Genomic DNA, 60,221 nt, shown 5'->3' with positions numbered 1-60,221 from the left:
GGACGTCTGGGAGGTGTCTACCATATCCTCTCACTCATGCCAGCACACATGCTGGGAGAATGAAATTGGAGGCAAAGGCTGTACAGCACACGCAAGAAAGATACAAATTTTTAAATCATTATTTGAGGCCTGAGCTTTCTATTTCAAACAGTAGAAGAATGCCAGTTCTGTACTTTCCACACTGTCTCTCACACAGGTTAGTTTTTGGTGTCAGCAACATTAAAGTCTTTTCTGTACCATCACCTTGGTCATTTTATTGTATGATAACCCTTTCTGTTGATGTAGAAACAGATTGTTGGTGTTAATATTTTCAAGGTAATGCAATGGAGAACATTACTGGAACAGCATTGCCCAGCTGTCCCAGAGCCTTGAACAGTATCGCAGAACTTCACTGTGCAAATAAAAAGGGGCTGTTGTGGTCAGGCCACCAGGTCCATCAGCAAGCCCTGACACATTTGGCCATATTCAACTAGGAAGACACAGAAAGGAGATATTCTTTGGGTCTCCTATGTAGCTCTTTAGATATTTTTTCTAAACAAATCATCTTCCCTCCTTCTGGAACATACTTGCCTCTCAGAAATCTAGGATTAGTTTTAAAATTGTTGTTACTTCCCATTATAAAGGAAATCTTTATGTTTAGCCAAGAATATATGACAAAGTTGTATCTTCATTTCTCCGATTTTGGACTGCTACCATTGTGTCCAAGGGAGGTAGAAGATCAAAGTGTAAAATCACCTTGGCTGTGTTAAATTCATCAAATGAATGTATAAGGCGGGGAAGGAAAATCATGTTCATAAAGTTGTCTTAAATTGTGTTCATGAAGTTGTCTTAATCCATGCTAACATTTTGCTTTCTCAGTGTATTAACACTTCCAGAAGATATCTCCTAATTCCTAACTTTTCCTGAGTGTCCAGATGATGTGATAGCTTAGCAGCTGGCTTTTTAGCTTGTGTGTTTGCAGATCTCTCATTGATTTCAGTTTCACTTTGCATGCCTCTTTTCCTCTTCCACACTCTGCTCTTTGCCCTCAACAAGAGATGCAAATACCAGATAAGTGGCAGTTTAGGAACTTGTCATCACTACTGGCTTTCATGGTTGGAGACTGGTATTAAATGGGACATTAGAAATCCCCAGGCATGAAAAATGTGTAGCTAGCTTTGCGTTCAGGGCTCTCCACAGATCTTATGCCTGGAGATCTGAGATGGTTTCAGTGTTAGTGGTCCTGTCATTTCTGACAGTGAAGAGGACCTCGTAGTGGTCACTGCTCCTAACTTGCAGCCAGGCAAGTTTAAACAATCCTAGCCAGAAGTATGACTTCAATCTTTGATCTCTCTGAACTGTTAATTGTTTATCCTCAATTAAATATTTACTTTGGACTTGTTTTCTAATCTAGGACTTTATGCCACACAACACAGGTTCAGACTCTTTCCATTTTAAGACCACTGATATTATTTTTCAGGTAAGACCAACTTCTAGTGTCTTGCAAAAATACTGAGTCTCCCAGACATGCATGTAATTTCTAAGAGAAGTTTTAGGCTTCTAAATCATGAAAGACTTAACATCTTGACAGAAAAGAAAACTATAACGATTAAACAGAATACACCCTGATACACAGGAAGTTAGAGTGGCTTTAAGGATTTAGCTTAAGTCAGTAGGCAATTAGCTGAAGCTAAATCAACACAGAGAAAGCTATGTCCACTCAGATTACATCAGTTTAACATCAGTTTCTATACAAATATAAGACTTACTTGCTTAACACCTTTAGAGCTGTGTGCATGCAGTTTAACACAAGGAACTGCTATGAGAAACGTGAACACCTCTTTCAGTGATACTGGCCTATAGATCTTCATTGCTATCATGTCCCACTGAACCTTAAATTAAATGAGTATAATTTTTTGGTATCACATTCACTTAAAAGGAGAATCCTGATGTGATACAATATGATGACCCATCATTTCTGGGATTCCTGAAGGTTTTTCTAGCCCCATTTACAAAGACTCCCAACAATGACAGAGACAGTCCTTGAGCAGGGCTGGCTGCCAACACTTACAGTGCTTGATCTGGAAAGCAAGAAAAAAGGAAATATTTAGACCACAGGCCAAGGCAGGGCTGATAGCAGGGGTCCTGGGAGCCTTGGAGGCTAAATCTGAGCCACCAAGTCAGCACTGTGGCAATGACATGGAGCTTTGGACCTGGAAGCTCAAGTTCTTTGGTACTTTCCAGATCTATTGGACGGACTTTGAACAAGCTGCATGTTGCCAGTGGATTCAGCCTGCATTTCATCAGAAATGTACTGCAAATATTTTGGTGAAACATTTTGGAGTTTATGAGTATATACTTTCTTCTAAAACCTTTTTATATTGCAAATATTTCATTATAATTTAAACCGTTAAATTTTTACAATCACCTTTTGTTATATTCACTCAGTCTTCTCCAACATATTTCAATTGGCTCTGCTAGTGCTTGGACATCACCTAAAAATCCATTTGCAAGGCAGAAGGACAATAAAAAATTAAAGATAACCTTCACAAAGATCTTCATCTTTCTCTGACTTTGAGGTCTGAATAGATAAAATTATCTATATCCATTAGAGACCCTGTGTCAGCATCATGTCACCACCTAGAGGTTTTATGGTTAATCCATATTTACTATTTCCATCTCTATGATTATTGTTAAGTTTCCTAGTTTTCTGTCTTTAGACCATTGCCTTCCTAGAACAAGCATACTCATTTTCTGAATGCTGTTCATCTAGCATAGAGTGGGGTATGCTATAATAATAGCATAATATATAGTTAATATGTTTTAAGCAGTTACTATTTTATGCCTATGGTAACATTTAATGTCTTTCCTGGTAAAGAAAAATGTATAACAATCACTGTGCTGAATCATCAGTATTATCTTGATACTGAATCATCCTAAGAACGCATAATCTGAAAGAAGAATTATAAAAGCATGTAGGTATTCATAGAGTCACTGACCTCTTGAGCACTTACCTAAATTTCTGTGCAGCAAGGCACTGAATCTTATATTAATTCAAAATTTTAAAGGCATTTCCTTTCAAGAAAATACTTAAACTAAATATATCCATAATTGAAGTGAATTACAATCCCACATTGACCAGGGTTGCCAAGTGGGTTTAAAAGGAATAATGAAAAAGTCATCTGGGCCATGTTTCCACCCAGAAATTGTAGTGCTCCAACTATCTTCTAAAGTGCAGATGATGATATAGTGATAGTCAAGTGTTTGATATGTACCTCATACTATACGAAAGGCAGAATATTATATCTGCTTTTTTTCATTTGCATTTTTTGTATAGGTTTCAGTTATGTAATTGTGCTGGTAAGCCTGAGACTGAAATACTATCCTGATACAAAGTAGTCCACACTGGAAATCACTGAGAAACAAATAACCTCATCTGTCAAAGACATTAGGCAGTTGTGAAGATAGAGCTGGATGGAAAAATACTTACTGTGCCTGAGTAAATGTTCCTGCTTCTTAGTTAACCAGAAAGTTTCCACATACTTAGGTTTTTGGGGTGAACATAAATGCAGTATATCACTGTAACAAAGTAAAATAAAGATGAGGATAGTAAAGACTGAAGTAGGCGACTGAAAGGTATATATATATATGTATAGCTTTATCTATATTGTCAATGTCTTTCATGCCATGGTTTCTGTTTCCATTCATATACTGCAAATGCCATAAACATTAGATGGTAACTGAAGAAATTAAACCAGGAGCACACCAGTAGGAAGCAGCAAGATAACACAGCAAGCTCCTATGATAAATCTATATTCCAGCACCAGGTAAAAACAAGGGCAGCTAGCAGCAGCCAAAAACCAGCAAAGGACAGACAGTACCCATAACAGCATATCTGCACTGATCAGTGGACAGGATTAATATTCTTTTTGACACTTTCTTTTTTTAGGGTTGGAATCTTCAAGTAAAGTAACGTACCCTGACCTTAAAGTGATTTGCAGAGGGAACATAATAGGTTTTTCTAGTTCTCTTGAAGTTGTGGCACTGAAAGGAATTGTCAATGTTATTTTGTTTAAGACTGGATTACCTACAGGACTTCCAGGGGATCATGGATGCTTTATAATGAGCAATTTATTTTTGTTTTTTTGAATTACTGGTATCAGTCTGATTAAATAATGTGAGAGAATACGAAGGAAGGGAATGGAAAGTCTTTGCCAAAGACTTTTTTGCCTCCTAGCTCTTTATAGGCCATTACAATTGGAAATTCACAAACTAGAAACTGAATTCTAAGCAGGAAGAAAAAACTTCCCTGTCACCTCAGTTACTCAGCATTTGGTTAACATCCTTTACCAGCAATTGCTCACTGCTACTTTTCCTAAAAATTTATCATTCCTAAATTTGTATTAGTATTTTTTTTCTAAAAAATAAAGCAACAAGGTAAAGAATCTGTGAATTCAGAAGTAGACTTCTGTTCTTTTTTTAAAGGGAAAAAGTACTGAAATACTTTTTGTGTTATGACTGAAGAAGAGTATTGCAGGGTTAGTTTGGTTTTATTTTGGTTTCCCAAAATTTGCTGGTAATCTTTGAGATTAAGATTTTAAAGGACTCATGGTAATGGAATTTGAGAATTTTTAAATCTCAAAACACATCATCATGAAGAAGATACCTCTGGAGAATCAGTCAAGTGGTTTGATCAATTAATAACATCTTACACTTATTAGTGTTCTTTTATATGACAGGAAAGATTCAAATACATAAAACTTTAAGCCTATAATATAAACCTGGGCCCACAGGTGTATAGACAAAGCCACATTCATGGCTTCTAGTAGCTCTGTAGTTCCTAAGAGGAATTTAAAAAGTCTAGATGTGCCATTACTACTACCCAAACTTTAATATGATCACTGAATATGAAATGTGGGCTAATTTCTAAAAAGACCTTTCTTGGAATTCTGAGACATACAGAAACTGCAAATCATTTTGAGAAACAGATTTGACAAGCATCTGAGTGAGAGGTGTTACATTTAAACGTATAAATATCTGGGAGATATTTCTGTTTCCATCAGAAACTGATGAGAGGAGAATTCTCTAAGGTTAGGTGAAGTATCAGTCATTGTAACCACCCAAGTTCATCTTGGACTGATCATGAAAAAAAACATTTTTTTAAAAAATTGTACTACAGAAACTGATAATAATGGCAGAGTTGGCAGACAAGTCTTAATCCACCTTATTTTCCTACATTCGTCTGTGAAGCTTTAAACTGTCTGCTTGTCTGTTCTCTAAAGAAAAAAAAATATTGAAAAAGATCAGTGCCAGAAATCCAGCACTCACACAACTCTCTGCTAACAACTTGGTGCCAATAAGTGGCCAGTGGGACTGGTGACACACTTCCTTTCTGAGCTCTGACAATACAGGATTTGAATAGTACATTGCATAACCTCAAGATTTGCATTCCAAAAAGTAGAGTAAAAGTTGCAATGATGAGCAATCGGAAATCTAAACACCCAGAGTATGAAAACTACTATTCTTATAGGCCACTACAGTTTGAAAAAAGTATCAGTCATCTTGTCCCACTCCCTTTCCCAAAATGTGACAAGTGAAGACTATCTTATGCACAGCTCCACCATCCCATTCTCAATTGAATAACTACTTTTGCATCTCTAGAAGTAAAATGAGCACAGATAGATATGTGCTGTGCATATATAGATATAAATATATGGACATATAAAGTTATAATTTAATCTGATAAAAACCTATTAGAGGACATAGAACAGTTTTCAGATTTCCCTCTTATCTATAATACACATGTGAATACATCTGTGAATACAAAATTAATTTACACATGCAAATTGCATAACTGATTCAACAGTTACCAGACTTTTGTGCTCAGGTGGGAGATTATTTTAACACCTACCTTAAATTGTGTGGATGCAGTGTAGGCGTTCTGCTGAGTTTATGACTAAAATCCCTCAGGGGAGAGCTCTGAAAGGGAGAAAATGATCTGTCAAGAACATACTTAACTTGATTAGTTTTAGCCTAAACATTTGAGCAGCTTTTGAACCTGAGCCGAGATGGTTCCAGGAACCTTCAAGACAATTGCCTGTGACTGCAGGCTCAGGACTGGCGTCTCTTCCTTATTAAAGGAACATATTGTACAAGTAAAAGGATATTATTCTGGGTCTGGAAAATACTTTACAAGTATGTATTAAGTGTGTGTTTAGATATTTAAAAACTACATGCACTACTTTTAGACAATATTATGTATTTAGAGCGTGACCCTGACTCAGGAGTCTATAAGTGGCAGTGTTTGGGTTTTTTTTAGTTCCTTTGCTTTTTGTGTTTCTGCTCACCACTTTCATGTCCAACTGTTCCTCTTGCTTTCCACATCCACTGTCTGCACGCTTCTTCTAAGAGAGTGTAGGCAGTCCATCTCAGTGCAAAGATGGAACAAATAGGGTGGTTTTTTTTAAAAAAAAAAAAAAAAAAGTGTTGTTTCTTCTCATATGCTGGACCTTGAGAGGGGAATGTACCTTCAGAAGTGACCAGTGCCCTTCAAATTCTTATCTAAAGGAATCCCACAGGAAACCTTGGAACCTTTAGAAAAATTTGGACTGTCTGTTATTTATCGGATTCCCAAGGACACTGGTCTTTGGCTATCAAGCCTGGTTGGAGCCACCAACTGTTCTCTTCCCTTCTCCTTGCTTTTAACAGTAGAGGTAAACACTGGCTTAAGTTTGCTTAATGCTATCAATCTGTCATACAAACAGGTTAAGTAGAAATGCTGGCAAAATCTTAGCTCAGTTTTAGCCCTGAAGCCCTGACATCAGTGCCTGGTTATGTCAAGTTACAGGCTCTCTAGCAACTGACAACAAACATTTGGACCCAGCCTTTACTGGGTGGAGAAACAGTAAGAGCATCTTTCTCACCAGCAGTCTGCTCTCATTCCTCTGATTTGTTAGTCAGAGCCTTTAATGGCTGCACATCTCTCAACATCTTACTTAAAAAGTTCCCAGTATTATTTTTTGCTTCCATATGAAAAGAGCCATGCGTTTCCGATGGGGATAGTTCTTGTGACAAGCCAGAAAGTGAAGTAACCTCTCTTGAGTAACAATCCAGAGACTTCTTACAAAGCATTTAAAGCATGTTTCAACTGTGTCATTGTAATTAAATGCACGTAAAGCACCGCACAAACATCCAATGCTTGGGAAAGTTAAAAGGAATGGCTTGACAGATGCAGCTTATTCTAGTATCTTAGGAGGAACTGAGTTAAAAAACTACTCCCAGAGTATGATAATGCAGCTTGGGATTCTCTGAGGGAAGACATTAGAGGCCCTTCCTGAATTAATATGGTAAGCATTCAAAACTAAGGCAAATAAAAAAAATCTCAAAAATAAAATATGTAGAGACATGACAACATGTAACCTGACATCATGTTGGTCAGGTAAAATAGCAGTAGTGATGGGGACAGAAAATATTGTTCAGCAGGAACAGGAGGGGAAACTCCTATGGACATGTTCCAGTATTGATGGATTCCCTGGTCCTTTTGTCCCAGTTCTTTTCTTGCTTCTCTTTCCCTGTCTGTTTTGTGACCTAGGGTAATTCCCATGACCATATCAGAGCCACCTGTGAAAACACATTCCCACAACTCAAAGCTGTAGTTAGTGATAAATAATGCTTACATAGTAGTTTGAGACCATTAGAGAAAAGGTATAAAGCTTCCAAATTTCTATTATTATGTCTATTCAAAGAGCTTCCAATGGTATATTTTAGGCCAAAACCTGCTCTGTTTGCAACTCAAAGCAGGGCAAAACCTTTTTCAGCCTATGATAATTTGCTACTACTTCCAATTGGATATAATATGTTTTGTCTGAAGCTGAGGAGTTCCTGGTTTAATCTGGAGGGTGCTTAAGTTTATGATGTGGATATCTTCACAAATGTGCTGCAGACCTATATGGTTAAAGTTCACTGTTTTAAACAGTGTATTTTCCCATGTACTTGTCTCCAACTTTCTTAACCACACAATTTAAAATGTTTTAAAAAATTAAATTGTTATGTCCACTGCACTCAAAACTAATTTTCCTACATTTTAACCTAGAGTGACTTCTTGTGCATACTATTATGTAGGTGTAATAAACAATCAACAATGACAGAGGTTAACTGAGCTGACAATAAAAAAAAGAGATGGGTCTGCTCCAAAACTCCAGTCCTGCATTTATCTGAACTTCACAAATTCAAAGTGAAGAGCTGGGCAATGAAACCCAGTTTCTCAAGTTCTTCTTTTCCTGACTTCATGGTTCCTTTCATTTCCTGTGATACAAATTAGTCCTCACCTGTGTCATTTGTATTTACTTCTTGAAACACAAATTTAATTGAAGCTGGGACTGGGAGGAGCATCCTGCTAGCACAGAAAAGACAGCTGGTAGCTCAGAAACAGAGCTGGCAGTTCCTCTTTTTCTTGCTGGTTGAAGGGGCACTGTTCATCTTACTGCCTCTCCTTACTTCAGCTGGCGCCACGGGATTTCCTCTTTTCTTCCACACTTCTGCAAATGCTGACACCCTCCTGACAGCACAGAGAGCCACAGTTTCAGTGTTTAAATAGAAGTGCTTTTCAGTACTTTGGCTGCAAGTATGAACCCAAAGAGCTAGTGTATTCTCTGACCTCGTTGCTATAATTTCTTTTTAAAAAAATTCTTTCATGTACACTAATCCCTTGTCAGTTTCTACGGTTTTTTTCTAAGGAACAGGGAACAGTATTTGCTTTGTGAGGAAGCTACGAGAAGCTTAGTAACCTGTTGTTGGGGATTAAAATGAATTAAAATTATTGGCTTTGCTTGCAGCTAGACTTTTAGAGTTCGGCCAAACTAGGCCCGGTTTGCTTTTTGCTTAGCATAAATAGCTGAGATATTGGAACCTTGGGCTGCACTATTTTGAAATCTATTTAAGCTGTTATCTAGAAAAGCACTATGGATAGATTAATATAGTGAAAAAGCACTGAAGCAAGCCCCTCATGAGAGTAAGATAACAAAACACAACAGAAAGAGGGTTAACTGAAACCAGAATGCAAAGAACTCTAGTTCCAGGTGCAGGTAATGAATAAAAGGACCATTTTGTCTGGATACAGCAGAAGACCAATGAATTTCAGGTGCATATGGAACAAAAGATGAAGTCAAAGGTACATGCAGGAAAGACAAGAGAGCAACCACCTCATGAGAAGATGTACTTTAGTCTGATTAGATAACGGATCACAAGCACGTTGCATGGACAGATTCTGAGGTTAGAAGGCACAGGTAAAATACAGAGTCCTTCTCCAGATTTTATTGCAGCTTGAGCTGTAATAAACTGACTCTGTGACAGACCCAAGGCCCCAAACTTCTTTTTACAATCACACACTAAAACTGGACCCAGCTGCACCCAGGCTTCTTTCTGAGAAGTTTAGAAAGCAAAGGGATCCAGTCTGAGCCTCACAATTTGTCAGGAGGGTCTTCCCAGAGTCTGAACAGGGATAACATTCTCATGGAAAGAGCCTCTCTAGCCTAACATGAACAAACTAATCTTCAGCAGTATGATCCAAGACACAGCATTTTTAGGAGATTAGGAAAGGCCTTGGGCTGATTTGGTAAATATAAACTTAAGGATGACAGGTTACAGCCATTTAGCAAGTCAAGTAACATCCGAGAAATGTGTAGTCAACTATAACACAAAATAACATTTCTCCATTTTTAAAAGTCAGCCTTGGTCAACACTTCTGTGGTTGTAATCATGGTGACATGGCCCATTGAAACATGCCAAGAGGAGCCCTGATGAACCTGAGGCATTTTGAGTGAGATTCACCCTGCTGCAGCTCCTCCACTGCCCCCATTCCTCCTGGTGGCACCCTACAAGGCAAGATTTGTTGCCAGCCCAGTGGCTGGGGAGAGGAAGAGCTCAAACCCACAGCTGGAGCAGCTGAAGGAGACCCTGCAGGGACCCACATTCAAAGCCACCTCATTTAACAGCACGTGTCTGCCAGCAGTGGCATGTCCCCTGCTTCTCCTGCATGCAGGATCTGACAAGCCCAATGTCAGAACATGTGTAGGAGCTGAGATGTGGGCATGCATTCTCAGGTGATGATTCCCCCTGACCTCTTTGCCTCTCATGTAATGCAATTACCCGGGAGCCTCGCATTTCCAGACTTTTGGCAGTTCTGAGGTCTGCAAAGGGTTTGCATTAACTCGTTAGCTCATTTTGTATTAAGGCTGAAACACAGAATAAGACCTGCCTGTCCATAAGACCTGGAGGATTACAGAGGTATGAAAGGCTTGTATCCATCCCCTGAATAAACAGAATTTCTTTCAAGAGATAAAACAGGTTCCTGTCCGGAGAAATAAGGTAGGAAAAATCTGGAAAAAATTATCAAGCTGTTTGTTTTTCATGGTGCTTGTTGATTTTTGCTTGTCCTGTTCTGAGACACAGTATTTTTAGAGAAATACACTTACTTCAACAAGTGCACTTGGGAGCCTTGACCTGTGTCATCACCTCCACTGTACTCAGCTGATGCCTTTCACAGCAGGTCGGGAAGGCAACCAATGCCCCCTGGCAGGCACCGGATACAACACCACGTTCTGTTAATTACCCTTGCATGTAACAGACACTGAGGTGGAAACATTTCTGAATAGACATTGCACTGTCCAGGCACGAACAATATATGGAGGTGGACTTCTTATTTCAAACAGAACAGATTGGTGGTGTGAAAGCTTTCCCTTGCCATAGTAGTTGCAGCCTTCTTTCTTTGTCTTCATCATTTGGTAGGTAGAAGGGCTTCAGTGATCCTTTCCAGACAGAGAGAAAAAAGAAAAAGTAAGGATCCCTACTCATCCCAAATAATCTTTAGTTTTCTTTAATCAAGATTAATTTGATTGTAACACAAGAGTTACATCCCACATACAGTCACCCTGAGGATTAAATACAGCTCTGGTGATGTATAAACCATATCCTGGCCCTGCATACAGGACTGAAATTTACTCAGCATTGTGCTGTGCAGTGTTTCAGTGAATAAGTCGAAACAAGGAACAAAAAATATTCTAGTATTACCATTCATTTGCTATACATGTATCTGGTTCCACTGTTTTCCTTATTGGCCAAACAAATACTGTTACTACAGCAGAGGCAGCTTTCCTAGCTAGAAGATGAGCTGGCAGCAGGACTGGCTATAGAGAAGAGCCTGTGAGAAACTATCAGAGCCCAGCTGGAACAAGTTGGGTGCCTAAAACTCCTCCTGTGAAACAAGAAATCTTTCAAGTTTGGAGGAGCTTTTAGTATAGAGGACTTTATAGCTCAGCTTTGTGAATGTGACAGTTTCGTCTGAGGGCTTTGCCTGTTGCAGGTGGCCTGTGTCAGTTTCAGGCATTTTTCACAGGTGCCTAAAAAAAAACAATTTTTGAGTTCTGACATATTGCCTGGAAGTGGCCTCCCATGTGTAAAATACTTCATGTTACAGAGAGATACGACTTTTTGTGTCCTGCATTCCCGTTAATGTGTAACCTCCCACTCTCATTTTTACCTACTTTACCAACATGCCATTTGAATGGCTTGAAGAAATGTAAATGTGCTGGGAGCAGAGAAAGTTCTACTTATTTTTTCCTGTATGACTGTGTAGCGTGTGCCTTTCTGCAGAGTTGAATTTAAAAGTTGGATCAAGTGTGCTGAACTCTCTTCTTCTCCCCTGTTTAAAAACAGACGTAAATGGTATAAAAAAGCAAACCAAAAAAGGCAGAGAACTGGATATGCAGCTTTGCAGTTAGTTCAAGAGAATATCAGAGTCATTCTTTCCATTGTTATTTGAACTCTCTCATTACTGCATGGTACGGTGTATTCTTTGGAAAAGGAGTGTATATGGGGAACAGATTGGACAGTGTTATAGTCTAAAGTTACTTGCTTTTTACTCTGCAAGATACAACTGAAAACATAATTCACTGCAGTGACTAACTGAGAGGTGCATATTGCTGCTGTGTGCACTGGCAAACAGTCGAGCTGCAAGTATGAGCTCTTCCTTACCCCTGCACCCTGTCCCTGATGTGGGGTACTCTAATGCTGTAAAAAGCCTGTGTGGAACTGCAAAAGTCACACATGGAAAAGACTGAGAGATTATTTGATATTTCCGTAGCAGCGCCAGATTGCACCTTTTATATTATTCAAGGCTTTTTTATTGTCCTTTTTTCCTCTGTTTGCCACTGTTTGAAGATACCAGAACCTTCTCTTGACACAGAACTGAATTCAGGCTTTATGTCTAAGCCACAATAAATGTAACAATAGCAGGTTTCTGATGTGGAAGGTTGCTGGACTCAGAGGCATTCTCTACCAAGTGGATACCAGAGAGAAAGGCTCAGATTTAAACAGGATCCTAAAATTTGGCATCTCTGTTCAGAAACAGATGTGAGTTTGCATCAAGTTTAAATGGCAGAAAGACATTTCAGTTTAGTCAATCCAGGTATGAAAAACAACTTTTTTTTCTGGAAATTTAGAAGAATACTTGTACCATCTGTTCATAGTGTGGCCTCATTGCCTACAACGCATTCAGCAAAGGCCTGCAAGGCAGTTAGCCCACACAGCCCCTCCTGGAGGCTCTGGTTCCATCCATCCTTACAGTACCCAACTTACTGCCGTAGCAGTCACCTCACTGTGTCTTGCTGGCAAAGGACCACATCAGCTTTTCCTGCTCCTCTGTATTACTGACATTAGGTATCAAAATTACCTCTCTGCTTTATCTGTGAACTTCAGTAATGTCCTTCACACATGGCTCTCTTAATGGCTGCCAGATTTCCACACATTATCATGATAATGGATATTCCAGTTGTAATCTTTCCACATTGCTCTCCAAGCAGTTTTAGATGCCAGCATTGCAGCATGCCCTGCAAGCCATCCAACTATAAAAAAAGGCAAAGGAATTTAATCTCTCTAGATTTCATTCAAGGCATCCAAACACTTCAGTAGAGAGCTGCAGAATAACTCACTTCCCACTGTTAAGAATAATCATTTGTTAGTTAATGTATAATTGTGTAACAGGGACTTTCCTAGCACTAGAAGGTCTTCAGCTGATACATGCAGGTTTAATGGTCTTGTCCCAAGTGCTTGTAAAAGATTAGTGTTGAGGCAAGTCCAGAGCTCAATGAAACCTTGTTCATTAAGCAAGGCTGCTGTATTTGCACTAGACAGCACAACAGAAGAAAGATGTTTCTGACAGGTCTTTTATTCAGCTGGCTTAGACATTGCCTATTTGTCATGCTTTAATAGCCCTGTGTTGATTATCAGTTCCTTTAGTCAAAATGAAAGTTGCATTGTCATCTGTTTATAATAGACAGACACTGAAATAATGTACAACACAGTTAACGTCAACCGGCAGGTTCTGGCCACTTCTGTTTAGTAAAAGCAGCATGGTTTCTTCAACCCAGCTAAGGAAAATGGTGTTTTCAGTAAGGCAGAGGCAGTCGTATGGTCTGTTGTACCTGTAGTACAACAACTTCAGCAGGGCAGCCTCCTGAGCCTGCCCGTGTGCTTGTGACACACTGGCAGTAATGCAAGACTGGACACCCCAGACTAATTTTGGATTTGTCTAGGAAGTGGGGGGGGTGGATGAGTGTGTGTGGGGGGGGGAATAGCTTTTTCAGGACACATTTCTGCACCCAAGTATGGGCTGCAGTAATCAGATCTCTCATAGGAAAATTAAGGGCTTCAGTCTTCTTGGTATATTGCCAGGACAACCTCAACTTGGGCAAAATGTTTCTGCTCCTCCTGCCCTCGTGAAAATTTCATCATAAAAGGTGATGATGCAAATTGCTTTATAGGATCACAGACACACCTTTTATTAACTCTCATTGTCACTGAATTGCAAAAGATTGGGGATGAGAGTAGGGAATGAAGCAAGGGTACAAGAGAAGGCAGACTTAAGAGCCAAGCTCCTCACACTGGGGAATTTTTATTGTTACAAGTATCTCCATTAAGTGAGAGTTCTTGACAAGGGCTGCTGAGCTGAGTAAGTGTTTGCAGATTGGTCCCATTATTTGCATATGCTTCCTTGTACCAAAGAAATCTTAACCACATTCATGAAAACATTGAATTTTTTGTCCTGACTGTGGCAATGTCAGCTGCAGAGTTCACAGATCTCCTTAATAGCTCAATCTTTTAAAATAAATTAATTAGTCTATGTTGCTTTTATTTCTTCCTCTTCCCTTTTTCTCCTTTCTTTGGCAAAATAAGTAACTAATATGCAAAGGAAATGAGTTGTGAAACCTCTAGCAGCCTGCTAACCATTAGTTTCTATAACCCATGCTGGCAATGCAGTATTCACTGGGGACTTCTGGCTGGCTCAAATGATCCTCCTGAGTGGAAAAAGCAGCTAGGGATGTTCACCCCTATTCAGATGCCCTCAGAGAGCACCACATCACTTTACCTCAATGGGGTCAGTGTTCTCTTCTCCATCACTCTTCTCTCCCCACCAACTACTCCAGAGATTTTTGCAGATGTACCAGATCCTCATGGATAGTTAGTGGTTGCCTATTACGCTCTTTGCCTTCCCTCAACTCTGATTCCTGCCAGGCCTCTCTCACATTTCATTGTGGAACTGAGTGGGTATGACCTGAGTTACCAAGACTTCTCAATAAGCTCTCAAAGGAGAGAAGCAATGTGGGCAATTTAATCTGCTCCCATGCACCCACTGTCTCCTCACTGTTCCAATTGGAGACCAACAAGCCACTGGACAGAATGAAGAACAGAACACTGCTGAGGTACTACACAATATGAGGAAAACTCCCACTGTCTGACTTGCTTTACCACCCCAGTAATGGGGTTATCTTACAATTGACTGTGGCCCTCCACACAGATCCCTGAAAAGCAATTGAGAGCCAAAAGAATGGTATTCGTAGTGAGACCAGGACCAGAACCTGCAGGCAGCTTTTATGACAACAGTCTAGCTGTTAGTCAAAGTACTAGTCCAGGTGGAATATTCCCCTAATGTTCTAACTCGGTCATTTCTGTGCTAAGTTGCCTTCCCAGAGTCATATTTGTTGGTGACCCCACTTCACTTTCTACTTCTACACGGGGTGGAGAACAGTGCACTACCTGTGGGAAGCATCATTGGAAAGCAAAAAACACTGATATCTAAGTTCCCTCCAAACATAAGTTAAAGGCCAAAAACATCTTGAAACACTTCACTTACAGGACAACTGTGGATGTTATGGCTCAGCATCTGCTGCCTTTTTTCCCAATATCACACGAGATAGAAGAGGAACCACAAAGGACCATGTAACAGGTAAAGGGGATGTGGAAATAGACTGTACCAGCAACTCTTACCTTCTTACAAAACTCCTTTAAGCATAGAAGGAAGAGGCACATGCCCAGAGAAAACATGAGCCATGATCCTTCTTTCACCCCAGGACAGCAAGCACAAAAGCAAGAAGAATCCATACCAAATTTTTTTTTTTTAATTCATACTCCTTTAACTTTATGTAGCCAACTCGCTTGCTTACTCAATCTTCTTTTCCTCCAGATAAGACCCATGCTAACCTTGCAAGCTGTTGCTGCAGGATTTCGAACAGGAGAATAGATTATAAGAATATGATTCTTTTAAATGTTTTTAGGTTGTGCATCTGTCCTCATTTGTTATCTACAAGAAGTTGTTCACCCAAAAGGGATAAAAGAAGAAGCTATCAGCATTCTCTCTGCCTTTCCTGCCAAAATTTATGTGGTGACTTTGTTTCTATAAAGGGAAGAGGTAGGTGGGAACAGCTCTTCAGGCATATTGACTAACAAAACATGAGTGCTACACACGGGGCATGTAAGGGAGCCCAATGTGGATGTGGGAACTTCTGGGTCACACACAAAGTCCTCTATTGCACAACCTGGCACACAGACAGGCAGCTGCCCAACCCAAGTGGGAGACAGAGGCCAACAGCTCCTTGAGTTCTTTCCTGTAATCTGCCTCTATCACAGTCAGGCAGACATCGTAACACTGGAGAAGACTTTTGCACTGCATGACACGAGATTGCTAAAAGTTAATGTAAACTGGCTTGGGAAACAAGTCTCAGAGCAATGTGCAGACATTGATCCGTATTACTATGTACAAATAAAATTTAACTCCTTCTGAATTACACAAAAATAGGACTCAACAGTGATGTTTTACATAACAGAATAACAGATTGTTGCATTATTCACTGAGCTGTTGCCATGGTGCTCAGCTAGCCTTGAGTATACTGTCTCCAGGAATGTGCTCCAGGTATCATGATGGGAAAATGCAGTCCAGGACCAACACTGACTGAGCTGGGGTTTTTTTGTAAAACTGTACACTGAGCTGTCTAGATCACTAACATGAATGTCAGTGTGAAGGACCACCAGAAGTATTTGGTACTAGCAGTGTTTGTCTGCAAGACTGAGGCCAGAGAAGGCCAGAGTCTTTCGTTATAAAATAATCTGAAAAAAGCCAGGCTTCATCAGCCAGTTTTGAGGATCCAGTGACAGCTGTAGATGGCTGAAGAACAAGGCAGTCAAGGAAATACATAGAGAAGAAATGTTGAAATGCCTGGACTTCCTGATGAAGACATTTCCCTCAAGCACTGCAGCTATCTCAGTGAAAAACAGATGATCCAAATGCATATTTTTCCTTGAACACATTACAGCCATTCCACACAGGTATTGTACTCATCAGCAGTTATTCATTAAGCAGCATGACTAACATCTGTCATGTGGTGTTTGTTCACTCATTATCTGTTCATGGGTGAAGAAGTCTGTTGCAGTGGTATGCAGGTTGTTTTGCTAAAGGTTTTAATTCTTTTTTATTCATTATTATTTAGTATGTGTTGCTGTATATTCAGGACGCAAAGTGTGCTATGTGTAAAGACTTAGGCCACAAGGTGTGAGCAATCCCACAGAAAATTTTTGAGCATTCTGCAAATGTCTCGTATCAATTTCCACATGATCTGCAGACCAGCCTTACCCTTTCTGTACATGCTGGACTGTCCCAAACAAGCAAAACTGCCTGTCATGATAGCATACCCCTCAACTTAAAGCCATACATGGCTAGATGTATAAAACTTGAAAGCAACGTTGGAGGCATCCAGATTTCTATAGATAAAAAAAAAAAAAAGTAAAAGATGTAGTGCTGACAGGCATCATAGAGAACAGAGCCATCAACCAGACAAAAATAGACTTCCAAGTGAAAAATGGCACAGGCTTGAGGAGAGGCTTGTAGTTCATACTCAGTACAACACTCAGTCTTTGCCACTACATGACAGGTTTTCTTTGCCCAAATAATGTATTTTATTTGCTCCATTTACAACATGTTGTAACAATTATTCATTCATATCAGGCTGTTCTAGGAAACATCTGTACAGCAAATGTGTCTTAGATATACAGCTTGGTTGAAAGAGATTTCCTTTTGCACTGGGCAGTCTGAAATAATGACCTATACAAATGATTGATACTTGTGGCATTGCTCACCATAGTGCTATCTGCTCTTTCTCCCCTGTTTTTAAATGACATTTTAAAGTCTGAGTATATAACCCCAGCCTTTTTATTAACTTAACTACAATGAAAAGCTGTGGGGCCTATGTTGCAGGTGCTGTGGGTTAACAATAGGGGCACTGTTTAATCCAAGAGAAAGAGAGAGTAGAAAGGGGTCATGAATAAAAGGATATGGAATCTTTTATGAGGTCAGGGGAGGCATTTTAGATCAGGAGGTGCAAAGAGAGGCCAGCTACAGAAAACATTCCTTCTTGCCACACTCACTTGGAGAGCAGCATGAAATTATGCCTTGTAAGTTGTCCTGCAAAAAAACAAAGAAATCAAAGTGAAATATCTACATGCAAGAAGTGTACTGAAGGATCACCTCTGAGTAGCTGGAATACGTTGGCTACAGTTCCCTGGGAAATAAACTATTCTCTGGATTGTGTTCCTTACCAGGGTCACCTCATTGAGAGAAACACAAGGAGATGACAGTCTATCAAGTGCAATAGCATTTCAACACAGAGAAAAATGGTATGTCATTTACAGGTTTCTGTGTTTTTAAACACTGACTGACTCAGTTACTGAGAGTAGTAATTATGCAATCAGTGATTGGGAGTTTAGAGTGGAAAATAGAGATGTTCAATCAAAACTGCAAACAAGCTTTCTATAAAATGCCTGAAAGTGGTTTTGCTCTCATCTGCACTTCATAATTGCAGTAGGTTTAGGGTCATTCATGTCATTCCTTGTGCCTTTAAGATAGCATTTCAGTGGTATAAATTGGCCTTTAGAGACTTAGAGACAGATGGAGAAGAGTACAGTTTCAAAATTTAATCAGATACCTTCTAGTTACAAAGCACAGATGTTCAGGGTCAGGAACACACAAGTCTAATATTCCTATAACATGTCAGGCTACTGATGCTGCTGTTGGAATAACCTAACCATTTGCAGGTGACTAGGAAGGTGCAAGAGCACCAACAGAAAAATTATATCATAGTTTGCCTATGGGAAGAATTCCTCCTCAACATTTTTTTAGCTACTTGCTGTAAGTATTTACATACCTTCCAGTTTTTAACTTTAGTTTTAAATCAGTGAGGCAATGATAGATGCTCACATTATTCATTGATGTGGCCAATGGCTTCTTACTTCTTCAAGAAACATCCCCTATTTTGGCCTTTATAGAAAAAAGTTACAGCAGTTTCTCTATGACACTTGTTATTTTAAAAATTTTTATTGTAATGCCTTCAAGTTTATCTCTAGCACATATAAATGCCTTTATTATTATTGTTATTATTACTACTACAACTACAGTTTGGCAATCCTTTTCTCTTCTTAATGTTTCCTTTACATAACTGGGGAATCCCTTTCAAAGACAGCAATGCCGGTCACATAACATGTTTGCAGATTTTGTGGTTTCTTCAGTCCTGCTTTTAGGCTGCCAGGAACCTCTTGCAGATGTATTTGCACTGAACACTGTACATGTTAGTAGGAAGGACTGCTTAAGGGGCATGTAATTTTCTGCGTAGTCTCACAGGAGCATCAATTGGGCATGACTCAAAAGTTTTACAGAAAGGTGTCTGGATACCTCCTTACTGTGGCAGTTTCTTTGCCTTCCACATTCTCTCCTCTTTGTTTACTCAGACTGTTTATTTTCTACTTCTTTCCTCTTTCACATTCTCCTCCATTCTCCCTTCTCTCATTCACTATGTCTGTATGAGAAATTTCAGCTGTCTCATGTGAGCTCTTTGGTGTGTAGAATCCATATCCTAGCTGACATACCTGTACATCCCAAAATTCCAAGTGTTGATGCAGTTGATATGGACAGCTCTGTGGTTTTGAGTGTTTTATTCCTGAAGGGGTAAAAGAGGGGAGCTGGAGAAGGCAGAAAATAAATTATCCCCACAAAAGCAATGTTTCTAAAAACCATTAATGCCCATACTAAGAACCCTTTGCCACAGTGCATAGCATGTCATCCTAACCTGTCACTGACTTCCTCTTTTCCTGACCCATTTAACCCCACTTCCAGCCCCATTCCTGTAAATCAGTTGGGTTGCCTTCCTTCTTCCTTGAAGTGTGAACACAGAGCAGTATGCACTTTGTGACTGTAAGCCACCCCTGGGAAGCACTTCGTGGACATGGTGAGCTTCAAGAGACCTTCTACCCAGATGGGGTTCTGAGCATTTGACGGAAAATCACCAGCTGGGGCCTCTCCCGCCATCCCAAACCACAGGCACACACTGGTGCATACAAGGTCATATTTATTAAACATACAAAGCACACGAAGGGAGATACAGTTCCTGTTGTTAGGGATCGGTAATGCACTCGTGTGGACAACATCCCGGGGATGGGGGGACCTGCCGGCAGTCCCCCTTCTTTTCTCTTCGGAGCTGTCTCTTTAGAGCTCGCCTTCCCCCTGCACCCCGCCGCACCAGGGAAGGCGGCTCGCCCGTCACAGCCTTCAGCATCGAAGAGAAGAAACTCCGCTGAACTTGGCAATACGAGGGAAAAAGTAAAATAAAAGCGAGGGATGCTACTCCTTCTTCTCTTGATTTAAGACAAAATCCGGAGTGGAAAGCACGTCCCTGAGTGCAGGGACCAGCGCTGCTCGGGGGGAAAGCGCCGGGGACCGAGCTCACCTCAGCGACCCCCTCACCCTCTGGGGCAGGGCGAGAGGAGGGAAGGTGGCAGCCCTGCTCCCTTTTCCCCAGGGCGGGCCCTCACCGGGGGGCGATGGCGATGGACAGACCCAGCCGCCGCTCTCCAGCCCCTCATCGTGGCCGCAGGGTCGACCCAGCCCGCGGCGGGCCATGAACGCCCCCGGGGCGCCCCGCCGGCCTTTCCCCCGGCGGTAGCTCCGCATGCGCGGGAGGGTCGGGGGAGGAAGCGGGAGGGCACCAAATTCAAATTGTTGCTGAAGGAGGGAGGGGAGGAAACCAAGGGAAGGAGGCAGCTGGGGGGAGCGGGGCAGAGCGGAGGAGGGAGGGAAGGAGGGAGGAGGAGAGAGTGGGAGGGGAGTGTGGAAGTCTAAGGGAACGCGGCAGAGGCCGGGAGAGGAGGCACGGCGCACGGCGGGGAAGGCAGAGGTGTCAGGGGAAGGACAGGGCGGATTCGGCACCCACTGCCGTACCGCGGGGCAGCCGACCCGGCCCGCCCGCCGCGCTCCGCCCGCCCTCTTTCTCTCCCGCCGGCACCATGGTGGACAGGGGCCCCTTGCTGACCTCGGCCATCATCTTCTACCTGTCCATTGGGGCGGCGATCTTCGAGGTGCTGGAGGAGCCGCACTGGCGCTCGGCTACCGACGACTACAAGCGGCAGAAGACGGAGCTGCTGAAGCAGTTCCCTTGCCTGGGCCAAGAGGGGCTGGACAAGATCCTGCAGGTACAGCGGGCCGGGGGGTGCCGGGCGGTGGTGGCGGGCGGCGGCAGCAGGTGCTGCTGGCCGCTCCGGAGCGGAAAACGCGGCGCCTTCGGGCGGGAGGGAGCGGTACAGCCGGGCTGGAAAGCCGGTCCGTTCCCTCGGAAAACCCGACCGTAGCTGCCTCCTTACAAAACCCCGTGCCTAAAAACCGTCCCTCGAGCGGGAGCGCGGGGAAAGCTCTTAATCATTCCTAACTGCTTAGTAATAGAGTGATTACACGGGGCCTTCTTCAGCCGTCCCTTCCTCCCCCGAAGTGATAAAGGAGCTCGGGGTTGATTTCGGTTTTAGCTGGCAGGTCCTGGGGGCTGGAGGAGTTGGCTGAGCACACGGAGTGTGCTCCCCGCAAGCCTGTCTGCTGCGAAACCCGGTAGCCGTGAATGCAGCTCTTGTTTTAGCACCCAGGGTGGTTTCTTCTGCCTCAATGTGTATTGCCTTGTGAGGAAAGGAAGGTGAAACCAAGTGTCTTGATTCTCTTCTTTCCTTCCCCTATTTTTTTTTCTTTTTTCCTTTTTTTTTTTAAATTTTTTAATTTTTTTTTCTTTTCTCCTGGCTACTGCATACTCTCGTGGGCAAAACACGCGGGGGTGTCCGAGAGGTCAGTCAGGGTAACTGAGGGAAGGGGCCCAATGGTCCGAAGCGGAGGATGCCGCCAACTCGTGAGCTTTTGCTTTTACTTCAGGAGAATGACTTGTTTCCCAGCCATAAGGAGTTGATAATCGTCTTATCTCGCTCATCTGGCAGGCTGCCTCTTCAAAGCTAATTATTAATCAATAGCATGTATTAAATCATAGAGCGGTGTAAACTCGGTTAGTGCCTTTTTATGGATGTGTTACACATTAAAACGTGGTGGCAAGCAATGGTGAACCATGAAAAACAGATTGCCTAGATATATGGGGCTCCAGTGGTGAGAATGAGTCATTTGGGACTTTATTTGAGAATCTTTGCAGTAGATCTTCTAGTCATTGTGTTTTGGGTATTTTTTTTTTTAATTTATATTAAAATTCACTTAGTCTACTAAAATGCTAAAATACAGAAGGCTGGGGAAATGGCTCATTAGTTCTACTGGTGTAATCGATACTTTGCAAGCTTAGAAGAAGCTATGGTTCTTAATCCTAAAAGTTTGTGGTTTAAATTCTTTTTCTTTAGTTGGTGGCTGCTTTCTGTCTGCTTCAGATATTGGAGCTTTCAAATAGTCTTATTGTTGCTTTCTTAGTACTCTATTAAATGTGTTTCTGTGGTGTACAGTGGGCAGACGCTTGCAACCATAAAGGAGTGTTGGGAAATGAAGGACAAGCTATGCTTTTTGCATATGTGTTTGCTGTTTAGGTATCTTACTGAAATCTTACTTTAGGTTGTGTATAAAACGTGCTTTAAAGTCCGCAAAAAACAACCAAACAACAAACCAACTCTGTTTGGCCTGGGAAGTTCATTAAGCCTAGCATGCTGGACTTGCTGAAGACATAATGTGTCATCTAGGCTCTGCCTTGATTTAGGATGAAATTCATGTTAGTATGAGGGAATAACTATTTGGGTTTTTTCCCCATATTACAACCCTGAAGACTGGCAGAAAGGCTTTTCTTAAAATACAAAATGACAACAGAAAAGCTATTAGGCAGTTCATATTAGAGTGAACTGTGCAACAGAGCAACTGTAAAGTTGACATGGGTTCAGAAGCAGTGGGGAAAAAAAGAGAAGTATAAGGCAAACCATGGCCAGATCAAAATATTTAGTTTTAACATCTCTCCACAGCACAATGTGGAGGGACTTCCCTCTTCAGTGCATGTTATCTCCTGGTGATATTTATATTCATGTGATTTCAGTTTTGCCTCTTTATGACTCCCACTCATGCCTGATTTCCATACTCAGGTTGTTAGTCTGATACCTTGCAGCTATTATGTTGTCTTAAGCTCAGGTTGGCTAAAATGTCTTGCCTTGCTGTTACTTCACTCTTACTGATAACTGGAAACTTTACTGCCTGCTTTCTTCCAGACCTGTAGCTTTGTTCTTGTTCTTCTCTAATTGCTGTGTGAGAAGCAACGGGAAGAAAGGGGGTGGCATTTCTTACAGTGGAGGATGGCAGGATGAAATCTAGCCTAGCTGAAGCTAGCCGAGGTAGGGGAATCATGTAAGGACATCAGGATTTCACCCTGAGTAAGCTGTAAAGTATATCAGAAATAGTCTTTGTAGCTGTGCTTTCTCAACCACTATCTATGCTGCTTCTGTTGGATTATGCTGAATTTTTCAAACATTGCTAACATCTGTTCTCTTTCAGCAAATGCTGATCATACTGTTTTCATATTAAACCTCCAAATTTATTCTTTTACAATACATCCAGAATGCTGTTGATTTGAAAACCTGCATTTCCCTTCCCTGCTCTCCCCAAGTCTAAACCCTACCTCGGTTTTGTTTCTTTGAGGCTCTTCCATGTCTCCCTGGACTTGTTCTTGGGATTTTGCGTTATTTGACTCATTTCTCTGCGCTTGTCTCAGTTTTCTAAATGGCATCCAGTCTGCATCTTATGAGACTTTTCTCTTACTCTTCTTGCATACCTACTGACACTCATGTGACTCCAGAGAACCACATTTAGCTTTGTTTCAATGATTCTCTTTTTAATACCCTCATTTTAAAATACATTGGATAAAGTTTTTCAACAAATATCACCAACTCTAAAATTCTGAATAGGTGTTAGTAAAATGCAGGGTTGCCAAGAAATGTTCAAGTTGAACTAACAGTGCCAGTTTTGTTTCTAGAAGCTGTCTGGAAGGTGACAAGGACTGATGTACCTGGAGACCAATCTCTGCTGCCCTTGCTCCCCACCCTGGGTTAGCTCTTGTGTTCATCTGAGCCTAATGTTGGCTGTTAAGTGCAATGAAAACTGTGTGGAATAGCTGCAAAGTTAGACCTGTAGTGTCATCTTAACCACTTAAATAGACAACTAGGTTATCAGCACAGAGTCTCAATTCACACAGACTGGTATCTCTGTACCAACAGTTTAAGTGATTATTAAGTAGGCTGTACTGGGTCAAATACTATCTGAAGTTTATATTCTGTAATGAAGATTTCACAGCACATTACAGTAGAAATACACTGCAATAAGTGTTTCTCAAAATGTATTTAATGGACTTTCAGAAAACTCGCAAGCTGAGTGTTGTAGGACATGCTAGAAAGCAATCTTTTTTCCCTAATGCTAAGAAATGCCTAAAAATAAACTTGTTTAAAAACAGCTTTTGGAAATCTCTTATGTGAAGAATCCATTTGCTTTTCATTATTGTAATTACTTAACCATATTTCTTCCCATAACTATAAGAGGTAAAGAAAGTACTTGCACTTCTTGAAGTAATGCTTTGTAGACTCTGGTTTTAAAGGTAACTCACTTTGGACAGAGTACAATCTGGCTGCTGCCTGCCTGTCTGTTTTCTTCTGGGTAAAGCTGACTGCTCAAGTGAGAATGTGGCTGAGATGTTTCACATGACAATTTATAAAGGCTTCCAAAGACAGCCACAGCCGTGCATTGACACAAGGAACTGTGTAATCTGTCCTCACTGTGTACAATTAACTTGGAATAGAAATGTCTCGTAACACTGTGGAATAGTTGCAAAAATATTTTGAATAGTGATATAGCTGTACCATGTTTATTAGCACTGTAGAATCTTAAATGTAGAGTAACGCCTCTGTCTGTTGATAAAAGTCTGTCTTTTCCTGCCACTTGCTTCTGTGTCCCAGAGTCCTGGGGCTCTATAGACTGGGATTCAGAGTAGTGATACCTTCACGTACCCTGCAGTAGCAGTGAGTTTTGGAGACAGAAGCAAATGTAAGTCAATTCTGTCCTTTCCCTCTTCTTCATTTTGTTACTTTTACTCTTTATTGCTCCATCCTGATTGTGAAACATCAGCTTAATGATAAAAGGAGCTGTTAGTGAAAGGGGGGGCCCTCTTGACCCTCATGTCACTATTCACATGAACAAAGCTTTGCAACACTGGGCCACATCTTATTTACTGGGAAATCTCCTACTGGCCCAGCAAACTGTGAAAAATAAAGTGCTTGCCATTGATAAACATCACGGCCAATGAAAGGAAAGGGTGGAATGTGAAGATGAGTGAAAATGGTTACTTTCAAAACAGAGCAATAAAATGAAAAGAGAAACTGCTGGCCTCATTTAAGAGAAGCAGATAAATATACCAAGTGGGAGAACAAACTGAGGTCTTTGTTCAAAAAGCGCAGAAGACTCTAAACAGGCCTGAGAGATAAGTCTTAGAAACCTTAATGTTCAGACATAAAGCCCAGTGCTGTGAACAAACATTTAAGAGCCTCAAGGAGAGTTTTTGCTAGGATATACATTATGCTAAAGGAAATAACAGTCAAATAGGTTAATCCTGGTTTCTCATCTCTCCTTTTAAAGTCAGGGTTCATCTTCACTCACAAATACTGACAGGTGCATTCCCAAGATTTTGGTTTGTTTGAGCATGCTGAAATTTGCTTCTAGTTTTGTTTATTCTTAGAGCTTGTCAGTTTTGTTATGAAACTTCAAAAATACTGTTTCATTTGGCGCAGTTTCCCAACATGCTAAATTCCAAGTTAGTACTTAAAGGTTTATATCTGTGCAATACTTTTGAGAATTTGCAAACAAGTTTTCTTAAACAACTGAAGTAGATTTTAAATACTTTTTGCTAGCTCATCATTCTATAAAGAGATTATGGCTTTTGCTTATGCAAAACAGAGTGAACTGTTTATCAACATAAAGTTAATAGAGGCATATTTTTCACAGTATTTCCCTTCCTCTATGCTCTTCAGGAGGTGTATAAATAAGGGATTGGTTGGTAGCTGTTTAATTTCCATTCCATCTAAGGTACTGAAGGTGGAAGAGGCAAATTTGAGACTGAATTCCGTGGCTGAAAGGGGACATTCAAGACTAAGAGTTTAGCATGGACTGAATGCAGTAAAGCTGAGCAGCTATCAGGCAGGACAAGTACTTGCCAATGGAAAATCTTGAACTGCAAATTAACAATGGCATCTAATACCTGTCATCTAAAACCTTACTTAAGGCTTATGCCTCAAACATAGGTATTGCTAGATTTTTTCACATATGTATCTTTAGATGTGCAACCTCTAAGCTCAGCAGGGATAGACAGAGATAAAAATGTGGGTCCACTGTCCACAGTGCTCTCTGGCATCTCGGGCTATGAGTTATGGAGAGAACTGACAACAGTCAGTAATGCACAGAGTTATGTAATGCATAAATCCACAACTTTTCCCTGTGTGTTTCTATATGTAAAAACATGCAGGCAGGCATGTTTTCCTGTTGTGGTTTTTTTTTTTCCTTCTCTGTTTAACCATTAAATTGTTTAAATGGTGTTAGAATATAGTTAAAGAAAGCTGATAGTGCATACACTGCAAGTCTCTTTGCTAATGGAGCACAATAGCAGTTGATCAGAAGTTATAATTTTCATGCTGTGGGCTTTTCCTTTTTCCTGCTATGGACTTAATCCTTGAGTGGTTTTCCTTATGTTACTTTAGGACAGAATGTTCATATTACCTGACCTGTTACCTTCTGTTACTGGGTGTGCTTTCTGGCAAGTTCTGTTTTAGAGACCATGCCATGCTAGAAGATTTGCAGGTTATCAACAGCTGGTTGTATTCAACGATCTTGGAACCACTTCTTTGGCTCATTTTAGATAGGTTATTGTAAGATAACCTCTGTAGCCATGGTAACAGGGGACCACTAGAAGAGTTGCACTCTTCATCCAAATTAAAATACCACTGTGGTCACAGCTAAAGCTCTTTATAGTGCTAGAGACATGGTCAGTTGAGCCATGCTTAGAAGCAGATTGAATCTGTATAGTGTGGCATGCAATAGGCACTGTGCAGTTTTACTGACAGTTCATTGAAGGGATGGCTTGGGCTTGAAGGCATGACTCTATATTACTTTATTTCCTGTCATCATCCCAATTCAGGTTCCTCAACAGCACTGCTGGTTCTAGTGTTACGAGATCTTTTCTTTAAAACACAGATTATTTTTTTTTTTAGGAGGGAACTTCAGACTGCCCTTTAGGTTTTTATGTCCACCCATCTTATTTTATCATATCTTCATAGTAGAGTAATGTGTTAATTATATTCTTTTCTATATTTTAATTGTAGGCAGGAGAGATCTCTCTTAGGCATGCTTTGCCCTAGCAGCTCTATTTACATCAAATCAATAAGGAAGTTATCATTTCCTTTAGCTTATGTTGTGTGAACTCTAGTGGATCAAAAATGCTGTTAGGTGCAAAGTAGCTTCTGAAATGTCTTGAACTCAAACCTTGCATGCTGTTTTCTCAAGAGAAAGAAACGTGAGTGATTAAAAGGGAACAGGAAATTAAGAATAGTATCAGCCTCTGAATCTGAAATCAAGTTCCAGTTCTAACTATGTGTGTATGTAGTGTTTCTTGTGATGGAGCCGTTTTTTTGTTGGTTGGTTTTTAACTCCTGTTGTGGGATCAATTGCTACAGATCAGCCCATCTGTTGGACTATATTGCCTTAATGAAAAAGTTGACATTTATCATTGTTGAGCAAACTGGCAAATACAAAATGGACTTTGTTCTGTGGCGGCATCTTACGAATGTTGTGCCAGTGGTTTCCAAGTTCTAAGAAACAAAACTCAGACCTGTGTGTCTTTCTGAGGTTCCAACAGTTGCAAAAAACCTCCCAGTAGTACCTATCACAGGTCTGTCATGTACCTATGACAAGTATCACTCTGATCCTACTTAACAACAAATATGTCAGTTGTTTAACATTAGTTTGGACTTATGACTTACTTCAAAGTAAGTCATAAGACTGCTGGGAAATGGTAGCTAATGAGCAATAGCTAATGGAACTTGAAAATATTTCTGCAAAGGGTTGTGAAGGCCTTGAGTTGGAAAGTATAAATATTGGATATGATACAGTATTTTTGGTGGCTTTGCTAAGATATCAAATTCATCAGTGATAACTTCTGTGTGTGAGTTCCAAGTGCTCATATTGCTGCTGCGCTTTTGTATTCCCAACCCAGTCGAAGGGAGTCAAAAGACTTTCCTCTAAAGTTTCTTAAGAATCATGTGTGGTCCTTTGCCAGAGAAACAGCAGCTCTAAGTGTTCTGGCTTCTGAGGGATGTGAGGCTGATGAGTTTTCTCCAGGAACCAAGGAAATATAGAAGGCATTTGGGTCCAAGCAGCTGTATAAAGAGAAGGGATGTGATCGAACTCGCTGGTGGTCCCATGGCTTCTCTTTCAGCCCTCTGGCTGGAACCCTCACTCTGGTACTCACCTGTTATAATTGCTGCTTCATAAAATGTAATGCAAATATGTTAAAATCAAGTTAAATAGTCCAACTACGATAGCTTGCCTGTGAAGTTACAATTGCAACCTTCCAGCCTGTGTTAAGTGGTGATTATGTGACTTCAGAAATGCAGAGGGCAGTCATTAATGCTTGCCTGGTTGGCACAACGGTTTTGGCAGGGCGCTGAAGTTTAGGCTTAGAAAATCACTAGATTTTTAGTTTATATGTAGAAAATCAGTGCACTTTGAAGGCTTTTCACCTGTGTCACCATCAGTTTTCCCTTTTAAAAGAATACTTGCATGTTCCTGACTCTTTTATTGCTTTTGGGGTGGAAGGCAAGAGAAGGGAGATAGACTGAAAAAAAATGAAGATTCTTCTGTTGTAGCAGCAAAACCAGCAGCTAACTCTATGAGATCTGTAACAGTACTACTAGATTTTTAAGGTAATATCTGAGCCGGATTCTGACTCTGGGATAATTGTGTTTTTTCATAAAGCTGCTATGTAGTCTTGCAAGGTCCTACAGCTTTCAACTTGATAAATGAAATGAGCATCGATGTCTTTATCTTATATTTAAGAGAAGTAAAATATAGTTCACATTCTGAGAGTGTGTTGGCTTTATTTGCATGTGTTTTAAGAATGCTTTCTCAGTTCTGATACAGTTGGGCAGTTGGTTGTTTGGACAGATGTCCCTACAGCTGGCTTCTTGTTGTTTCCTAGTGGAAAAACACTGCAATGAAGTAGTTTCACACTAGGCACTGATTAGGTTCTTTCAGCTGAATTCTGTGCATATTTCTTAGGAAAACAACCTCACTTGAGGTAACTGCAGCTTTTCTGTGGGTTTGATGAGCTGCTGAACATCCTGTGTGCCTAACAGCTTTTAAGTTTGAGGGTTCTATACTTAGCAATGTGCAAGTGCTTCCTCTCTCTCAGCTTCTAAGAAGGTAATAGATGTCTCCTGAATGGTTGGAGATGTCAGTTGCAGGAAATCCGGGCTAGGAAGGAAAAGAGTGTAACAAACAGAAGGCAGCAAATAGTGTATCTGCCAGCTCATCTCTCTTCCCTTGAACGCAGAAACAAGAAGATGGAGAGGTTTGGCTTTCCTACATCCTCAGGAATGGGGACGGTTGAGAAATGACAAGGCACAGAATCTGTTACTTACCTGCCACATATAAATGTGGTACATTACTCCAAGCCTTCACTTTGTCTCATGATGGATGTTTAGGAATGGCCTGCAAATATTTGGGAAAATCTATGAAACTGGAAGTGTGCTGAATTGGTAGTCTTGAAGTTGAAAGACTTTTCAGTTGACTAAACTTGCTTTTATACTTTTTTCAAAACACATTCTTCAGGACACATGCAATGACTTTTTTACCATTTTTCTCAGGAACAAAATGTAGTATAGCACTGAAATAGTACTGAGAAACTATCAAAGCAGTATCTGCTGTGCTTTTTGTCTAAGTTACTGATTGGAAGCTCTCGTGAGAAGAAAGCCTTTCTGTGTACTTACTAATATGATGCTGAACATAATAAAATGAAGAAGATAGTGTTCCAGGGTACATGTTGTGTGTGTGGTTCTTTAATGTTATACTTTTCCTACAAAAATGAGGTTTGTGTGTATGCTGTCACATGTTTAAGAAATATTCTAATACATAGGCAGCTCCTACCAGCAAACTGATACTATTATCAGGTTAATTCATTCACTCAGCAGAAGAAACAAGATAGTATAGGCAAGTTATGCTACTACAGGTCTGTGAGTGTCTAGGTCAGACTATTTCCCAGCAAGCTTATCTTAGTTACTGATCACATTTCTTTCTATCCTGCCTTAGTTGTGCTGGTTCCTGTATCTGTAGCTGTACTTGAAAATATTTGTCCAGAGCGGCCTCCTCTGCCAAACCTCCTCAAAGATCAGTCTTGAGGTAATCTAATGTTGAAGGGATTTGTAGTAAGTAACATAACAAAGTTTTGTTCTAGGTTAAGACCTGGATAAATCTAAATATATAGTTACTGAAATCTCAAAGCAAATTGTGTGTCTGTGGCAGGTTTTTTTTTTTCCCCCCTCCTTGTTACTCATAACATAAACCCACCACCTTGCTATTTATATGAAGGATCCTGCCCATATTGACACTGGAAGCCTGCCTTGCCTTGTGTCTTCCTCCTGCTGTCTGATGGACTGATACAGGGAGAGAGAATAGTGTGGTTGAGGCTTTGTTAAATGTTCGGTTCTCTCTGGAAACTTTGACCATAAAGGTGAGTTGGAGGTTCTGCCCCAAACAGTTAGCAGCCAGTGGTGTGACTCTTGTTCCTGTTCTGTAGTTCAAAAGTCTACTTGATTAAAAATGTCATTATACTTTACTCAAGTCTGATTACTTTTAGGTTTTATCATCCATTTGCTGTTTTTGGAAAAAGTACTCTAGCCTGTGTAACCTCATGGAAAAGTAACAATTGCTTCAGTGGGACCTGAGTTTTTTGTGTGTTTTGTTTTGTTTGTTTTTTCCATTCTGTTTGGGTTTGTTTTGTTTGGGTTTTTATTATTATTTCTTTTCACTTTGCTCTCCATAAGACATATTGAGATGTGTGATACACTTTGGCAGCAGCTTTTTGTCATCAGAGAAGCAAGACCTTTAATGTAGTGAGATTCGGGGATGAAATGCAAAAATGCCTGTGAAACAAAAAATCCTGTAATATCTTGCTCCTAGCTTCTGAAAAACAATCTCCAAACTCTTTTTAGTGTATTCTAGCAAAGTGAATTTCTGCAAACTTCTTAATCTGAAGAATGCTTTTGTGCATGGCTTTAAGTGGGAGAGAGCAAAATATGCTTTTCAATGCCATGATATTTTATGTAGCAATTAATTTAGTGAGTAGAAAAGCTTATTTAGGCCTCTCTAAGCAAAGCTGTCAAGCTTGGATCACCTGTGTTTTGACTTTCCTAATGAATTGCTCTTATACACTGAAAGCATGGGGGGCGGGAGGAAGGAAAAGTTTTGTTTTGTTTGTTTTTTTAAAACTCAGCTTCCCCTTTTAATTCTCATGTCTAGTATTAAGTCTTTAATGTCTAAATATTTCAGTTTGTACCATTTTATGAATGGATGAAAAGCTGCAGAGATTAACTAGATTGCTGGGTTGCTGCTCCAGGTCTCCAGGCCTTGTTTGAATAAGGGAAAAAAAGTTTACAACACTTCAAAGAAATGTTCCAACCCCATGCCATCTAGTAAAGCTCAATAAAATGTTTTTATTGAAACTAGGATTGTTTTGGTTTAATTTAAATCTACTTAAATCAATTGCAGCTAATCTGAAATACATTATTTTGGAAACTGACTGCTGCATGGGTTAGCATCTGCTTATGCAATCGGTAGCAACTCTGTTGCAATAATGTGGTGTAAACACTGTCTTGTTCTAACCCTGCCTGACATAGGTTACCGACTGGTGTTAGGGCTTGATTAAACTCTTGACTCTTCTGCTTCCATTTTCTTATCTCTAAAGTGGGGACAACAGTATTTTCCAAAGCCCTTTTAAAGGGGAGTTGGCTACATTAGTCACCATGTACGTATTCAGATAGGAAGGAAACCTAATCTGCTATTATAGATTGTTCCAACTACTTAATTTCAGCTGATGCAGCGTAAAAATTGTTGATATACTTTCTTTTCTTCACACCAAGGAATAGTGTGTGATAAGCATATTGGCCCAGAAGTCCTGAAAATTAAGCTATATTCATGAAACTATGAAATCGTCTGTTAGATTTTATTTCTGAATGAGAGTAGTGGGAGGCCAAATAAAAGTTGGGGCACTCAGCATCTGCAAAACAGCTGTAGTTCTCATAACCTTTACTTAATTTGTCTTCAAAACATGTCTATGTGGAACTTGGGAAAGTGAAAAGGAAACAGGCCTGTAATTGCATTAATCACAAGAGCACAGGAATGCTAGTAAAGCACTAAATATGCTTTTCATCAAAATAGTTTAATAACTAGTTCATTAAACTGGACTCTAGTCCTGAAATTACTAGGGAGAAAATCTGTATCAGCTGCTAAATTCTGTAGTCATGATTTGTCAAAGAAGTCAGCTGCCTTTTCAAAGCTGTTAGTGTTTCTGTCCATTGCATGGAAGTAGAAAGAAATCAAGTTAAGCAGTATTAACTTCATTCACGCATATGATCTGAAAGTATCACAAATAGGTAAGCTTCAGTGTTAAATTCTGCAATGACAAAATAGTTCCAGTTAACTAATTTGCTGAATTATGAGTTTCACTTATTATTTAACTGTGCAGAAAGCCCCAAAAAGGAAATAACCTCGTTGATCTCTTTCCATTAATATCCCTCACATTGTTTGTCCTATGAATTATGACTTATAGGAAAATTAACTGTCCATGCTATACATCATACACAAGTCTTAAACAGTGCATGCTGTGAAAATATTGACTTACCTCCAAGAGGTTAATATCCATACAAATTAGAACTTTTTTCCAGAGGAAACAGTAACACCTATTTGTACTGCAGAATGGAAGTAGAGGTTCATTTGTTCAATAATTGTTTTTAATAGGATCTTACCATCTTAGTGTCTTTTGACTTCATGTTTCATCCTAAAATAGAAACTATCCCAAAACTTGGGGGTTTATTGCAGAATTAATTCATTCTCTCAATATAATCATTCACCATTACTCTTCTTTTTCCTGCATCTGGGCTGGGAGGTCACTTATAAAGCATGCTGTGAGCTAGTTGTTATGGTGAAGTTTAGCAGCAGGACAGCAAGGACTGGTAGTGAGGGAAAACTTAATCATTCAACTGTAATGGTTAAATTTGACAAAAATCTCCCAGATTCACCATATAGCAGCTTATGACTGCTTTGATTTCCCATCAAACAGTGACTTTAAGTTGTTCTTTGCTTTCTCTTATGTGCTTTGATTGCATGCTCGATTTAATTTTTAAGAGTGAAAACTGTTGATACAGCCACAAGAGTTTGTTGTTACACACTTGAAGTACAGAATCAACAACAAGTGTTTCCTAAGCCTTGACTACTCACAGCTTTTCTGTCAGGTCACATGAGCAATGCTGGCTTGGTCTCAACTTGCCTGAGTAAGGAAGAAGGGGCAAGTGTTTAGGTCCAGCTTTGCTTGGACTGAACATCCCTTTGTGACCTTATTCTGGAATTTACTGTGTGAAAACTGGAGCCTCAGACTTGGGCATTCCTTTCAGTGGAGGTAGTTTGGGAAAACAATGGCAAGTTTCCACGAGGATGAAGAAAAATGCAAAAAACAGAACTTGCAGACTGAAATAAAAAAAGCTTTATCCAAATCCCGGCTGGGCAGAGTACAACAGGTTTCCACAAACAACCATGTACACAGTGTGGGGACTTTTTAGAAAACACTTGTGTCTTTTGACTAGAAGTTTCACAAATTGTGTTTTTAAAATGCCATTTTGTAAAAGAGAGGTTTATGATGGAAAGCTGCAAGGATAAATATAACTCTTGCTTTGCTTTTTGCAAAACAGAAGAAAAAAGACTTACCCTTCTTCACTCCCCACCTCCCCAGCTGTGTAGTATCTCTGTTGTAATTCTTGTTTAGAGTCCTCTGATATCAGCTGGAATGTTTTCCAGCAAAATATGCTTAATCTGAAGAGGATACCTCTTGTATTATTTCTGTTGATGTCACAGCCATCTGTAAACCTTCAGTAGAGCAGCACTTTTTACAAGAGTGTGAATTATCGTTACAAAATCACTAATCTTGTCTTCTACTTATCTTAAATGTGGCCCTAAGATGAGGCTTCACAAAATCAGTAGGGCCATCTGTCCACTTTGTAGAACCACTAGTGTGCTCAGTAAAGGAAATTACATTTATTTTATGGTACTCAAGCTGTATTGAAAGACCTTTATAAACTCTTGTTAGAAGTCTGCCAGGAAAAACTGTAAATCAAGCTGAGCCTGCAAAGTTTTGGTGTTCTATTTATCAGTACAGTTGTTTCTTTCCAAGTAACTTGGTTTACTTTTTAGCAGTTATCTCTCATCTATTCTGCATCTGTAGCCCTTGTCTGCCTCTGTTCCCATTTCTTAAAGGCAGACGATCAGAACTGTAGAAATGGTACCAGCTAAGTTTCACTAGTGCTTTGCAGAATAACAAGACATCTAGAGAGATATTTCAAGCATCTAGCTGTTCCTTGAATTTCTTCCTCTGCAGAAAAAATTGCAGTGAGTGACCAGGACATCCTAAAGCTGAATTTAAAACCACTCAATTTTTGAAACATGGTTCTTCGATAAGATATGTTATCCTTGCAGCTAATGGTTTAGTGTAGAATTGGCCAGGGCTGTTTAGCAGGCCTTTCAAAACAGCTGAACAATAAATATTCAACACGCCTTCAACACACAAACACCTTTTCCAAAGCCTACAATGTCACCAGATATTACAGGATGCCCAAGTACATGGATTATATGAATGAAAGGTCTTGTGCCATCCTTGCTGATGTCTGAAATGATGCCAATAATCAACTGTGAAAGATAGGGCCAAGGCAACATCTGATTGCTCTGCCCTTCATTTTTTTTAAGGTTACAGAACTGATGGGGCTTATCACAATCCATGTGCTACCTGTATAAGACCTTATCTTTTCTAAATAAAATTGTGACAAAACCTGTATTGCTTTCAAGGGCAGTAAAGTGCAGTTTCAAGATACATAAGCTCTGGAGCTCTCCTCTTACTTCAGGCTAATTGAAGGAAAGATTAGTTCATGGCAATGACTGGAGGATGAAGTTATAGAGACTACATAAATTTTAATGCTAGGTGTATTTTACTAGTCTGCTCTTTTGTGGGAGCATGGTTTTCTAGTGGTTCTTTTTGATGGGCAGGTATTTTCATTGGTAAATCAACACTTTTTTTCCTGGAACTACTATTTTTTGATTAATTTTCAGATACTGCAGAAGTTGGGAAGCTTGAGAGAATTAAGTGGTTCATTTGTTCTACATCCACTTGTTTGTCCCACAGGAGATGGTTCTCTCATCATGTCAACAGTGTTTGTTTCCCAGGATATTTTCCATTAACTTCAAAAATCTCAGACCTTATTTTCCATACCAAGGAACAGAAAAAAAAAAACCAAACCAAACTCCCCCCCAAAAACCAAAAGGGTACACTTGCATCTTGTTCCCTTATGAAACTCAAAAATATCAATATATTTTGTGAAGCTTTGTGTTCACTCTGGTGGGAATGCAGAAGTGCTGGTGTTAGCCACAAATGCTGATGGAGCAGGTGATCTTGCAGTTCACAGCAGAAATACTAAGACTCATTCTTTCTCCAAGTAGAATCATTTGTAAGGACCTGTAGCTAGAGTAGAATTCATTGTAGTGATCAGCTTTTACATCTTTATGAACTACTCAAATGGTAAGCTTGTGGATGTCTGGTTTTAATTTGGGCACAGAAGGGGGCTGAGGCAGGTGAAGGGAAGATAGAATAATACTGAATATATCTAATGGTGGCACTGTGGAAATGCTCAAGGTATTTATTCTCACTTCTTCTGTATTTTGTTTCATCCTTCTCATGCTTTGTCTAATGTTGATCAACTCTCCAGGCAGGGAATAGGTGGCACAATTATTTACCTTCTCCATTCCCAAGCAGTAATATGGAGTTAATTGGACTATAGACTCACAAAGTGTTTCCACTGGACTGTGTCCTCAGGCTTCCAGACTCATAAATATTAGCCACAATTAAATTTTATGAGTCTTTCAGGTTCAAGCAAGTATGGTTCTTTAAATCTCCTCTAAATTAATGATTTATTGCATGGCCTTCAGATGAGGTAAGACAAGGGTAGAGCATGCGTATTCTAATTTTACATGCAAAAACCTTTCCTCTTCTTGTTTCTGACTGATTAGAGCTATTTCTGATTAATAAAGATTGTGCTTCAAGGTCATGATTTGTTCTGCTCAATCTGGATTAACAAATTGCCTTTTGAAAGGATAACTTAATCTAGTTAAATTGTAATAAAAAAACCAAACCAACAAAGAGAAAACCAAACCAAACAAAAAACAAACACCCTAGTTCTTTTTTTTTTTTTTTTTTTTTTTTTTTTTTTTTTTTTGCCAATTAGAAAGCATACAGAGTAAAAGAACACAGTGGCAAGAACAGACTCATGCTTTTAGTCCTGTTTTTGGTGAGAATACCCTTGCCAGGTAAAGTATTTCCTTTCTTCACTTGGTTGTCAGTAGCAGCAGTTATGCATTAACAAATCTTGATGCTGGATCCCTGCTAAAAAAATTTAACTTTTAAATATTGTTCCTCCACACACATTACACATGAAAAAAACAAAACCCAGGAGAGAGAATAGCCTGAAGTGCCCAGATTTAATTAAGTTTTCACTCTGTTCCTTCTGAGACTCAGTCCTCCGAAGAACTTCAATCATTGTTTAACACATGTAATTGGTGGCAAGTTAAAATAATGATGGGGGTGAAGGCTACTGTCATCAGTGCTTGGCAGGAGGTAGGAGAAATTTCCTTTCCACTAAGCAGAATAGTTAGAAGGTCTCTTCTGCAAGGTCAGGGTGGATTTTTAGACCATTTGTCTAAAAAGCATAGGGGGACCTGTGATAGTATCATCTCTTCAGTTTTATTTCTGGTGGCATTGCATACAAGCACTTTTGAAAAAACATTGCATGCAACATTTTCAGGGAATCGCAGGAGCCTGCGTGCAGTACTGCACTACCCCATAGCAAGGATGCTCCTGTTCAAATCCTCTCTGTACGTACTGGTTACTCTGTGACTGGTTACTAGTGTGACTTCAAATAGAACAACTAACTTAATATAACCTTAGGTGTAAATAGGAATTGGCTTATTCAATCAACAAACTGTCTCTTTTCCAAAGGTATCTTAGAACTCACAGATGGTAGTTCCAGTTTTCTTTGAGATATTTCTGTGTTCTTCCTCAGTTCTGAGCACTTAAACCTCAAATGAAGCTTGCTCAGAACTACTTACCAGTATTTTCCAGCATAAAAGTATGTGTGTAGGGTTAAGATGTGAATGTCCCTCCTCAAGCTCAGTCCTGTTCTTCAAAGGACAGGCTTTCTTTACAGCAGAGTGATGAAGTCTGTCAATATTTTTCCCTCCACTGAAGACCATGTTTGTGGTATCTTCTATGCCTAGGTGTACGTTTAGCACTGTGATACTTGGGTGTAGTTACTGGAGAGCCTGTTCAGCTTTCCTGGCTAATCAGTAAATTTAAAGGAATCTGCAGTTCTAATCCATTGCTTTCTTCATAGCATGTACTTCATTACTTTCATTACGATCTATTTTAAAGCCCAGTACCAGACAATATATGCCACACTGTGTTAGTTACTAGTATACTATACTAGTAAAAGTGGAAAGGCTGCTTTAAAGAAAAAGAAAAAAGCTAGGCACATCAAAGTCTAGGAACAGGAGCTCCCCCAATACTTATTTACACAAGAAAAAAGAATTGTGACAATATGACCTGATGAAGCAGTCAAGACCAAGGTACATGTAAAAAGCCCTCTGCATGTGCTATATTTTGAATTAAGAGACACAAATGATATCTGGTTTACTGCCCTGGAATATATCAAAAGTTGTGCAAAGTGAAAGCCAGACATGTATTTATGCTCATTCTTTAAATCCCAGGCTTAGATGAAGGGACAGCTCTGTATGAAATGGCATGTGCTGCAGGCTTGCTTAGGTAAGAAAAGGTATGAGTAGAAGGAAGTCCAAGTTGCTGACAGACCAAAGTTAAGTGTAATGAAGGGAGAGCAATAGTGTGTCTTGGTTCTGTAGTTCATTTGTGCATTGAGAAGGATTGTTGTGTGAATGGAGTGAAACACTAAGAAGTTGCCTGAGTAAAGGAAGAATCAACAAAATTACCTAAACATTCTCTGCAGGTCAAGTTAAATCTTGTTTTAAAATCTTCTGGATAAAATGTGGTATCTACAGTGTATTTGGCATGTATGTAAACCTTTTGCTTTTGTATGCTGAGGTACTTGTGGATCATTTGCAAACACTTAGCAAATTTAAATACCTGTTATAATTACTTTGTTAAAACCAAAAACCCCCAAAACAAGCACTGATAAGTTGAAGTAGTTAAAAGAGAGTTTTAAGTTCTCCTTTCTCTGAAGACCAGCAAACTGGCAAGGTAACATCTGTCTGCTATATATTGGTAGGAGTGTGAAAATACCAACTTGTTCTGGAGCTCATTTTCCTGCTGCTGGAAAGAAAACTCTCCCATGAATTATGTAAGCCCAAGTTTTTCTAGGGTTTATTTGTTTGGGTTTTTTCCTCAAGTGGGAATTTTCAAAAATTTGCCCTTTGATAGGAACTGTATTTTACTGTTGATTGAAAAATGCAAAATATGTTTTTTAGTTGCAATAACACTTAATCAACCATTGTATAAATGCAGTGTATGACAGCAAGGGGAAAAATTGTCCCCCTTCTATTTGTAGTTGATCTATGCAGGAATGTAAACACTGGGACTAACACTTGCTCTCCAGGGTTTGTTTTTTATTTTTGTTCTAGTGCAGCTCATATATAAGGAGCAAAGTATCCTGTATTGCCATATTGAGCTCTGGCTTTTCAGGTCATGTTCATGAATGCGTTTGTTAAGGTTTGGTTTTTTGCATTGGTCAAAACCAAACGTGAAAGTTCTGTGTTTTATGTTATTTTAGAAGTAAAAGTTAACATTATTGCCTCAATGCCTACTTCCTTTTTTTTTTTTTTTTTTTTTGCCTTCATTTCAACTTTGACCTTGTTCTAGGTAGCTACTGACCATAACCCCATTGTGCTATTAGAAACAAGCTATTTCTGCCTTGGATTTTACATTTTTTCAAGTAGACTGTACGAATTCTAGGATTAGGAAGAGTGTTGGAGAACTTAACAACTCTTGGTATTGGCCAGCCAGGAAGAAACACTGCACACAGCAGTTGAATTCACTGCAGATTCACTCCTATGTGCTCAGTTGATCCGGAATCAGACTTGTGTAGTCAACTGAGGTCCTCTAATAAATGTGGAATTTATGAAATCCCACCATCCTTCTCTAATGCAGGTGCTGCTGACTCATATCCTGCACCTCTTGCCCCAACCACCTTCCAACTCAACTTTCTGTATAGGTCAGGAAAGGCCAGGAAAACTTCAACAGGTTAGCAAGACACAAGGGTGTTGCCTGTTAGACCGAGACAATGTGGTTCACTCCTCTTATTTTTCTTTGTACAAAAAAGGTCGCAAACCATTCCCCACAGAAGTGAAGTAGGAAATCCAGGACTCGGCTAAAAGACTTCTTTCTCCATCTGGCATGGTTCTTGTCCTGACAAACATGCAATTCATATTGTGAGCACAGATAATGCCGAGAGGGAAATGAGAGGTCAGGTATCCCAAGTCCTGCTGGTTAGCATAGTCCTGCAGAGGCTGTGAAGTGGCTAAGGCAGCCCAACAGGGTTGTGCCTTTGGCCCGCTGTGCTGGCCCTGCCTGGTCACCTGCCAGTGTGTCTTAGGCAGCTGGGAACTCTAAATGAGCAATCAGGATAAGCCTTTCATTACGCTAGAGATGGGAGTGAAGAAAAGGATGGCAGGAACCACAAGTCCATGTTCCTCTGGTGACTGAGCTGTTCTCGAGGTGTGTATAGATAGTTACTACCATCCTTCCCTGACAACTCTTGCCTTGAGTGATTATGCACCAAATGTGCCAGGTGCTAAGCAGCTGTATTCTAGGCTGTGATTTTTCTGTATTCTAATATTCAAAGGATTTTTTTCTTTTTTTTCTCAGTGAGAAGGAATATATTGTTTCTTTGTGCACAGAGAAGTGTGTAGCAGCTCTCCTAAAGAGAGCATTGAAATAGCTGCTCTTTCTGCTGCCTTAGTCAAATCAGTTAACCTTATGAATATTCTCTCATCTTTCTGCAGCTCTGCAGAGACCTTTTTGTCTCTGGCTACCACAGTATAGTAACATTTTCCTAGCAGTAGTGTGCCTGTCTTCGAAAGTGAAGGCTGGGAATGGAGGTGAAATACTTGAGTCTCAAGGGTCTGTAGGTTAATATGAAGATTTTTGAGAACTCAAACAGAAAATAAATCATTGATTATATGTACACACCTCATATAACTGGTCATTAAAAGTAATTGGGAGAAACAGTTTCTTTGGGTTTTACTCATTGGTAGAACCATTAGTTGCATAGTTGGCTTCTCTTTCCCCTTCCTTGCTCAAACCCCAAGCTGCCAAGATACTTTAGTGAGGAAAATATTTTCTCTGATGCCGGTATCGTCCACTCAGTCAGGACACATTGGAGGCAGAAGGAATGCTGGGAGGAAGAAATTTGACTGTAAATATTTTTTTCCCCTTTTTTTTTTATCTCCACCTATTAGAACTCAATACAATAGATTCTGGCATTTATTTTTATACTAAATATATATTTGTTACTTACAAATTAGACACACAAACTAATTCAATAGGTGATCTATGACAGCTGTCATCCAGGATTCCTAGCTCATGTATCTACTGCTCTTGCTGTAGCTATCAAGTGCCTGCAAATTTAGAATGTGTGTGTGAAATATCTTCTGCTGCTTTTAATATGCAAGCACGTGTGGAAGTGCAACGTGCCAACTGGGCAGGAAATTTCTGGCTATGGCAACTGTGCTGCCTGTCTGCATGATGAGTTTGAGGAAGCTGATCTGTCAGCCCAGCTGTGACCACCCACAGACTTTTTGCCTTAAAAAAGGATACTGACTGAGAGGGTTTCTTTTTGCTTTATTTACATGGAGTCTTGTGATAATATTATCTAGATCAGCAGAGTTTTTTACTGTATATCTGACCTGATAGCTTTAACATATGACTCAGTTTTTTTGTTCTTTGTAAGATAACGCTAGCAATTAGTTCTGTTTTGACTGTATTTAAAAATCTGATTATCATAAGCAGCTGACTGCTACTGCAGCTGTACAGATGGAACTAGAAAACCCAGGTAGTTGCAAAAATCATGGGGGACAAATATGTACAATTTTCATGGCATGGATTTAATTTTTTTTTAATTTTATGAGTAATTTCAGAGTAACCTCAAGCCTTTTTTTTTTTTTTTTTTTTAAAGCCATGAAAAATGTCCATAAAACTACTTTTACTGCTTCACCCATTTGTTTTGCTCTGCTGCTGGACTTGCTTAAAATTAAAATCTGCTTAAAGATGAACAACAGTATAGAGTTTAATCTGATATAATAAATTTAATCATTATTACCCTGAATAATATTATAATAATTGGCTAATTTTTTAGTATTGTCTGTATTCCAGATCAGGTAGTTCTTCCACAGTTTTCTGCTTTTTTTCCAAATTGTATAAAGTATTGGGATGTTGATGTGAGAAGAGATTGCTGTTGAAGCTTTATTCCTTGGAGGAACATCTCTAAAGTACTTGGTCGGTTGGTAATTCTCGGGTTTTTTTCTGTGCATGACATGTTTACATTCTCAGTTAAAAGACCTTGAGAAAGAAGCAAAATTACTGTTTTCCATCAGAGTCAGAAGTGGGGACAAAGCCTGGGAGCCCTGAAAGGCTGCATCAGTTATTGCTTTAATGGCCTCTGCTTTTGGATGCAGCAGCCAGGTGGGGTTGTCCTTTATGCACATGGCAACATTCTGAGAATAGAATGAACGCCACTGGTTCTGATTTGGGACTTAATAGTTCAATTACATCTCCTTTCTTACGGAGAATCACTTTGCTTTTTCAAAAGAGAAATGTTCCTACCACTGAGAGAAGCTTAATCTGCCCCAATAACATGGGATGCTTTATCCTCTTCAACAGAGACCTGGTGATATCTGGCTGTTCTTGTGTAATCCACTGCCTATGGGGCAGGATCTCTTGCACTAGTTTGTGGTCTATTTATTGTCTTGTGCCTTTAGTCTGGCCCATCTGTCTTTCTGGCCATAAGTGACCCACAAGTCCTTTTTCTTTCCTATTGCTCATTGCTAGCAGAGCCAGCTAACCCTTCATTAAGTGGCTAGGATTTCAGGCCAACTATGAAACTAGCCTTACTTGATATGCAAAACCTGTATCCCACCTTTCTTGCTGTCCTTAACTCTTAGACTAATATCACTAACTTCCTGGGAATCCATCCACCAGTAATATCTTGGGGCCACCTATCTGAAAAGCAGCTGTGCAATAAAGGACCTGAGGGTCCTGGTGGACATCAGGTTAATCATGAGGCAGCAATGTGCCCCTGCAGCAAAGTTGTTCAAAGGTATCCTGGGATGTATTAGGCAAAGCACTGCCCACAGGTTGAGGGAGGGGATTCTTCTCTACTCTGTACAGGTGAGGCCACACCTGGAATACTGTATCCAGTTCTGGGCTCCCCAGTAGAAGAAAGACATGGGGCATGCTGGAGAGAGGCCAGCAAAGAGTCACTAAGATGACTGAGGGACTGGAGGATGATGCTCAGTCCTCCTAGGAGGAAAGGCTGAGAGAGTTGAGGCTGTTCAGGCTCAAGGAAAGAAGACTGAGGAAGATGTCATCAATGTATAGAAGTACCTGAGGGACAGAGTAAAATAATCTTTTCTTCTTTTCCTAGAAAGAAAATAAAGCTTTGTGTACTTGCTCATTCTGACAGAAGCAGAAAGTGATAGTTCTGTCCCATTTTTCTTCTTTGTGAGGCCAAGAATCCAAAGTAAAATATTATATTCAATGTGCTTAGTTAGTCTCCAGTATGCTTGTTCTTCTCGTTTTATAGCATCACTTCTACAGGGACTAAATGTCATTCTGATGAGAACTATTTTACTTTGCCATGGTATTGATCAAACTTAACCATCCCTCCAGCTAATAAAAAGACAAGAACAGCTTAGCTGGGTCTGCTGACTATTGCAAGTTTTTATGCCACAATAGAGTCTTGCCTTAGCAAATCTTGACAAGCCAGTAGAAAAAAGAAATTTGAATAAATGCATTACTATATGGCTTCCCAGTTTAGGAAAAACTTGTTGTTATGGGTTTGATCTCAGCAGACAATACAGAAGTACAATAAATAGAAGTAGGGCCATACCCATAATACCTGTGGTCAAGGGTTTTCCTCGCTCTTTTCCAGTTCGTTTTGAGAACTTTTCAGCCCTACTTGTAGCCAAATAGGGAGGATGCAAGTGGGATGTGCTCAAAGAACTGAAGAGAAACTTCTCTTCTTTGCCCAAGATAGAGATTTTAACAACAAGTTCTTGTGGTTATCTGGTAAATCTTGAGTGAACGTGGTCATCTGAGGGTTAATAAAAATGTCACCAAGCCCAGGAAACATAAGGCTGTATTGGAGCAGTGCTGGGATTTGTCTGTGAGGAAGTACTTGCAAAGGGAGCAAAATGTCTGCTTGATTATGTTCAAATGGCATCCTGGTTTCTACTTGTGTTAATGTCATCAGAAGAAGTATTGGTTTTAAGTGTATCTTAAATCTTGCTCTGCAATTGCAAGTCTGACTTCCAGCAATAGCTCCAGGAACTGTAGGTAGTCTTTTCCTTTCTCATTTACTAAAGTGCAGAATTAGGATGCTGAGGAGTGGGAGAATGAAATCGTTTGACTGAAAATGATGCCCTACCTCTACTAGTACAAACTTTTGTGAGGTGGGGTCTAAGATGATGTGTAAATTCCAAGTTAACCATCTTCAACTTTTGAATTTGGGCATACTTGAAAAGGTTATTTTCTAAATGACATCTTTCAAGATGTTAAGAACACTTGTACCACGTATCCTTGTGGTCCTCTCCTTCCTTGCCTCCTATTTTCCCATCCAAGCCTTTTCAGAGAGAATTTTCTGTAGTTTAAGTAATCTTTCACTGGCAGTCTGGGGCATTCTGTGCCCTATCTTTGGCTGGAGAGGAGATGTGGATTCTAAAGAAAGCATTTATATAAGTTGGAGAGCTGGCCATCTCTCCTCCAAAACGTTCACTTGCCCAGGTGTGAAAGGGCATCTGTGTGCTACTTAGTCCAGCACTGTCTTCCCCTTGGGTCTGGGCCTCCTTCCCAGCTCCAGACCTCAAATGCTGGTGGATCTTAAAGTACCCATATGTAATGGGAAACTGAGCTCATGAGCTAAGCCTGAAGGTGGAGCAATGCAGTGAGATCATTGCCCAGTGACAATAATGGAAATTAATATTTGAGTGCATCCCTGTGAGATCAGTCACTCTGTGAGGAAATAACACAATGCCAGAAGTAATCTGAGTGTGCTTACAGCATGGAAAATGACAGAAGAACTGGTGTTTGACATAACATTTAGTATTGCTGGACAGTGGAAGAAGTCAAGGAGTGGTTTTCAGGCATAGCGTTATACAGCTTGTGTATGTCAATGGGACTTCTAGGGAGTTCATCTGCAGACCATAGCAGAAATTAATGAAGTTTCCTTGGTCTCTACTCAATGAACTTTTGTGATCCATTGTAGCTACCTCAAATCTTTCTTTTGGAAGGGCTGTCATAGTGTGTTTACTTGTGTGCTCTCAGCCTGCCCATTTTAGGGCTACTTCTCATTTTAACATTGCCACCTTAGGAAGTTACTGACTTGGCAAGAACTGTCGCTTATTTTATGCAGACCCTGTAGGCTATGGAAAGACAATGCATGTAGTTTTGCATGTGTGTTGAGTTTAACAGGAGAAAAATCTAGTCTGTACCTTCGTTCACTTTCAGTGCTTTTCCTTTTATCTTCTATAATAGCTTGTGTGTTGAAAGTGCATTTTTAATTAAATTGTTTGCATCTTATATATCCACAATACATTCACTTTGAGGGCATTTTTATTACAGTAGGAGGGTGGTGGTATGTAATAAGTCTCAAGAATAATTAAAACCTGTGCTAACTTGTGTATGTTTTCAGTAGTTATTGAAGTTTGTGTTGAGTCTCTGCTGGGTCCAAAATCAGATCTTAATCAAGTAGGAAGGAAGGGGTGACGAGGGGAGGAAGAGTTGGTTGTAGGTACCTCTCTAAGTTCTTACCAGTTAAAAATAATCCTCACCTGTTATGTTTGTTTAAAAACAAAACCAAACATACTGTTTGGCTTTTTGTTTGTTTATCACCTCCAGTTTTAGGTATTTAGCTCAAGATACTCTTTGTATTCAACACTTACTGAGGGAGAAGCACAGAAAGTGGCATAGTCTGATGAATTGACTCTTGGAAATGCCTTCCCCTCTTCTGGAGCCTCTAAACAAAACTCTGACAACCTTGGTTTAAACTGAAGTGGAAAAAAGCTGAGTAACCTGAGAATGGTTAACTGCAGTGTGATGTTACAAAGATTTAAATAACTGGGCATTTGTAGGACAGATTATGATAAACTCCTGTTCTCTTGTACTTTGAGGAGGTAGAAATACGGGTCAGAATTGGCAAGATGCATGATTGACTTTCTCTGCTAAATAGTCATTAGGTTATTTTGAACAGTGCATTTTCTATAGTATAGTTCTGAGGAGGCTGGATCTTTCAAGTTCCTTCCTACAAAAGGTGAAGATGGGTGATAATTCTTGATCACGTGAAGATCTGAACAGATGTTAAGAAACTGACCTAGTGAATCTGTGGAAATGCCAATAACTACACTTGCTTTCCCTAAAACGTTGTAAATGAATGCTTTGCAATCATCACAGCATGCTAGGTTCAAAGATGGGCCTGATTCAATAATAATTATTATAGGTATGTTGTATGAAATACTTTGGAAAAGTCTTAATTTTTCTTGTTGATGGGTTGTCTTTGCCAGGGAATTAACAGGTGAATTAACACCAATCGTATTACTTTTGCCAAGGATTCTATATTCCTGCTGTATCTATATTCTATATTCCTGCTCATACCTAGGTCAAGCTGAGGCATGTAACAGTGTTTTGAAATGGATTGTAGTTCTGGAGGTGCCCCTAGTATTAAACTACATTCAAGAACTGCACTGGAGGTTAAATGACAGCTCAATCTGGAGGAGTTTGTTTGGTCTCTGGAAGAGATCCATTTGGATTAAACTGGTAAATCAAGTGAAAGCTTTATCTAATTAAAAGCTTCTATTTAAATGTCAGAGCACCTGTATTGCTTCTTAGGTGAAGGAAGTTCTTAATATTTCCTAAAATTGTTGCTAACAAAATACTAGGCTAGCATTCACAAGAAAACTTAGTTTTAAAGCATGAGTAAAGGAGGAAAATCTGAGGGACAAACACATTTCTTTTTCAGGCTACCAGAATTTTCCAGTTTGTGGAATGACTGTACAGAATGACTTTACAGAATGACTGTAAAATGTTTTCTTGCAGGTTGTGTCAAATGCTGCTGGACAGGGCGTTGCCATCACTGGGAACAATACTTTCAACAACTGGAATTGGCCTAACGCTGTGATCTTTGCTGCTACTGTCATCACTACAATCGGTAAGTATTTACCATGTCAACTTTCCTAACTGAGAGTTTCCTGTATGGTCTAGTGTGTTTGTACTCTTCCATTTGTGTGTCATGCTACCCAGGGAATAAATTCCTAATTGCCAGAGTTGCCTACAGTATGAATTCACCCACAGGTTCCCAGAAGGGAAAAAAAGATGATTTTGGCACTCTCTCTATGGACATACAGAAGAGAGACGTGTGCCTTTCCAATAAGTAACTTATTCCAGGTGCTGGTGGGGATGATTGATGTCATTCCAGTTCCATTAAGTCAGGCACTTAAATATCTAAATCATTAAATCCTCAAACAAAAGTATTACAAAATATTCCATTAAGTTAATACATAAAGTATTGAGGTTTTTGTATAGCTGTCCTCTTAGTAACATGCATCCTCTTAAGCTACTCATTTACCAGTGGTTTTGGCTTGCAGAGCAATCTAGAAGTTTTATCTGTCTTAAAGAATGCAAAGTAGAACAAGTATTTGCTTCTAAAATTTGCTACTGATTTGTGGTTGTAGAACCCTCTGCATTGAAAGACTTCTTCCTCAGATTTTCAGAGCTCAATGCCTTCTGCTTTTACAGAAAAATCTTTGCTGTATGGTTGTGTTACACCCTTGCTACACCTATGATACAAAAAAACCTGGGAATGCAAAATAGCTGGAGAAGGCTGGAGGCATACAGAAATGCAAGTCTTACTGTTAAACTGTATGCCCTACTGTGGTTTTCCTTACTACTTGAAACCACTATATTCAGCTTATGTTACAACTTACATCACAACTGAAGAAAAGGTTGAAGTCAGGAACAGAAGTAAATGTCTGACAGCAGAAAATAGGCTGCTGATTTTAGAGCCTTAGTTCGTAATGCCCTGTTGATTTCTGTGACCAGCAAAGAACTAAATTCTGTTGAAATACCTGGCCCTGTCACAATTCACCTTGAACTTAAACTCACAAACTGTGAGAGGCACTGGGGAGGCACTAGGTCATGAGCTAAATGTGCATGGTGGATATTCCATGTGGAAGCTAGCTTCAGGATGAATTTTGAGCTTTTATTCTATAAAACTGATTCAGTCAGGTTTTAAACAGTACTGAATAAGGTTGGAGAATCATATTAGGTTAAGCTTTATTTCATATTTATCTCATCTTGTCAAGAAAAAGATGCACAAAATCTAGGAAACACTTAAAATGCAGCAGTCCTCTCAGCATGCATTAATGGAATACAAGAGGAGAATTGGAAGTTATTCAGATTCAGAAGCTCAGCTGCTCAAGTAGACTAAAGCTTGTATAGATGGTGAACTAAGGAGCCTCTGATATAGCAGAAGCCCATGTAGTGTTGTTTGGTGTGTAGGTAGAGTTGCCTTGAATTCTCTGCAGCAAGAACAGACCATGCACATACTTATCCCTTTGTTTTAAGGTTACGGAAATGTTTCTCCAAAGACACCCTCTGGGCGTCTCTTCTGCATATTTTATGGGCTCTTTGGAGTTCCTCTCTGCTTGACATGGATCAGTGCTCTGGGGAAGTTCTTTGGAGGACGTGCCAAGAGGCTGGGCCAGTTTCTGACAAAAAGAGGAGTAAGCCTGGTAAGCCTCACTCTTGTTTACCATTGTGCTGTGTATTTTTGATGTATGAATCAAGCTTTTACTTTTTAACTTACCCGTTAATATTGGCAAATGACCACTTGCACAAATAGGAATTTTCTTAGATGGTGGTGCACAGAAATAACTAAAAGGGGGATTGTGTCTGGTAAATTAGTTCTGCAGGAAGTTTTAGTAAAATAAGATCTTGCAGAAACCTTTCATACTAACTACAGATCTTGTATCTTCTGTGGAGACCTATGCATCTCCTTACATTAGAAACCTGTAGGACAAATGTAGGTGAGGCTCCACTTCATAGACATTCCGTGCAAGCTCTGCTGGCACAGAAATAAGCTGTCCTGCTTTGTTCCTACCTGCTTCTCTGCTAGCATGAGTACTTCCTGCTGTGTGGTGAACCAACTGGAAAAAAATGTTTTGTTCTGAGTTACTGGCTTGTGGGCTTTTTGTTTGTGGCTTTTTGTTGGTGGTTTGTTTGTTTTTTGGTTTTGTACGTTTTGATGGAAAGTACAGAAAATGATGGCAGAGTGCATGTGTTAGTGCAGCTGTGTGCTGAGGTTATGAGTGCCAAAGTATGGGAGGCAGAAATAGCAGAAGAGAAGCATTTTAAACATTTTTTGTCTTCTATGTTCAAATGAATAAAATGAAAATCAGAGGTACTGGCTGCTTTTTAGACTAGAGTGCTCTGTCTGTCTCCCACTCCTGTTTCTAAAATATGATGATCTCTGTAAACTTTTCAAGTGTATGAAAGAAAACCAGGAGGAAATAATCCTGTTTGATCAAGTAGTTGTAAGAATAGTGAGTTCTGCATAACAAAAAAATAAACCAAACACCAAAAGAGTTGTGTGCTTACTTTAGATGGTAGCTTTTAGTTATGTCTGAAACTTTTAGCACAAAACCCTGAGAAGTCTGATACTGTCAGATGATGCTTGGTGCCGTGGATGAGAAAAGAAAATTTGGAGATCTTTCCCTGACTTTTTTCTTTTTTTCTTTACAGAGGAAAGCACAAATTACGTGCACAGCTATTTTCATTGTTTGGGGTGTCCTGGTCCATCTGGTTATTCCTCCCTTTGTCTTTATGGTGACTGAAGGATGGGATTACATTGAAGGCCTCTATTTCTCATTCATCACTATCACCACCATAGGATTTGGAGATTTTGTTGCTGGTCAGTATCTGTGTTTTCTGTAACATTTCATTAGGTGCTTCGTGTGGCAATTCTATTTCTGAACTCTTAGCTCAAAAAGGTGATTTCTAAGCTTTTCAGAAACATTTTTCTGAATACAAGATTCAGTTAAAGCTGGGCACTAATCCAATGGTCTAGCACTAGCTCTTCAATCTGAGTTTAGATACCTAGGGCCTTTATTGGACTAAGTTTGGACCCAAATTCTTGACTTCATATCTCTTTTGGGTGCCCCTGGTCCTTATTTCAGACAAGGAGTTATCCTACCCACCACATCAGCTCAGGACCCGTGAAAGGGATCCAGTATAATAGCAGGGTGCAAGAGTACCGCTAGGGTGCAATGCCCTCTGTGCAGCTCTCTTAAACAAGGCAACAGGAAATGCTGGGTATATTGGAGTCTTCTTCCTAAACCCTGTCTCTCTCAAATCCACTGCTTTGTTAAGGGCTTTGAAGATGGTTCTTAAAAGTGGAATTCTGAATCCTTTCATCAAGGAAGGTACCTATATCCATACCTCAATGGCAGATAAAAAGCTTGTAATTTTCAAGAGGAAAAAAGTTCAGTTTTATATCATCTAAGGCGAAGATAAATATGTTTCCATTTTATGTTGTAAGCCAGAGGTCAGAATGCATGCAGCCAAGAAGGGGAAGACCTGGGATCAGATTCTTTTGTCCAAAGGGTTGCATGTCCCTACTTAGCACCTCTCAGAGCAGTGTTTAAACAACAAAGCTATGTTAGTGTGAAAGGGAATTGTTGGCAGGGTCATAACTTCAAATGTTCATCATCTGCCATTCCTCTTTCAGTAATATTCATGTTTTTAATTCTTTGTAGGTGTAAATCCAGATGCAAACTATCATGCTCTTTACAGATATTTTGTTGAGTTATGGATCTACCTGGGGCTAGCTTGGCTTTCACTCTTTGTTAATTGGAAAGTCAGTATGTTTGTGGAAGTCCACAAAGCAATCAAGAAACGGAGGAAAAAAAGAAAAGAGTCATTTGACAATCATCCTCGGTCTAAAAAACCCCTTCAAATGGGTACATCAAAGGATGTCAACATCTTCAGCTTTCTTTCAAAGAAAGAAGAGACCTACAATGATCTTATTAAGCAAATTGGGAAGAAGGCCTTGAAGACAAACAATGACATAATCATTAAAGTAGAAAATGCCAAACAAAATATACAGAATGCCAGTATAGACGCCCAGGTGACTTACACAAAGACTGAGTCATTTGAATACAATGAGGTTTCTCTGGACATTCAAAATGGTCATGTACTGAGACCCCTGCACGACAAGCATCTTGGAGACAGCCCTCTGGAAGGAACCATGTTTGTAAACCAGCTAGACAGGATTAGTGAAGAAGAAGGTGAAGTGTGGGACTCCAGAGACTATCGGCCCTTAATATTTGAGAATGCCAATATAACATTTGTAAATGAAGATGATGAGGAAGAGGAAGATATCTCGGATGATGAGGAAACATCAAAATCCTCCATGGATGATAATCTCGCAGAGGAATCTGAAACTGCGAAAAAACTGGTAAAATTCCCATCTTCAGATGAATCTACATTTACCAATAATGAGCTAGAACTTTCTGTGCCTTATGAACAACTGATGAATGAATATAATACAGTAAGCAACGTGAAGGCTGCAACGTGACGCATTTCTGACAATGGTTTCCTGAAAGTGGTCAGTGCATATTGAACAAAGTAACAGAGCAAGGAGAAAAGCAGATTTTTGCAGCTTCTCCTGTCTCTTTGAAAACAAAAGCAAGTCCCAAACTAATGAGTGCCAGTGTTCTTTTCCCATCCTAACTTGGTTTCTAAGCCCATCAGCTTTGCTTACCTGAAAAACTTGTAAAATAACAGTTGAATTTGGAGTCCTGCTTCTTGGGATTTTATGGTTCTTGAACAAAGTAGAAAAGACTGGTTAATACACTGGACCTGCTCTGGTTTTATGCATTTCATTGAGGAATAAGTTTGGGAGTATAACTCTACTGTTGGCAAAGAGACTGTTTTGGGCATCAAATGTGTTCGGTTACTTCTTTAGCCTTTCACCTCTGAAACCTGGATTTGAATCCTGCTTTTTATCACAAATGACAGCAAGGCATTTGCTTGCTCTTTTTTTTTTTTTTTTTTTTTTTTTTCCCCCAAAGTTGCCCATTTTTAGATTGTTACAAAAAAATGGTGCAACCACTAGTTATTCTTAATGGGAAGCTTTAGAAGGAATACTGGGACACACAAATCTGAGCTGTGCTGACAGACTGAGGAATAAGCATCTGTCTAGACTATGTCAGTGCTTGTCAAATGATAGTGAATTGTAATTTTATGTATTAAATATTAAAATTAAATTTCAAAGGAACAGCTTGAGAAGGAGCCCTCTACCAAGGAAGAATCATCTGAGATGAAGCTCACCAGTTGCACTGCTAAACTGCACATCAGCCCCAGAACTGTTATAAAGTGACTGGAAGACCTATGTGTGAGCACAAGCAGGATACAATGAATTTTTTTTCATGTTGAAAGTGTCCTTCCGCTGTCCGTTTCCTAGAGGAAATACTTGAATGAACCATATGTTATGTACAGGTGAAGTTTTATTGACACTGTTCTTCTGAGGAAAAAACCTCCTTGGGACACACAGATATTCTCCAGATGCCCTGATGTGTGTCAGAAGGGACCTGTAGCACTGCTGCTGATCTGTGCAGTGTGTCAGTCAGTATTGTTATTTGATGTTCCTCCCTGCCTTGGTACTTCAGACTAGACTTGAATGAGAGATGATTTTTCAAACAGTTGATTACACTTTTCTTATTTGTTTTAAAGTATGACCTATGTGCATGTACAATGGTTATTTTATCCCACTTTGAAGAAGGCTGGGCATTGTCAAATCTTGGGCAAACTGAGATGTGATCAAGTGACTTAAGGCCATAAGGCACTTTTAAAAAGGAACTTTGGCTCTAAGCTCCTGAAAGTATTATCCTTTGGCTTGGATACTGGATTCTCATTGAGAAGGAAGTATGTCTCTTCATAGCATTTATGTCCAAATTGTTTTGGCTGCAAGGAAAATTATACCATGTTTTTCTTTTTCTTTCTTTTTCTATATCTATGTGTTAACCGTGACAACTCTTTCAAATGAGGCTCTTGATTACATGTTGGCAAAAGGTACTGACTTCAGCTGTATCCAATATACTTGGAACAGAAAACAGCCAAGACCTTTGAACCTTAACGTATCAAGTTCTGTTTAGTTTTACAGTATTTAAGTAATTCCAGTATGTCTGAAAGTTTCCAAAGTTGAGTGAACAGTTAAAAGTTGTCTCATACTGATTTTCAGTGTAGTGCTGGCAGACTCACTAGCTCTGTTAAGAAGAGTTTATGGAATCTTGCAGTACTAATCTTGAATTACTAGATATTTCTAATAACTGAAAATTGCCTGCAGCTCCAGTTGCTGGCCTACTCCACAGAAGGAGGAGGACATATGGGAAATTGGCTCTCTGAATGGATAGCCTGTTGAGAGGAAGTTTTGAAGTCCTCCACTGTGATACAAGGGAGGAATGTCTACTCATTTCTCTTCAGAGTTTTCCATGTGTGATTTTTTTTTTTTTCAAATAGAAAGTGAACACAAGGCTAGGATCAACTCTGTACTGGCAATAATGTGGAATCAACATAATTGGATTTGGTAGTAATCTCTATTTTATATCTCTGAAGAGATTTTAGTTAGAAATAAAATTTTATTATGTTACAGCTATTTGGAGCAGGGGTAGGTTGATGACACTGACATGTATCTGATAGGAAAGGGGGAGAGGCCCTATAGAGAAGATTTTGATTTACTTCTAATTGACACCCCCATCCCCGTAATTTTAAAATTCAAATCCTTCAGGTGTCTACGTATCTGAAGGGCTGTGGTTGACACATACCTTGTAACTGTAAGAAATGGTAGGCTAGACGACATGCATGATACACTGGATGCTTGTGTAGCAAGCCTAACTTTTTTTTGGTTTTGTTTTTGTTTGTTTTGTTAACTTAAAAGAAAATAAGAAAGCCCTCCACATAGCTTTTGTTGTCCTCCAACTTGTCTTCCAGTATTGATACAAAGATCAGAGTTCTAGTGACAATTAGAAAGCTACGGGACAATAAGGAGAGAAAGGTTTGCTGAAAGTGCCTGAAATGGAAAAGCATGGATCAATATTCATTTAAAAAAAAACCAAAACCAACAGAAATTTCTCTTTAATACAGAAATAATACAACCCAGACACTTGGCTTGGATGCTTTGATTGGGAGGGGATGTTGCACACTGGAACCCAGACTCTCCACTCTGTAGTGAAGTGCACTTACACACCAGCGCTGAGAATGTTTGGGATCTGTTTCATATTATCAAGTTAGATATGGCTCTCTGGCCTTTCCCAGTGTAGTCAGCATAGATTATAAGTCTGCATAATAAGTATCATGGGATTTAAAATAATAGTTTAAATTTATTAAAACAAAGTACAATATTCCTGCTTTTTTGGGAAACATGATCACACCTCACAAAACTGTCCTCAAGACATCCCACAGTGTGCCTTAATGTAATCCTAAGACTGGGAAAAAATTCCTCTTTACACAGGGGCCAACACAATTGGACTTGTTAAGCCCTACTTGTTTTTTTGTGTTCTGGAGGGGTTTAGCTGGTGCATAGCTTTCATACTGGCGCTCTCCAAAAAGTTGGACCATTTCCCAGGGTTTTTGAAATTATGGTGCCATCTCAGAAGCGCTGAAGTGCTAAACAAGACAGCTTTTGCCTGCCTGTCTTCCATGTCTTGAGAAAAATAGCTGCCTGGGGGATTAAATTAATGTCTTTCTGCACTCAGATTTACACATAGGGAGTTAGAGGAGTGTCCAGTCTGAATTTTCAACTATTCAGCCTCAAAAGTGCCTGAGTGAATTTCCCAGTGCTACCTAGTGAGGTCTTGTAGTTATTTCAGTTATCTGGTAGATCTGGAAACACTTTATTTGGATGCCATGTAAAATTTCATTTGGCTAACCAATAATGTTAACAGCTTTTTTAATGCTGTGGGGAGTTAGTTTTGTAGGTGAGACAGGTCTCATCTTGCACAGAAAGGAAAGGGGATTAAAAAAAAACACAAAGAAAGCTTAAAAGCACATACAGGAAAGGCTTATGAAATAGAAGTGAAAACTCTTCTTTCTAGCTGTTGCCTATAACTAGGTTGTGTTTCCAGACACACTGTGTGAAGCATGGGCCCACTTCCACAAAAAAACCTTTTAAATTTTGCTAAGATGAGACATCACTTTAAGAATTGAAAAAAACCCAGCAAGCTTCTGAAATGTGGCAAGAGAAGTCTATTCCTATGAGAGCCCTTTTTAGTGCTATAGACTATGTGATCCTATCCTTCATGATGACATTGTGACACCTCTTGGTTTTGTCTTGTGCTATTAAAGTCAATTTTTACCTGAAGGGCATAATTTTCAGATCCAGATCTCACAGCAGACAGTCTAACACATCTGATAACACTGGTATGAAATTGCTGAAGAAATACAAAAAATGTGTTGTTTCTGGACTAAAGAATGGAGTTGTTTCTGAGCTAATTATTTTGAATCTGTTGCTGGCAATGGATTTCACAAAATGTGCAGAATTAAAACCATAGATTGATTAACAGATTGATGGTGACACAGTTGTATATGTTGAGATTGATTTCTTTTTCTCCGGTTGATCTGGGAGAGTATGTGTCGAAATAGACAAGCGTCACTGATGAGGACAGCAAAAAGCAATATACAAGTCTGTTGACCTAAACAAAACAAAAACAAAGACTCTGTTGTAGACTTGTAATTTTTGTGCCTCGTGGGTTTCATTCCATTTACGATGGATTTACCTTATAAAAAATTAGCTTGTCTTTCATACGGCTTTTGAAGTTTGTACAGTTCCAAGTCTTATCACTCCATAATATGCCTGTCTGTCTGTTCTTTGTTGCTGATTGTCACTGAAATCACACTGTATGTAAATATTTGCTAAGTCTTTGTAAAATGTAATTTATTTTAATATTTTGCAATAAAAATTTTACAGTTTATCTTCTCTGTCATGAGGAGAATGGCAATTGAGAAAAGAGATTTCTTTTTACAACTCCCTACAGTTGCAGTGAACCTCATAGTGAGACTGATCCTGCTCCAAAGAGCTCAGAGGTAAGAAACCAATAAAGCAAGTTGCTTTATGCACACAGATGCTTATACTTGTATGGAGTATTGATGACTTCAGTTCAATGGTATCTGATCTTCAATTACTTACAGCATAGCAAAGTATTACCTAATGAGGATTTTGGACAGCTGTTGAAAGATAAACAAAAATGTAGTGTAGAGGCTGTGATTGATTTTTTTGGTTGGTTGGTTTTTTCCAGGGGCTTTTTTTTAAAAGACAGGAAGTATTAAAATTGATCATTACTACAATAAAATAAAGCAGGCATTTGTATCTGCTATCTGAATCTTAAGACAGAGCTATTAAAAGATCTGAGTAGCTGTTAATGAGTTTTCACAAGATTTTGAGCAGCAGACATCACCATTTTGTATTCTAGAAATATTTGCTGTCCTTCAACTCCAGCAGTTTTCTTAAAGCACCTTGGAAGATAGGTAACTAGCTACCTGTTGGGCAGCAATATGTGACTTGGTAATACCCATGATAGAGAGACAGAGCCATCTACAGAAGTTTGGACAATGTCAGCCTGAGCATGAAGAGTCTGTATCTTTGAGGTGTTAGCCAGGAAACTGGGAGGATTCATAGATACAGGGGAGAAGGGTGGATGTTATGACTTCATAAAGGGCAGTCTAGCTCTATGTTTTCAGTCAGCCCCTCAACAGAGGAGTAGTGGAGAAAATAAGAGATGCCTGGATAAAACTTATGGAAAAAACCAGCTGTAGAGGGAGGTGGTGTCCCCTCATGGAGCTGAGGGCAGGAGAGAACAGTCTGGTAGGCAATTGATAATATTTCATCAGAACCCAGCAGGTTGGAGCCCACAGACTATTGCTCACCTTCTGCCCTCAGTCTTTTAGTTGAGTGTTAATAACTTATAGGGTGTAGGGTAGCAAGAAGTAGGAAAACAGGATAAACCTGTATCTGTGAAGTGCCTGTTTCTTATGGTCCATGCTTGGCTCTGGGTTCCTCTGAACACAAAAGCGTGACAGATAAAATCGCATATCAGCTGACACTTAAAAAAACAAACGAAAAAAAACCAACCTGGAGTTTTTTCATTGAGTGATTATCATGGCTCTTTACAATGTGTGGTGCAACATGATACCAGCAACCTGCAGTTAATGGAGAACTCAAACCTTTAGTTCTGGCAGATGAAGACTGTGACATAACAGGTAAAGAGTTGCTATTCAGGACTGTTTTACACAGGAAACTGCAACTTCACCTTCTTCACAGCCACTTCCAGTAGCTGGATTTAAATTCGGAAGAACCCATAAAATATCTTCCAGCTCTTCTGCAAGGACCTCCAGGAATCTGTAAGAGGTTGCCCTGTAGTTTGAGCAGAAATTGTTTTCTTCATTCATGACATGCATGTTGTGCCTTTCAGCAAGGGTTGGGAGATTTTTTTCTTCTTTGTTTGTTTGGATGTTTTTGGCTTTAACCCTTTTTAGCATCAGCCTCCAGGTGGTAAGCTAACTAATAATGTAATATCTAGGAATAACAGGTAGGACTGAGCAGAGCACTCACTAGATACTGGCTTCTTTATGTTCCAGAAAACTCTCTGAGAGCTCTCCTGACCATGCACCCAGACTGGGCCTCCTCCCCACACGCTGCCTGGCTTCACAGCGTGACTGTGGCTGTGGATTTGTCTTCATGCCCACGGAGCGAGTGGGTGCTGTGTGTGAGCAGGAGCAGGCTGAGCCCTGCCACAGGGACCAAACATCTTGCCAAGAGGGAACCCACAGCATTGCCCCCTTTCCCTCTTAGATCCTTTGCTCTCCTCTCAAACCTGTTCATCACCTGCTTGTCTTGCACAGCTTAGGCTTCTTGAAGGCCTTGCTAAAGGATTGCTTTTCACTTCCATGTTGGCATATACCTTCCTCTGCATTGCAACTGCTGCTGACTCGTGGCATGTGGGTAGTCTTGATTTCTGTCCTGGCTCGCAAGAAACCCAGACTCATAAGGGGTAGAGTTTTTTTGTGGGGTGATGGTTTGTGGAAATGCACATAAGTGTCCAAGCAGGTGGCTTTTGTCTTGGGATGACAAGAAATGCAGGCACTGGTTATCTTGGACTACACAGCCAGCACAGGGAGTGGTACTGCAACTGATAAGAGCACAGAGGTCCAACATGAAACACCCACAAAGACTCAGCTTGCTGACCAAGGAAATTTACCATTTCACATCAGATGGGCTTATCTGGAAAGGGAATGTTGAGGTGGACTGGGATGCTGGAGGCATTACCCTGCACAGATTCTTCCTGAAAGCCAGGTAGCACAGTGGTTGTGAGGGCCTCCTCTGGTGGCCAGGTTTCCAAGGATAGCCTGGAGCCAGGGGACCTGACAAAAAATATAAATGAGAAGTACATGGACATATGAGAAATGTTCTGTTGGAAATACTTTAATAATAGTTTTGGATTTTACAAGTTGAATTGAAGCAACTGTGAATGAAAAAGTTTGACTTTTCTATTTTAGAATATTTTTTTATGGGGTGCCATAAGTTGCCTCCCTACTGCTTATCCTTTCTGCTCATAGGGAAGAATAGAAGACAGATGGTGGCAACTCACTTTTCATATTGTGATGGTTATGGTTATTGTGTATGGTTATGGAAGCTGTGGAAAATATACCCTGCCCCTCTTTTCTCTTTACCAGGGTGGGGCTATGAATGGCAGAGAAAGCACGGAGGGGAAAAAAGTGAAAATATGCATTCTGAAATTAGGATGAAGAGATTAACCCACAAAATATTCAAACTAAATGTTAACCTTTTCCCTATATATATTCTTTGAAATTTCTCATGATAATATTTAATAATATTATTTTGGCTACTTTACCAAGTACACCTAACAAAAGTAGTTGTGCTTTCCAATTTCATCTATGCATTACTTATAAAGGAAAAAAAAAGTGCTTTGACACATTTCTAGTCCTACTTGAATATGAAAGTCGTGTGTGGCACCATGATAGGCATTTTAATTGTAAGGAGAATAAATATACTTTGAATGCCTATAGTCCCCCAGTGAGAGCAGAAATCCTGTTGAAGGCCTGTCAACAGCTTTGCACTGTTCTGTGGACTTATGGCTTTGGGCACTTGTTGATCATGCTTTTGTTTATCTAGTTTCTGGGTGTATAAGGAAGTATCATAATCCCTAATGCTGCTAAGATCAGTGACAAAAATCCTCATGTGTGCTTATTTGTGGGTTGGGCCCTACCTGTGCTGAGCAAAATAAGCTGAGTGCAGAGAAGTACTCATTCCTCTGTACTCCTGGTTGCTGGGCACATAAATCAATGTTCATGTTGAACTAGAAGTCAGAAGCTTCTGAGCTAGCAGATAAGTGTTTATTAATGAAGTTGTGTTGCCCTTCTCTGGCAGCCTTCATAATTGCTGCTTGTCTGTTGTATGATGGCAGCTGGGGAAAAGTAAAGGAACAAATGAAGACTTGGGACACAGACAGTCTCTTGATATTTTCTATTCCTCTTAGCCCGGGACTTTTGCCAACTCCATCTCTGTCACAACTGGAAAGGAAGGAAAAATAGTAAGCTAATTGGTCTGCTTTTTAATTGCTGCTTAGAATGGGAAATGAGTACAAAAGCAGGAATAAGCAATAGGCCTTGGACGTCTGGGGGGGATGCTTCTCTCAGGCTAGTTTTGTGCCCATCAGCTTTTAAGGAGAGATAGAAAATTGGTAGCTTAATGAAAAGTGAGAAAGGCTTGCAAGGGGGTTTTCATTTAAGGATGAAGGCCTACATTTTAAGATTTCCTTCTGTGCTGTGAAACTCTTTAATTTAAAATATCAGACTAGACTCTCAAATGTACTATAGGCAGCAGATAAAGGTAAGGAAGTAAAGCCTGTAATACCTATTTTAAAACTTGAACCTCCAGTTTCTCTATAGTTCTTCAGTGCAAGTTCTCCATTCTTTACAGCTGCTTATATTAAGGAGAGAGCCTGACATTTAGCTTCTACTCTGATAACCCCAGCATGTCACTCAAGCAAAGGTAAATGGGTGTGCTCTTGAAATGAGAACAATTTTTTTAGGGCAAGAGACACAAATTGTATCAAGTGCATGAATAAATCAGAGACCGAGAACTATAGTAGCTTTGGAATCTGTTATTTATGGGGACATTTGCTCTGAAACAGTAGGAAATTAGTCTTCTGGCAAATAATTTCAAGCCGTTTTCTGAAGATGTTGTCTGGCTAAGTGATATTGACTTCTCTGTGGGAGTTTAATTCTATGATGTTTATCAGTTACTGAAAAGTATAATCTTATGGAGGCATAATAGCTGAAAGCTGCAAAAGCTGCAGGAAAGGACTGGCAGCCTGTTAAAAAGTGTAGGCTTGAGACAGACTACTTTCAGAGCATGCAATAAAAATAAATAAATGGAAATGGACTAAAGATCTAACTGGCTTTTATTTTAAAGTTTCTAACCCCATATATATTACCATGACTTCAGATGCTATGTGGTTTGGAAATGCTCAGGATAAACTTAGCTTCCTCTGGCACAGAGAAGGAGGAAAAGGCTTTGGGGTTATCACAGTTTGTTTACTGTAAGATGACCATTCTTTAAAACAACAACAAGAAGATTCAGGATGGGAAGAGCAGTGACTGATTTCAAACACTATTCTACTCAGACCTTTGCAGTAATGACCCAACTCATTTTGCACAGAAGGATACCACGTCCACCCATTTTGTCTGTTTCTTCTGTCCCTCACCACTTTTATCCCTGCTTGTGTGTCTTAGTTTTCCCTTTCCTCTGCTGCACTGTATCTGTCTCATTACAATTCCTGGGGCCCCCTGGGAACATCACAGCTGCCTGCAAGTGTCCACTTGGCATTTGAGGCCAAGAGCCAAAAGTAGATTTGGTTTCTCCTGCTC

The 60,221-nt window shown here is 39.8% G+C and overlaps 1 protein-coding gene across 1 annotated transcript; it reads left to right on the top strand.

The window, feature by feature from the left end:
• The first annotated feature begins 20,463 nt into the window (after positions 1-20,463).
• On the top strand, positions 20,464-55,268 carry KCNK5 (potassium two pore domain channel subfamily K member 5). Its single transcript, XM_030448246.1, has 5 exons — positions 20,464-20,823; positions 46,317-46,428; positions 47,844-48,010; positions 49,020-49,188; positions 50,033-55,268. The coding sequence occupies exons 1-5, from the start codon at positions 20,638-20,640 to the stop codon at positions 50,851-50,853; spliced, it is 1,455 nt and encodes a 484-aa protein (XP_030304106.1). The 5' UTR covers positions 20,464-20,637; the 3' UTR covers positions 50,854-55,268.
• The last annotated feature ends 4,953 nt before the right edge of the window (positions 55,269-60,221 follow it).

This window comes from Calypte anna, chromosome 3 (genome assembly GCF_003957555.1).
Source record: "Calypte anna isolate BGI_N300 chromosome 3, bCalAnn1_v1.p, whole genome shotgun sequence".
Lineage (NCBI taxonomy): Eukaryota > Metazoa > Chordata > Aves > Apodiformes > Trochilidae > Calypte > Calypte anna.
This window is presented reverse-complemented; position numbering and strand designations above follow the sequence as displayed.

What these genes read in the sequence shown, in the direction of transcription:
- KCNK5 (XM_030448246.1), top strand. Translation starts at nt 20,638, where the DNA reads ATGGTGGACAGGGGCCCCTTGCTGACCTCGGCCATCATCTTCTACCTG. An exon ending in GGCTGGACAAGATCCTGCAG is followed by an intron (nt 20,824 to 46,316) that starts GTACAGCGGGCC and finishes GTTTTCTTGCAG; the next exon opens with GTTGTGTCAAATGCTGCTGG. An exon ending in TACTGTCATCACTACAATCG is followed by an intron (nt 46,429 to 47,843) that starts GTAAGTATTTAC and finishes CTTTGTTTTAAG; the next exon opens with GTTACGGAAATGTTTCTCCA.